This window comes from Amaranthus tricolor, chromosome 16 (genome assembly GCF_026212465.1).
Source record: "Amaranthus tricolor cultivar Red isolate AtriRed21 chromosome 16, ASM2621246v1, whole genome shotgun sequence".
NCBI lineage: Eukaryota > Viridiplantae > Streptophyta > Magnoliopsida > Caryophyllales > Amaranthaceae > Amaranthus > Amaranthus tricolor.
The window spans coordinates 9753692-9816237 of record NC_080062.1 but is presented as its reverse complement, the minus strand read 5'-3'; the positions used below and the strand labels follow the sequence as shown (position 1 = coordinate 9816237).

Sequence of the window (62546 nt, the reverse complement as noted above, 5' to 3'; positions counted from 1 at the left end):
ATATACATATATACACACACACACACACACACACACACACACACACACACACACACACATATATATATATATATATATATATATATATATATATATATATATATATATATATATATATATATATTCAATCTACCTTGCAAGCATAGATGTCAACAACCAAGATTCATTAATATTTAGGTTATAATACATGGTAAAAAAATATGCAAGTGATAGTATGCTAATGAAACCAACCTTATATGAATAAGAACATAATTATTAAGGAAAAGAAAAAGCAAATTATGAAGGATTTACCCTCTGTTTTGCAATAGCAAGAAGCGAACGAAAAAATTCAGATTTGAAGGTTGATTTTCGGGTTGGATTTGGATGCCTAATCAAAGTGAACCGAACCTGATTTGTTTTCCCCCCATTCGGCAAAATTTTCAGGCATGAAGGGGAAGTGGGCTGCTGCTTATTGTTTACTACTTCATTGGAAGAAAAAGACCCACAATTGTTGATATTACTTGAGAAATCCGATTAAAGATGGCTATGGTTCAATTCTTTAGAGGAAAAACAAAAGAAATAAGGAAGGGAAAGAATCAAGCAATAACATATAGTGATTTAGATTCGAACCTTACTTTTTACACCATCACTAGACAAGAAGAACAAGGCCTCCATAAAAGCTTCGGTTCATCTGAAAATGGCGGCAAGAGGATGGTTTGCCATGGATCTTAAGGGAACTCAAGGTGAATTGCCAAGTCAACTTGAAGTTCCTACGGAGCTTATAGATTCGACTCATCAATATTTATGTTACGGGTTAATTAATCTCAATGTTCTTCCACCTGATGAAGATTGAAATTAGTTATCCATAGGAAGTGACTTTTTGTACATGTGAATTAACCCTCTTATTTTCTATGAAGCATTTTCTATAGGCTACATGTTATATGAAGCATTTTCTAAAGGATTTAAAGGCTATATAGAAGACGAATCATTTTGTAAAGCATTGAAATTAACCCATATATAGCATTTTGTATTCATAAGCATGCATTCATCATTGATCACATCACTTGATATCCTTTGTTTACGCACATCTCCACATAAGTCATTGAAGTGGTTTTTAAAAAGATTAATTCATTTAACATCATTCATCATTGTATTCCCAAGTTTCACTTGTGTTGTTTCCCTCAGAAAGAAGGGTTCACATCATTTTAATTAGCACACAAGTAACAAGTTCAGCCTCTTCTCGAGTAACCACAAGTAATGACACAAAAAATATCTAGGGTTTGCCATTATTAATCAGATTACTGACATTTCCATTTGTAAATGAAGAAACCAACAATGTTGTTATGTTGCAACTAAAACAGAACAAAGGTAGTAATTGAGGTGGCAATATTGCTAAATCCCAGTAACTGAAAATGGCATGTCACAAAGATATCGCTTATGTATTAGCCTACATTGTGGTCAAGCCCAAGGTGGCAATGAACATGCTTACTCAATGATGCACTAATTTCATCAGTTTTAACCCCCATCGTCACTGAGAATGTACAGATCATCCAATGCAAACATTTAATCCAACAGAATGAGCATAATCCAACACAATTTAATCCAACAGAATGAGCATAATCCAACAGTTACACAACAGCATCAAACACTTTAAACAACACAAATGAACATAGTCAGATCATAAAAGATCATCATGAAACAGTTACCCCACAACATGCAACACTTAATCCAACAGAATGAGCATAATCAGATCATAACATATCATCATCAAACAATTACCCAAAAACAAGGAACATCGGTTAAATGAAAAGATAGGGAAAGAAATGCTCATTTTTCACAACCGCGAATGCTCATTTGGGGAGTATCCTTTTTTTATGACATTTGAGGATCTTTAAATTCAACACTTTTAGGCATAACCGACGTACTTTTGGGTGATTTTTTGACCACCTCATCATCATCATCAGGAAGACCATAATAAGAGGGGAGGGATCTTTGTCTGGGGAGTCAAGAACCAAACAATCTCCATAGTTCAGATAATAATGATCATACCATGAACCGAAAATATTGTCATGCTTAATGTTTACAAGATATCGAAGATAAGAATAAGAAAAACCACCAGAAAAATTTTCTTCATTAATCAAAGCCTCCATTTTAAGAAAAGATGAAGATGTCCCAAAAAAAGACCCACGAAATCAGAAAATGACCACGAAATCAGATCTAAGAAATGAACCAAAATGAAATGCATGTTGGTTGATAGTGAAGGATAATTGACATCATATGCTGAAATGGTAAAATAAGATCACAAAATCAAGCGTTTTTGGAGAAATGAACACAAAAAGTAGGTTATGAGGGATAGGAGAGTTGAGAGAGAGGGAGGAGCCGTTTGTTCATGAGAAACAATGAAGAATATAGCCGGTTACCTTAGGGTTTATGAAGATGAATCATGGAAATCAATGGCTGATGAGATGTACACTTAAGGAAATATCAAAGGTCAAAAATTATTAAGGGGTTCTAGAACATTCAATGAAGAGTAGTTGGAAGGCTTGTGCCATTAATGCACTTAAATTCTGATCTGAATTCCTTCAAAAGGTAGGGGGAAAAAATTGTGCAATTAAAAGTAGATAGGTGGTAGTGGGTAAATTAAGTAATTAAAGGATAATGTATGATTGATGGTGATATGTGGGGTAGGAATAAAGTAAGGGTAAAATAGAGAATTAAGTAGATTATTTTTGCCAAATATAATAATGTTGCAAGTAATATGAAACATCCAATAGTAAATGTTGCAAGTAAATTGAAACGGAAGAAGTATATATATGTATGAAAAATCCTAAAACTAAGGGTGACTACTTTGGAATAAAAAAACCATACTATCTTGTCTACTCCATGTCTTCCCTTATTTAACTTTCCTTAGTATCAGTAGCCACAGCCAGCAAGTAGTTTGCGATAGAACTTGAAGGTTTGGGATTTGGGAAATGCTTGCTTAGAACAACGTTTCTTTATCCATGTCTTACACAAATACAATTCTCATCCCCAGTTTCCAACCCCTTTTCCCTCCATTACCATGCCATTACCGTCGCAAAACATTCAAAACTTCCCGCCATAGACCTTTATTTTTGGCTTCTGCTTCTGGAAATTCAAATGGCTTTTCGTTTTCTTCTTCCTGGGGTTCCATTCGCCGCGGTTCCGAGCGATTTCTGAGTAATTTTGGTGAGGTGGTGAAGAAGGAGACCGGCATTGATTTTGGGGATGCTCAGAACTTAGTTTCTAATCAGGTTCAGGGTGTTACATCTGGGTTTAATCGTTTCAGGTTTGAATTGCTTCCCCAGTTCCTCAATTGGAACAAATGGGATAATTGGAAGGTAAATCCCTTTTTTGTTTTTGTTTAATAAGTGGAAAATGTAGTAATCTTGTCTCTTTTTGTGTGTGTGAAACCAATTCAACTGCCATTGTTATGTGTTATACATTACAGTATTAAGTAATAAGTAACGATATTTTTAATCAAATAACCCCAGACATGGTTCACCTGCCCGTTCACCAGCTCGATTGGTTGTACTTGTAGGTGTTAATTGGGGAGGTGTAATTTTGTTAGGAAAATCTCATGACAAGATTAATGGTTATCCTTATTTCACTTCAGTTATTTCATTTTTTCATTTGTAAATTTGGAATTGGGTGTTAATGAAAAATTGTGAACAATATATGTTTTATCCCCAAAGTTTCACCAATGGAATGCCATGATACATTTTATGAAAAATTTAGACTATAAATCATTTTCATTATCATAATTTATTACCCATAATGAAACGGGCCGGAGTTTAATGCTTCCATTTATCATTGCAATTCAATACATATTTGTTGAAAAACTACTTTCATACTCATATGCTAAATGCCTTTGTTTAGGATGTAAAAAGCTGGAAACCTGAACGCTTTGCGGCGTTGGCGTTATATTTAGTTGCTATAGTTGTGTCTTCTCAAAAAATATACATGCTTGTTCAAGCTCCTCGCATTGCTCAAGAAAAGAAAGAGTTGACAGATGCATATATGGAGGCATTAATTCCTGAACCCACACCAAGTAATATTAGGAGGTAAGTTGTACCTGCGATGCCTCTGTTAAAATGATTTGCTAATTCCACATATACATCTAATGATCTAACTCTTTTTCTTTTCTTTTTCTTTTTTTATTTTTTTTTCCGAATTTACTCTCTCTCTGTTGTCAAAAAAGGTGTAATGAAATGAAAATAGGAAATGATTTTCTAATTCCACTGTATTATATGGCTCTAGAACTCTTGGAAGGTAGGCATGGGTTCCGCGTTACGCCAAAAGATGATTTGGCTATCGGGTCTTGCCAAGGAGGCGAGGAACCTACACAAATTAGCACAGTTGGGGAGGGGGAATGGAGGTAAACAAAGAAAAAGGGGGAAATGCAATAAAATGCACCTTAAATGAACTAAAATGTGTAAGAATGCAACTAAAGCTAACCAAGTCATACCATGAAACAATTATTTGACAAATTATGGGTAGAAATGCAAGTAAAGATACTAGAAAATGGACTTAATGACTAACCGATGATGACTTAAAACTTACTCATCAACCTTGAAGCTAAAGAGTAAATTTTGCCAAACGACTAAAAATCAACATTATTATTTGGATCAGAATATTGGGTTTTTAGAAAGGATAGTAGTAGGAAGATGGGAGTAGGAAATGAAAATGCTTCGATGAATGAGTGGACAAACCTTGAGGGATAAAACTCGAAAAGAAAATATAAGAAAGGGTTTAGGAGTCTCAAATATTAAGGAAAATATGAAAGAGAAAGTTTAAGATAGTTTGAGCATGTACAAAGATGGGGTATAATAGCAAGCAGTAAGGAAGATAGAATGTTGGAACTCAGGGGACTTAAAAAGTGGGCGAGGAAGACCAAAGATGTCCTGGAGTACAAGATTGAAAAAGGATATGAAGAGTTTAAACTTGCAGATTGAGATGGTAGAAAATATAAATGAATGGAGAAAAAGCATTGAAACTGATATTATGGTTCATGTAGCCAACCCCAATCTTTTGGGATTGAGGCTCTGACATTGTTGTTGTTGTTTCATACTTTCTTATTTCTTTGCCCTTTTGTAGTTTTGTATTAATAACATTATACGACACATAAGTCCATTTTTTTCGTGGCTTCATTTCTTCTTTCATTTTAATTTCAAAACACTGTCAGTGAAGATCCTGCAATCCTGCAGTATCAAAATGCATACTCGTCTTATCAATTCTAAGATTCTTGTAGTAAGTTAGATGTTTTTCAAATGTTTATGATTATTAGACGACTGACCCTGTTAGTCACATTATGGACTGATTGGTGTCATGTATAGTGGTGAAAACTTTTACATTTTAGTGAAGTGGGCAATCTAGCATGCTATAAGTGCACTAAATTCTCATACCAACAGCTTTCCCATGAAAGAAGAACAAAATGTGATAGGAACTTAATTTTAAAATTCATGAGTATGGAAGGTTCATTTGCACAATAATTATGGAAACTGGGAACACATCATTTGGTTAGGAAAACATAACTTAGATCAGAAATTGATTAGTGAAAAGTGAAGACCTAAAAACAAATGTCTAGTTAAGAGATAAAATGTCGGTTAGTACAGCACAAGATACTAGTGGTTTCCACAACTACATATTGTGGGGCGAAGGCCTGTAAAATGTTTATCAAAGATGACTGTTGAGGGTGTTAATGTTCTTTTGTTTCAGATTTGTCGTAGGCTCTCCAAAAAGTCATATTAATATGTGTTTCTCCTGTATTTGGTGTTTGATAACTTTGAGATGTTGCTGAAGTACAAGGAATTTCTTGTGCATATGCAGGTTGAAGAAGGGCATGTGGAGAAAAACAATGCCGAAAGGACTCAAAATGAAGAAGTTTGTTGAAGGACCCAATGGGACTCTAATTCATGATAGTTCGTATGTTGGTGAAGATGCATGGGATGATGATACAGAACGGCCTCTGGAAAACATGGAAGGAATCATCAAGTCTGATTCAAGTTTGAGTACGCAAGACAAGGATGCAGTTAAAAGTCAGATTGGGATTTCAGGTTAGTAATTAACCTTATTTTGTGTTCAAAGATGTAACATTAGGTGGCAGAAATTGTGACTTAACTCATGATTTTTACATTTGAGATGGACTTTAAGAAACATCATTGGGATAATAGTATAGTAGTATAGTACATACTAAGTATGGGATCATTAACCATAGTGCAAAACAACTATTGTATGGGTCGAGTCGTAAAGATTTTCAATTCTACCGAATTGATACTACCCGCATTCTAAAGGCGTAAAAAACGTGTTATGGTCAGTGTAAGCCTCTAAGGGATATCTCATGGTTTTGTTTGGTATATGGTGGCAACCGGCAAGACAACGACATTACCCCGTTAAAGAATCATGTATGAGGTTCAAGGTGCCGCTGCCCAAACGCTTAAAAGTGTCGAGGCAGGGAATTTTGAATTAGGCGCACTGAGGTGTAAATAGGTACATTAACTGCATTACTTTCCTACAGATCATGAAGCCAACAACTGCCATCATGGCCCGTCTTTTTTGTTAGGTGCTTTCTCGATATTGCTTGTCCATACCGTGAACTTGTTTAAGTTATTGATGCGCCTTGTGTCAAATCTTATGCCATGTTTTTTCCGATCCAAGAATGAGATTAATTTTGAAATACAAGGACATGTGATAAATGAATCTGGGAACCCACCCTCCACTATGGTTTCAAAATTCGGCTGAGTTGACTCGGATTTTCAGTCATCCGTTCCCAGAACTCGTGTTTTGTAACAGTGTGTGTAAAAACGGCATTCCGCCACGCTTATCGACCGTTTGGACCGTTATGAACTGGACTTGATAGCGAGTCTATGCGATTTTGGGCGAGTTTGGATATTTTTGACAAGATTGGACTAGGGATGGGCATGGGTCGGATCTGGGTCAGGTTCAGCAAGGCCCAGATCCAGACCCGGACCTGGAATCAGATCCGTAGGGTCTAAAAATTTTGGACCTAGACCCGGACCTAGACCCTTAGGGTCTGGCGGGTCTAGGGTCTGGATCTGGGTCCAGAACAATTTTATTCTTTTTTCCTAAAATATTTTTAAAAGTATATTATGAAGTACAATTTTCGACCATTCGCATAAAATTATTTAAACATTTTCGACTAACGAGGATCTTTTAATACTTTATACTAATTGAGCGAAATATATGATGTTTTTCAACATTCAAGTTCTTATAACGAAATATTTATCAAGTGTTTAATTCTTAAAGTATAGATACAACTACCACATTTTAAATTACATGAACCGACAAAGTTCAAAATCACGCAATGCTAAAAAATATAACAAAATTTCAGATCAAACAATTAAATACACATGATAGCTAGTATATCATTTTTTAAAAAAAGATGTAAATGAATCCATGGGTCGGATCTGGGTCTCAAATGTGTAGACCCGGATCTGGACCCTGACCCTAAGGTCATGGACCCAGATCCGACCCTGATCCATAGGGTTTAGAAATAGGTGGACTCAGACCCTTAAAATTAGGGTCGGGTCGAGTCTAGACCCTTAGGGTCCAAGACCCGTGCCCATCCCTAGATTGGACCCAAAAACAAAAGAACCGAACTAAGAAGCCTTGAAATTGAAGGTGGATGGTCGACTCACTATTGATGAAGAAAACTTCTTAAACGTTGGAGTTGATGGAGTTTAGGTCTTCAATACTCTTCATGAAGCAGATGATAAATTTTTTCTCTCACCTTATGATCTCCTTTTTGGAAATTCTAAATTTAATCACTTCTCAAAAAATTTACTTTTACAGTGTTGCAATTCAGAAGTTGTAGGAGTACATCTACATTTGCAATAATTACTATTAAGAGAGAAAAAGATAGGATAGGAATAGAAAAAGTCATATGGGTAAAGTAACTGAGAAAGTGGGGCGTGGGGAGGCGTGTAAGTTTAGGAGTAAATTAATGTTTTTTAATTATATTTTAATTTTTAGTCATATATAATTATTGGTCTATGTGTTAACTATTATAGTATTATTAAATTTTTTTTTATTGTATATATGTGTTAATTGTTGTTTTTTAAATTCAATTACAAACTTCAATTAGTATTTTAAGATAAATGACCAAAAATATAAACATAAATTACTAAAAAAATCAGTTCAAAAGTGAATTTAAAAACATATAATCCTGCGTAACAATAGCGACCCGTTCCTCGATAACCGAATTTTTTCCGTTCCCCTGATCCGCAATCGTGACCACAATTGCAATTTTGCACCATGCCCAACACTAAAAGGCTTTCATCTCTCCTGCCTTAAAATGTAGGTTGGAATTTCTACTTTATATGTTCGTGCTTGAGTATCTTAGATCAGGAATGATAAAGCTTTCTATCTCTCCTTAGTGCACAAGTTGATGTAAGAGTTTTGTTGGATTGCTGCTGGACCATTGTCCTTTTGACTTCAGTCTCTTCAGCTGAAACGCTCTTACTTCGTTTTGCTATCTGAATTATAAATCTATTCACTCTTCTGAATTTCCTGAATCTGAGCTTTTGTCTCCGTTTTATAGACTTATCAGATTCTATTGAACATAAGTTCCTCTTTTTGAAAATGTTTCTTATTCTCATTTTCTAATATCAAAAGCTTCTGTTAATTTTTAATGGCAGCTGTTAAACAAGAACTAAGTGGATCATGGCGTGAAAGGCTCAAGGCATGGGCAGAGATTCTGGAAAAGGAGAAACTGGCTGCGCAGATTAACCCTTTAAACACCAGATATTCAGTTGAATTCGATATGAAAGAAGTTGAGGACAGTCTCCGAAAAGATATGGTAGAGAAGACATCAGATACACAAGGAGCAAGGGCTTTGTGGATTTCTAAGCGTTGGTGGCGCTACCGACCTAAACTACCATACACTTACTTTCTTGACAAGCTTGATAGCTCAGAGGTAAATTCAGTGTGGCTGGTTTATTCTTCTGCTAAATTGCTATTATGTGAGGTATATTTGGATTTTTATCATTGGGTTGTTTGAACACATAGGTGTGTAGTCAATGGAGTGTATTTATAGGTTTTCTAATATGTTCCCAATCATTTCCCCCAACACCATATTTTATAATGAATAATCTCACAATAATGACATGTTTGTTGCTACGCAACTTGCTATACAAGAGGTTTAGCCTCTTCCCTCACAAAACAATTATTTTCATGTGGACGTCGAGAAATCTTCTTTGGAAGATAAAGAGAGAAAGTGCTAGATAAAAATTGGTAGACTTTTGTTACAAAACATTGACTTAGTCTTTTAATTTGTAGGTAATATCATGAGATATACTTGCTTTTTTATTCACCTAGTAGGTCAAGTAGACTCTGAATAGGCGATAAAAAACTACAAGCGTCTTGCAACAGAGACATTGACCAAGGTGTGATGCCATGCATAGGATTCAGGCTTAAGAGTAATGCAAGTAGGGTTTTATGTGATTGAAGAATTCCTCCATTGTTGAACGAAAACTTTTATCGAACAACTATTGGACTAAGTTTTTGATATGGTTTAAAATGTTGGGCCTTTAAAAGGATCATAATAGTAAAATAGGTTAGTTGAGATAAGTATGTTATGATGTTAGAGAAACCATACATTGAAAGATAAAATTAAAATGATGATACAAGGAAGGGGATATAGGTTGCATACATTGAAGATAAATTGAAGGAAAATTGTCTTTATTCGTTTGAGGATGGGCATTTGTGACGAAGGAAGAAAACAGTCTTGTCATACAAGTCCGCATTATAGGCCTAAATTTGTTTTTTCAAAACCATTTGCATTAACCGCGAAATTCAAATACGAAAGCATTTGCATTAACCGATTAGGGAATGGATGATAGTACCTGTTTTTTCATTGTTAGTGGAAGAGACCCCTTCATAACTAATGTTAGTCTCGTAAAGGTGGTGATGGTTGAACATGATTCCAAGATTTCCCAAGCCTAAAAGAGCCCTAAAGCCTCAAACTCTCCAACATTAAAACAGAACATGTAGAAAATAGAAACACAAATCCTAATCTAGTGCCTGAATAGAGGTAGTGAATTTCATAAGCAGAGTGGCTAAACTTTGCAGTTCAAGTATGAACTATGAAGTCAGGTACTATCTATATCTGACTAAACTGTCTTTAGTCTTTGACAGGGCCAGGAGAATGAGTTGAAGAATTTACCAAAATCGGGTCTTGAATGTAAGATGAGGCTATTTTGCAACTTTGAATCCTTGGTGGCTATGAGGTTATTTTGAATATTTGACAGATTGTAGCTTGCGGAGGCTTTAACCTGGGCTAGGGTTTCTAAGTTTCTGGGAGTTTTGTGCTATTTCTCTCTCTACGAAAGAATGTAGAGAGGTTCCTTTTTACTTGAAATTCCAACATTTTGGGTCTAAGTTATAATTTTTTTACTAATAAAGAAAACAGCCATTAGCATGTAGGGACTTGTTCGGTTCATCTAGATTAATTAATTTAAATCATCTAACTTTTTATGCTTTTTACTTATAAATTAGTACATCACTGAGGATAATGATGATCAAATTCATGTATTGGAGATGGTGACAAGTCCAATGTTACTCAATTAACAAGGACGGAGATAGTATTGGAATCATAAAATAAAAATGCGGTAACGAAACGGTGATGCGGTAACGGGAGTGATGCGTTATTGTAACTCCTAAGTATCGATCGAAACCAAAAGATGTCCCTTGATACGGTACAAAGCGCGGTTTTTGTACACCTTTACAACGTGGAAAGTATCGTTTTGTTGTTTTTAAAAACCTTTACAACGCGGCCGGTGCTATGCGATGCAACCTTGTTTTACACTATGCTTGGAATAGAAATTTGAAATGAGGAAATGGACGTCGATTGTGCTTGACTAAAAACCCTTAGCATGTGCTATTATGTTGAATCCAAAGCATGATGCTAATTTGTTAGACAAGTTTTTATTGCTTTAGATTCTTAATGTGCTTAGTTTCTTCCTCAATGTCCACATATGCAAGTTATAATAGCAGAATTGAAACTCTATCTCTTTGGCAGGTTACAGCTGTTGTCTTCACAGAAGATCTGAAGAGATTGTATGTGACAATGAAGGAAGGTTTCCCTTTGGAGTATGTTGTAAGTCACATATTTGCATAAAGCCTAAATGAGCGAGATAAAACATTAATCTCATGGATTCCTCATAGGATTAACTTCTCACGCAAAATTGGTAGGTTGATATCCCTCTTGATCCATACTTGTTTGAGACGATTTCAAATTCTGGGGTTGAGGTGGATCTTCTTCAGAAGCGGCAAATTCATTATTTCCTGAAAGTTTTGATAGCGTTCCTGCCCGGAATTCTGATTTTATGGTTTATGAGGGAGTCTGTGATGCTTTTACACATTGCTTCCAGTCGTTTTCTTTATAAGAAGTATAATCAACTCTTTGACATGGCATATGCAGAGAACTTTATTTTGGTAGTTACCCTGTTCTCTTATAATAACACATTGCTCTTCTATCTAGTTTGCTAGTTTATTTTCTGATTCCATCTTATCCTTGGGTAGCCTGTTGGTGAAGATGTGGAAACGAAGTCAATGTACAAAGAAGTAATATTAGGAGGTGATGTTTGGGATCTTCTTGATGAGATAATGACATACATGAGAAATCCAATGGATTATTTTGAAAAGGAAGTGCAATTCGTGCGGGTAATGTTTACTGGATACTATTATGTCTAGCTTTCTGACAGTTGCTATAGGTAGTAAGATTAGCCAACTTTCTTATATGAGTGTTTTGTCATGTGTCTCTGGCAGGGAATTCTCCTTTCAGGACCTCCAGGCACTGGTAAAACACTATTTGCGAGAACTCTTGCAAAGGAAAGTGGTTTGCCTTTTGTCTTCGCTTCAGGTGCTGAGTTTACTGATAGTGAGAAAAGCGGTGCTGCGAGGATCAATGAAATTTTTTCAATTGCACGGAGAAATGTAATAGCCGTTCTATCTAAATTTCTATTTCATGGAATCAACTAGAAATGGATTTATGCTGTGACTTTTCTGGCTTTATTTTCTGGTTCTGCTGTTGAGAATATTGACGAGTTTGAAATTTCCTCTGCTTTTTTAATGAGCTAAGATGACAACTTTGAAGATACTGGCTTCCTTGTTCTTTTTTTTGGGGGGTTTCTGTTGAGCAGAGAATACTATATTGTGCTAATTTTTGACACCGCAAAGTTGGCAGATTTAAAGCATTGTTCTTTATTATATGTCGATTTTCGATGGGCCAAAAATTTATAGTTCTTTTGTTTTGGATTATAATAGCTACTTTATGGCTCGTTAAATTATGTGTACTTTTTTTTTATGTGAAGTTGGAGAAGATGTTTATTTTCAAGGCTCAATTGGAAATAACCTCTTTGCTATCACTAGGGTAGGTAAGGTTGTGTACATTGACCCCTGAAACCCCACTTAGGTGGGAGCTATTAAATGAAGTAGGGTAATCGGGGTAATATAGAGTTCTTGTTCTTTACTGAATTATATCAGGTTAAGAAACTACAACTATAAACTAGTTTGGTTCTTAATATCTGGGTAATATTAGGATTTTCAATGTCATTATGGAATTGTACCACTTAAAATTGAGGGAAAGAATAATGAAATGCCCATCTACTTTCTGAACTTAAGCTTTCTAAATATTTTGTGCTAATCATTCTCTCTCTTTTTTTTTTCTCTAATCAATTAATCATTCTTCTAAAACTGTGCTGTACTGCCTTCATGAAAATATTGTATTCTGATCACTCTAATTTTCATGCTAACGAATGCTAACTGTTATGCAAAGGAAAACATAAAACATTAATGCCTGCTCTATATATCGACATCTGAATATTTGCTTTGATATGAAATCTAATGACATCAACTAATTTGATGAAATCTATCCTTGATCTTCTTTGCAGGCTCCATCATTCATTTTCATTGATGAGATTGATGCCTTAGCAGGAAGGCATGCTAGAAATGATCCACGAAGGAAAGCAACATTTGAGGCTTTAATTTCTCAGCTGGATGGAGAGTAAGCCTTTGTTTATCGCTTCTGCACCCATAAATTTCTTTGTTGATTAGCCATAATTATACTTCCTCTCTCTTTGTTTTTTCTTTTTAACATACACCTTTTTGCCTTTTAGGTATTTTAGAATAAGTCCCTCCTTTTCCATATTCTTTATGTTTCTTCTAGACATTTTGGTAACTATACCCATGGTTGGTCCACTTTTCAGTTTTCATTCACTAGACTTGGCACTCATTTTTAATCTCCCCTAATTGCATGGGCATATTGGTCTTTTTTTGGTACCTCTGTTTTCTTAATTTTGCTTGTCACCATGAAATGGTATCTTGACAAAAATAAAATTTTCTATATATACAAAAAATACAGTGACTAAAGAAAGAACTTTGCTATTGCCGTCAGTTTTGTCAAAATGTTCCCGAGAGGGGGACACTTCCAAAATGGGTTGTGCTAGATAAACACCTAAACTCTTGTTAGGGTCAACCTGCAGTGACTTAAGAAAAATGTTGGAATTTTTTGTGAATTGGGATTCTGTATGGCTGTGACATAAGCTTCTGACTTATCTCATTCATCGTCTTATCTACTTTCACTCTACGTATTCCCCTCAACATATTATGCAACTTATGAGCTAGATTTTTTTGTACTTTCTGGTGACCCCGGAGGAGAGAGATGGCAGGTTTTATTCTTTGGCTACTATGCTTCATTGTAGGATCGTTTATCATAGCTGGCAAGTGGAAACTCCCATTGCTTATCATAGGCCGTCCCTTTTAGCCTAAATATAAACTTGATTACTTGATCCTTAAGAAATATCCAATTTTCAACAATTCAACCTATGAAGAATCATACTTTTAAGTAGTCTTGGCAGGATCGGGTTCGGTTGACAACTTACAACTTGTACCTTGCAGCATGCGGTGAACTCTGTATTCCTGGTTCTTAAGTAGTCTTCCTTCTTTAACTCTTTAAGTTCCCTTTGTCCTTACTCCTAGATACCATGTTAACATTCTCGGTATGTTATATTAGACCTTGTATCATTGGGTTGCAATGTTCGCTTGTTCACTTGTGTCTTCTTTAACACCATTTGGCCTTTGCCGCAAGTAACAAAATACTTTCCTCAAGCTAATTTCTATCTTTTTGTGAATTTGGGACCCAATGTTTCGCAACCGTTATGGCCACGCGTCAATGATTTTGCACTATGGTCTCATGATCTCATTCTTGTGATCCAAATGTTAGAGGTCAGATTGTGCCGCCTTTTACCTATTGGCGGCATTGCAAGCTATTTGCAAGGTTTTCATATTTAAGTGTGCTGTATGGGAAATATCAGGAGAATATATGTTGGTTGTGAATTGGGACTTTCACAAGTGTGTTAAGTTTGAATAAAGCAAGGCGAAAATTAAAGGGTTGTATGGTTAATCAGTCTTGATTTTGATGATTGAATCCTTGTGACTGGATTGCTGATTTTAAAACACATATTGTAACTTCTGCGCTCATTTCCAATACTAATCATGAAAATCCACGAGCAGCAACATGTTAAGGTTCCAAAATTTGAAGTGAAAATTTCGATTTCTCTGATTTAGAAGTTGTTGGAAAAAGGGAGAAAATTAGTTTGGAAAGAGATCATTCTAGAAGAGCTTGTCCAGTACCATTTAAACTTGAAATGAAAAAGGTGCTTTTACACAGATGGGAGCAGGATTTTAAATCTTCGATCTTGAGGGCATGAGCATAATGAGCTTTTCAGTAACTCTACCCAGCTAACTGAGCGCAGATGGGAGCAGGATTTTCATGATTAGTATTGGAAATGAGCGCAGAAGTTACAATATGTGTTTTAAAATCAGCAATCCAGTCACAAGGATTCAATCATCAAAATCAAGACTGATTAACCATACAACCCTTTAATTTTCGCCAATCCACGAGCAGCAACATGTTAAGGTTCCAAAATTTGAAGTGAAAATTTCGATTTCTCTGATTTAGAAGTTGTTGGAAAAAGGGAGAAAATTAGTTTGGAAAGAGATCATTCTAGAAGAGCTTGTCCAGTACCATTTAAACTTGAAATGAAAAAGGTGCTTTTACACAGATGGGAGCAGGATTTTAAATCTTCGATCTTGAGGGCATGAGCATAATGAGCTTTTCAGTAACTCTACCCAGCTAACTGAAATAGCAAATTTGGCATAACGACTTCTGATTATTGCCACCTCTAAAGTATAAATGTAATTCTGAATCTACAGTGAAATTAAATTATGCAAAAGTTTGGCCACCATGATGAAATTATTTCCAAATCTTATAAAAGGTTGATTACTTGCTTATTAACTTAGTGTGTGCTCGTTTTTTTCATTGAGGTCCAATTTTAATCTGATCATTGCAATATAAGCTTTGTTAGCTACAATCACAGTGCAAAACTCATGCTTTCGGCTGATATTAAGCTTTACGATAATCACATTACTACCGGTACCTCGTCACCGTGTTGTTACCATGATTGCAATTGTTATCGCATCACTGTGTTTTAACTGTCATCGCGACTATTATTGCGTTTTTTCGCACTATGGATACAATCTCACTTTGATTTGTTTTGGTTCTATTCATATTTCATACCTTCCTATAATTGTATGCCATACTGTAATCTTTTTAAAAATAACAGTAATATCAGGAATTCGAAATCGAAATACATCATTCTCTATTTGTATAATTTATGTAATTTGTTCTGTTTTGTATGTAGAAAAGTGAAGACCGGGGTTGATCGATTCTCGCTTAGACAAGCAGTGATTTTTATATGTGCAACTAATAGGCCAGATGAATTAGACATAGAGTTTGTCCGTGCTGGACGTATAGATCGTCGTTTGTATATTGGATTACCTGATGCAAAACAGCGAATACAAATATTTGGGGTGCATAGTGCCGGGAAGCAGTTGGCTGAAGATGTTGACTTCGGGAAGGTGAGTTATTAACATTCATGCATAAGTGGCCTGACCTATATACTTGAGTAAATGCTTTAGTAAGCTTCAGGTCTTCAGAAATACCCATCAGAAAAATTGGCTATTTTTACAAGAACTCTTTATGAATGGGACAGATATTTAGATCACATTTCTTTGATGTGTTTCATGTGGAGCTGTTTTAGTGTTGGATGCCACCTTATGAATGCAAAATATTTTTTTAATTGCAAAATTTATTGCACGTAGTTTTGTGACTCTAGCTCTAATGAGCTGCAGCAGAAACCTGTACATCTAACGCAGTTATGGATGTATGGTGTATACCCTTTTTCATCTTCATATTTTAAACTTAACATATAACATTCTCACTTTTGATTTGTATTCTTTATCATCCGTCTTAATAGTTGATACTTGTATACATCTAATAGAATTTCATTTGACAGCTTGTCTTCCGCACTGTTGGTTATTCTGGGGCCGATATCCGAAATCTTGTCAATGAAGCAGGAATAATGTCTGTAAGTTTAACGATCCTTCAGTTAATTTTTCCTTGTTCGTATTGCTTTTTGTGCTGCAGCCTTTTGTCCCTTTCCGAATTGGCCTTTAGTTAAGCTTAGCATGTTGCTCTTTCTTCATTATTCAGTTTAGTATCTCATGTCGAGCTCGTCTTCTCAGTCACATTTTGGTTCAAATTTTTTTCCCCGTGGTTGCTTGAGTGCTATATTGCATTTTGCGTTTGGAAAAATAACAATTGCCTCTATTCACTTTCTCTCCATTGCCATGTCTATCTTTAAGTGTCTCTCTCTCGCATTATGTTTGCTTGCGTTCTCTAGTGTGCATATCATTTGTATGTACAATTTTTGTAATGGCTTATCAATTTGGTTACCTTCCAAATGGCATGCAGGTGAGGAAAGGGCATTCCATGATTTGCCAAAAAGACATTGTTGATGTCCTAGACAAACAATTGCTTGAGGGTATGGGTGTGCTGCTCACAGAAGAGGAGCAACAAAAATGTGAACAAAGTGTATGTCAGATATGATGCCTAGCTCTTACTTGGAATTGATGATCTTTGCTCATTGTTAAGATAACACATCATTTTGACAGGTGTCTCTTGAAAAGAAGACTCTGTTAGCTGTACATGAAGCTGGTCATGTAGTTTTGGCTCATCTATTTCCAAGATTTGATTGGCATGCTTTCTCTCAACTTTTGCCTGGTGGAAAGGTAAGAGCAATCATAAAGCTTTTTATGTGTTATAAAATTCATGCTTCTGACGTATTTGAATTCGGACAGGAAACGGCCATATCTGTCTTTTATCCAAGGGAAGATATGGTTGACCAAGGATATACAACCTTTGGTTATATGATGATGCAAATGGTTGTGGCCCATGGGGGCCGTTGTGCTGAACGTATTGTATATGGTGATGACGTAACAGATGGAGGAAAAGATGATCTAGAAAAGATCACTAAGGTTAATCTCTAACGATAATTATCTTAATGTATTGTATCATATAATGTTATGAATTATGATCTATCCCGATTAAACTGCTGGTAAAAGATGGTGTGCCTGATTTTTTATATTTTGAAAGTATTCTATCTATTTGTTACATTCTTCCTCTCTGCATGATTCTTGAGCTGTGACCATCCACATTCTCACTTTATATATTGTCCATCTCATCCTGCTTCCTGTCTCTTGCTCTCTTTCTCTTGTCACTTCTTCCTCTCCTCCTTTTCGCTGGGTGGACTTGGTGCTTTCAATAACTTGCATTTTTGGGCTATAGATATTACTGAATTGGAGTTTTGAACTCCCCTCTTTCTTTGGCAACATCAAGAATGAAATTTCGTTCTGATGTATTTTTACATCATTCTGCCTTTTTTGATTGATTATATTATATAAAGAAGTTCAGAGAATTTCTGCATCATTTGTGCTCATGTTCCATTGATCAACTCTTTTATCGCCTCGGTAACCTTGATTTTTCATTATTGCATATGCCCCTTATTATCCACTTGCCTATGTTGTCTATAGAAAGCTAGGCAGTGGGAGACTCTGCTGTTGATATTTAAACCTATTATAGCTGTGTATATTGTTATTATTAGTGCTAATGCTCTGCTCTATTACTTTATAGTATGTAATATGAATACAATTTGTTTTGTTCAGATTGCTAGGGAAATGGTCATTAGCCCAAGAAATGCTAAATTGGGATTAACAGCGTTGACAAAAAAAATTGGTCTCATGGACCAACCAGATAGTCCAGATGGTGAAATGATAAAATACAAGGTTTTTCTTGCCCTCATGATTTTCCTTCATCATTTTACTATGCATCATTATTTACATTTTTACTAAGTGACTCTTAACATTTGATAGTGGGATGACCCCCATGTGATTCCTGCCGAGATGACGCTTGAAGTATCTGAACTCTTCGCTCGAGAATTGACAAGGGTAAATTATATCAATCTAAGTTTGTTCTGATGAATTTTATATGGATCCCTCTTATTAGTCTGAGGTTGTTTCTTGCTAATTGTTAAAATCCAGCCGGCATGGGTACTTGAAAGTTACATGTCTCGGCACTAGTTTGTCCTTTTACAACCACAATTTATGATAGTATAAATCTGGCACAAAAAAGTTCTCTGTGACATTTTAAAGATCATTATTGTGGCTTCCATAAACCTTTTGCTGGAAACATGGACATTGGTCCTGAATTTTGACATTGATTGTGTTAAAAATGAATCTTGTATTTTTAGTTTTGTGCGAAAGTACCTCTCATACTAGATTTTTGTAAAAAAAAATGCGACACATTATCAAATTTCAGCAAAAAGTGTTGATTTCCTCTTCCTGGTTTCAATTAACCGTTTTCAAGCACATGGCTCAAAGTAGATGAGTAAAAAAAAGAAATGTGACACATCAAAAGCGGGAAATATCGGTTCATTTATTTTGAAAACCTTTACAACGCGGCCAAATCCGATGGAACGCAACCCTGTTTTTAATCTATGCTTCAATGTCATGTGTGTTGCGTCAAAAATATGAACGACAAGACTGGCATGCTCCTACCTAAGGAAAATTTGCTCAAGATTAGCACTTTTAACATTCCACATTTGTGTATCGTTTTACTATAGCAAGATATTAGTGGGGATATGGACAAATAAAAAGAAAGTATTGGTAGTTGGGAGAAGAAAAGAAAGATAGAGATAAATGTTTACCAGATATAGAAAAATAAAGGGTTACATCAACCTGAATAGCGGATGTATAAAGTATTGATGGAAATCAATATAATAACAACTCAAGAATTCGCATGTGAGATCGCCATATTATGCTATTTCTGAACTGTACATGATACTTTACGAATGTTTTTAGTGGAATTATTTCTAATACTATTGGAACGATGAATGTTGCACGCTCTCAGTATTTAAACACAAGTCCAACCATTAAAAATGACTTTACATCATTCTGGAAAATTCAAACTTTTGTCTTTGATGAATGTAGTTGGATCTTGATTCAAACAACTATTTTCATTTAATTTATTGGTGAAAATTTTAGAAGCTAGAGGACTTATTTTCATTTGGAACATATACTGTGAAAGCCAATGGTATAGAGAGGGGTAGCTAACAAAGCAGTTTATTTTTACGCCAGATTTATTTGTTTGATGGCACCTAATTTGTTTGCATTTTGCTAAATGCTAAAACCGATAAGAGCTTCAGGATCATGTGGTCTTTGTTTTATTCGGACACTTTCATGAAACCTTACATAAATATATTATTTACACTGGGACTTGTTTATGGACATTGTAATTGGGTCAAAATCATGGGAACTATTCATATATTTTTCTGGTCGAGCTCTTGGACATGTATCAGTGTCCAACACAAGTAGCCGAGTCCTTAGCAGTTAGTTTTGTCCTATAGGTCTCTTGGACATTTTTCTCTTTTCAATTTGATGGAACCAAATAGGTACAATGTGAAATGATTGGTTACATGAATATATTATTTACACCGAGACTTGTTTATGGACACTGCGATTATGTCAAAATCATGGAAACTATTCATATATTTTTCTGGTCGAGCTCTTGGACAGGTACCGGTGTCCAACATAAGTAGCCGAGTCCTTAGCAGTAAGTTTTGTCCTATAGGTCTCTTGGACATATTTCTCTTTTTAATTTGATGGAACCTTATAGGTACAATGTCAAATGATTAGTTATATGACCTTGTTTCCTAATAAGCACGAATTGTGAGTATTCTTGTGCCTCTTTTCTCAAAATGATAGTGATGTTTCCATTCTCTTTTAGTGCATTGCCTATTCCTACTTGTGGGTTCTTTCCAAACTTTTCAATTCATTTCTCTGTCTTGCTTATTTACAGTATATTGAAGAAACTGAAGAACTGGCAATGAAGGGTTTGAAGGAAAACAGACATATACTTGATGTAATTTCTAAGGAGCTGCTGGAGACATCCAGGATCACTGGACTGGTACAAAAAAATACGATTATTAAGTAATATCAGTTTTAAATCGTCTTATGGTTTATGTTCATGAAAGAAATGAAAAGGGATATATTTTTTTCCTTCATGGCCTTTAAGCGGCTTTTTATCGATCACCATCATGTATCATATATACAAATTATTTAAATTGACATCATTTATTGTCTTCCAGGATGTCGAGGAAAGGATGAAAAATCTCTCGCCCATAATGTTTGAAGATTTTGCACAACCATTTCAAATAGACTTAGATAAGGTATTGCTTTCTTATGCTTCTTTTCCATTTATGCTCATTTATGGAAGAGAGAAGGGGATGCCTGTGGTTCTAAGGCATGAAGATGCAGAGTGTGATGGCATCCCTAAGTGAGGCGATTAGTGTATGCATGTGAGGTCTTACTAAGGCACTCGAGACCCAATGGGGCTTGTCTCTGGGTGTACTTATGCTTTAATTTTATCCGTTTCAAAGATGTGTTGGGATTAAAGCTTTGGTATTGTTCTTTCTAGGATGGCCCATTGCCTCACAATGAACAGTTACGTTACCAACCGCTCAACATATACCCTGCACCATTGCACAGGAATTAGAGGCATAGTCCTGTAATGCCGATGATTTGTGTTGTCTGCTGCACTGCATTTGATGGTGAGATAAATTCCGAGATTTTTCTTTCGCAGCAGTATAACGTGCATTGTCGAATGCTGGACATCCTCAAAAGCTCGAGTATTCCTTACTAAGGTTTGTAAGGCAGCAGCTCAATGAAACAATCACTTGCATGGACTAGGCCTCATCATGTTGTTTTTGATTATCGGTGCTCATGATCTTGTCAAGGTGTACCTCAGATAAACCGGGTGTTCCGCTCTGGAAACCGGTCCATGCTTCTGTGTATCATGGACAAAATTTATACTTTCGGAGCAAGGAACACCCTCTTTAGAGAATCGGTCGTGTCCATCTGTTAGTCAATAGGCTACAAGCTTAATAGTAAACTGCATATTGGTTTCTTTTCCCCTCTTTTCAAACATTGATAACTAAGGGGACAAGAGTGACCCATAGCAGATTTTTGTATAGTATAGGTATACATTTTCTGTTGAGTTTTCCTCAGTTTATAATCTTATAATCTAAATTGTCATTGTTATCTATTCCTAAGAAAATGTCTGGAAAGTTCCAAGTTGATTTTGGCTTGAACTGGGTAGTTTTCAGCCCACTTTTGGCAGATAAATGGTACGATATCGACAGTATCTGTGTCATTCTTCTCAAAAATATAGTGTTCTAAAAGTTATTCAATTCACCATACTCTAATACTAACTCTCTTTGTATATAAATAATCTTAAATATTACAAGGATTTCACACTTTACATTTATACAAGACTCAAAACAAGAATCGTCACGAGGAGAATATATGTACAAGTTTCTCTGTACATAAATAGTTCCCAATGACTTAATTTTACAAAACAGCACCTCTAATCAAATGGATCAATCCTTGGGTCATGCTCACTCGCCATAGCCATCCCTGTACAAAGACATGTTGGGCACATGACCTACAAGAAAATTTGCAGTTAAGACTTCAAAAATTTATAGAGAATAAGTTTTCATATTGCATGATGACAAAGGAATACCAAAAGCAGCAACACATATAATCCCTTCGGCCTGAAGATCTACAGTTGATCTTCCATTTTCCATTTAAAATCATTCTATTTATTCTTCCTCAAAAAAAATCTTTACTATTTATATCACATTTGTTGTTGGACATAATTAGTCTTGATTCTACTAACTTTAATAATTCTTAATGCGTATCGTCTCCATATGATTCCCACTAAGCTTAATGTAAACATTTTTTGATACTTAAGGTCATCACGTGGTTTCTGATTACTTTAAATTAATATTTTTTTATTGCTGATGATCTCCATAATTTTTCCATTATATTATTTAATCCAATAACTACTTCATTATTACTTTCATACTTGAGCAAAGTTGTCATAATTCACACATGAAGGCTGAAGCATAATGCTCAGTTTTGGATCCAATAATAAACCAAGAATTGTAGATGCAACAATTCCGGTACCATGCACACAATGAAAGTCCAAAACAAACCTTTCCAGATCCAGAACAATTTGAACATCTCTCCGTTTTTGGCGGTGAAAGAGGTTGGTCCCCACCATTGAATGTTGAGACAGGCTCAATAAGAACAAGAGATCCTGTGTTTGTACAGCGGGCACATGCTAGATACCCTGCATAAAGTAATCACATGTAGAAAATTAAAGGTTAATGAAAGGAAGTCCCAAGTCAGATAAGTAACAAAGGAAGTAATTTCCCAGGAAGTATAATTTTCCAAGGAAATTTACTTCCCAAGTGAATTCAACTAGCTCAAGGTATATAATCTTTTAGTAGATAGCTTTATCTAGTTTTTTTAACATTCAAGACAGTATATTGCAGTAGAGATGCAAAGTTACACGTACAGAGTCAGTCTCATTTTCCATCCTTCTGGAAAACCACAAGGCAACTCAATTTGGGCATACCATTAACCACATTTACAGTTTAAACAAAAAGCACATGCATCTCAAAAGGGGAAAGAACTTATCATACAAACCAAGCATTTTTAACCAGGAATTGTATGCACAGTAGAGAAAGGATTAGCAGAGAAAATAATAGGTCCTTGTGTGAACTTTAACTTAATATCTTCTTCTTCTTCTAAGTTTTAGTATTGGGGCACACATCAGAAAAGTTCAGTGCCGTGCAATTTCACTTGGATAGAATGGTTAAAATTGAAAATTAACTTATCCAAGTAATTGATAAAACCCAAATTCAGCCATAACAGGTTACAGGTCTGATTAAAAATATATGTATATTTTGTATGGGTAAGGCCAAAGTTCAGCCATAAAACACGTTATATATATCTATCTATCTATCTGTCTATATATATATATATATATATATATATATATATATATATAAATATATATATATATATATATATATATATATATATATATATATATATATATATATATATATATATATATATTAAACAATAGGGAACCATCTCACTAGACTTTCTATAAATTTCTTTGTATCATTTTAGAGGGAATGCTTAAGTTCAATGAGGGGGATTCCAAAACTTAAAAACCCAGATGAAATGTTAAGCCCATGAAGCCACTTGTGGGAGGTGAGGGGGTCGGCTTCAAGCAAGGCTGAAGGAGGGATGTCGTTCACGCAAGGAGCTCTACCTCATCTACGAACACTGCCCAACATTTTAACCAAGTTTGTGACATGTTCCTTGGCTTACTCATTCAACCAAGTTTGGAATTGGTGGTGTTGTGGCTTGTAACCCAAGTGGACATGCCTTTAACACAAACATAGTGCTAGAAATGAAAAGATAAAAAGAACTGTTAGAAAGTAAAGTACTCTAAACATAGTGAATGAAACCTAACACCGGGGCATGATAATGTATGCAAAACCACCATGATCCATCCTTCTATTTCCTGGAGTAGGACTGTAAGACATTTAAATAAGAGCCATATCCCTAACTTGCCATTAGTTTTCATCTTTTTGTGATGACTAATGATAGGGATGATGGACACTTATAGGATATGTGCCTTCTTTGAAGATGTTTGCATGGTGGTGTCTATGACGGGGAGGTAGGGGTGAAACACTGCTGATGTTAGTTGAAAAGGGGTTGTAAAAATGAAGGCACCTCAATAGTTCCCTCCACTGATGATTCTTCTAACTCCTTGATTTCCACTAAAAATCTGCCATCCTTTTGATCCTTGTTTTAACAATGGCCTTAACGATTACCCTAGTACAAGATCCCCTCTCAACAGCTCGCTCAAGACATTCCATTTGGTTGTCAGCTCCGGTGGAAAGAAATCTTCCGCTCTATACACACTGCCTAACAATTGAGTAAGATATCTTATGCAAAACCACCATGCTCCATCCTTCTTTTTTACTGGAGTAGGACTCTAGAAATTAAACGAGAGACCATAACTCTAACTTGTCGTTAAACTACATCTTTTTGTGATTATAAGTAATGATAGTGACAACAAACATTTACAGGATTATCGCTTCCTTTGAGGATGTTTGCATTTCATGTCTATGATCCTGGTAAGGAAATTGGTGGGGCAAAAACCCTTCCAATGTTAGTTTAGAAAGGGTTCAAAAAGTTAAGGCACCTCAAATGTCCCTTCGTTGATGATTCTTCCAATTCATTGATTTTCACTACAAAGCATCATTCTTCTTCATCATTGTTTTAACTATGGCATTAAGGGATAGCCTGGATCAAGACTTTCCAATCGGTGGACACCTCAGAATTTTCCAATCCTAGTGGAAAAAATCTTCCACCGTTTTGACTCCCTAAATCACCCTTGTCCTTGAATTGTTTTTCCTGTTCCCAACATGACACCGAACCAGCAGCTTTACTGTATCGGGAGATGAAAAAAAAACCTTGAGTAATAAAGTATATAAAGTAATGGGATGCGGCCATTGGGTCAAACATCATCACCATTCCTCCATTAATCTCACAGACTAATTTTGTGGTTTTGGTGTTGGTATTGGTAATACCACCACAAAATTCAGTAATACATAAATCACTTCATCCTTCATGGGAATCGTGCTCTTCCTCTTTATAACCTTCCAGAAATAGTACGCTAAGTTCTCACTAAGAAAATCTGTGTCCATTGACCATTTTCACATCACATTAAAGCACAGCCCCCATTCTCTTAATTACCATCCCAATTTGAAAAGTTCTTAGCCCTTGGACTTCTTCCCCACGGGCTTTCGATAAAACAATTAATGATTAATTTTGAGATTAGAGTGTGTGAATGATACCAATAAGAGAGTAAGGATGTGAACCAATCAAGCTGGAGGCTCTAATAAAACCCTCCACACTTCCAACCTGTTGTAGGGTTAGCTATGGCTATGAGTTGAGTCGGTATCACCGCTAGAGAATCAGACCCTTTTCCCACCTGCTAAGTGTCCATCTTCGATCCCACTTTCCACTTCTCCATTTGATTTAACTTTTAAATCTGGAAATATTGCTCAACTTGATAATCCACCCATCCAGATTTTGTCCCTTCAAACACAAGCGTATTTCCCTTACAAATTCTCCGATGTAGAATATTAATGTCATATTCTCCTTTTCCTTTTCAATATCCTCGCTGATGAAGTACACTTCAAACACAACCCCATCATCATTCTTTTTGGAGAAGTCACAAATCTTGAGAACTTTCGAAAAAAAGTTAAAAACATTTGTGACAAGGTGCAAAATATCGTAAATATCATTGTATCATGACCATACTGTAAAGGGACTTGAGATTACTGTGACCGAACTATAAGTCGCGATGACCACAAAACCATCTTCATTTACCACAAAAGCCGTTTTGCGACCACTACTGAAAATGTATATTCTCACTATGATTCGTGCTTCTCATTGAAAGTACCACCCACCTTGAGGTAGATTAGCTTATCTCCTATTTTAAAAACATACTAAAACAACAATATTATATGTCTCAACTGAGAAGTCCAATCTCATCCCTTTTATTAGCTTAATAAAATAAACTAAAATGTAGAATATTTCAGTAAATAAGGGAAAGAAAGATGATGAAGATGAGAGTGAGAATAGTATTTGTTAAAGATATCTTCTAAAAATAAGCCAACTCAAATATGGAAACAAAGGAAAACACTAACCAGTTCCCAGGAAATATCTGCATCTATTATGCTCGTGTTGTTTTACATGTTTTGTGATTGATATCAATAGGCCAACATAGATATGGAAACAAAGAAAAACACTAACCAGTTCCCAGGCAATATTTGCATCTCTTATGCTCTTGTTGTTTTACATTGTTTATTTCAACCACCATTAATGCTGAGATCACACCAACAGCTCCTCCGGCGAATGAAGCTACTATGGGGTCTACCTGACTGAAGTTTGCAAAACAGCAATGTTTTAAACAAATTAAATCTCCAGCTTCCAGCATAGTGTTCAGGAAAATCATGTATATCTAATGATAGAAGCAAGGCAAGTTCCCCACAGAAGGAGAGACTTGGAATGAAATAACATAAAACATTATAATTTCACATGCAAGTTTAATTATAAAGGTAATTAGATAGCCAGAGGAACCATATCAAAAAAAAAAGATTTTTAATTGTCTTGGAGGAAATAGTAATGTAACACCCCGGCCCCTCGGACCGCTGGACTACTCATGGAGACTGTAGACTAGCCCCACAAACTAACACAAGTCTTTCCAGCGCACTTTGGCCTCACTCGTGCGCACCCGGGAAAACTTCCCAGGAGGTCACCCATCCTAATATTGCTCCCCACCAAGCACGCTTAACTGTGGAGTTCTTAGTAAATGGGCTCCCTAGAAAAGAAGATGCACCTTATTTATATGAGTAGTCTATCATTCCTTTTTCAAACTAAACTTGGGGTATTACAAGTAATCAATAGAAAATCAACAAAACTTCTAGGATAAAAAGAACTGAAGTACACTAAGTTAGTAAGGACTTCCAGAAAAGGCATGAGATCCCTCACAAAATTCTAAAACAATTCACTTTCCTAAGTTTCTTTAGACGTTCTCAAGGTACAAACCCAAGTATTAAAATCATTTGAAGCCTTGAAAGAGTCTGACAGAAGTCACAGAACATGTCAAAGTAGATAGAAGAGAGTGGAGCAACAGAAATTGAACATAACCGAAGTGACAATGGCACAAAAGAGCACCAAACTCCATTTGACATTATTGCTGAAGTTCATCCAGAAATTCTTCAGCGACTTCATCCACAAATTTACTCCAATGTCTATTAAACTTTCAAAGATCATTTGAATGTCTATTTACTCCAATGCGTTCAAATTTACTAGCGTTTTTGAGCAAATAATCGAGAAAATTGAATAGTGCATTTCTGTTGTGATATTGTACGGAAACAGGATGTTCAACAGCTCACAATCACCCCACTGCTCTTTGTCGGTGATAACTTGGCATTTGAAAGTTGAATGAGAGAAAATTCAAATTATTACAAGTGTAAATTTCTGGATTTGAACAACATAATGTCTGAGGTCTAAAGAACAGTGCATTCATTTCTTTAGATGATGTACAGCCAATACGATGATTACTATCATTCAGGAATAGGCCAAACTTTCACCAAACATCGTATTTGACACTATCGTGAAGCCCCATTTACATTTTGGCACATTTTTTGGATATGTACTCATTCTTGAAGTTATGGAACATTGCTAAATGGTTTTTCTTCTAGCATTCCTAGTTAATGCTCCATGCAAGCTAATCTACCACACAACTTTAGAAAGATGCTAAAGTTGGTAAGGACCAGGGATGGACTCTATTGACTATTGAGTGATGTCGGAAACAATGTTAGCCTAGCAGGCTGTCATATGTGTTAAACCCTTCTATAGTATGCCAAATAAATTATGAATATAAAGTAGGGCTAAGAGTCAGTTACAGATTTTAATAACACGCACTAGTGAAGAAAATGATATATAGAGTAATGGTGTCAAGAGGTTGGATAGGCACAAACACAACCTAGGCGTCATTCTATTTTAGAATTTAATCCCTTATCAATCAAGTTAATTAAATGAACAAGAAAACTAATGTAGCATGTAGTTGACCTGGTACATAGGTACCTATAACCAGTATACAAGGCATGCCAACTAGAAATAAATTTCTTACATAAAATGTTCAGGATAAACTTCAACAAAACATTCATAAATGAGATATAAACATATAATTGTTTCTGTCAAAACTTATCAAGAAATTCTCGTGTCATTAGCAATTTATGAAATTCTCATTTCATTAGCAATTTTTAGCAAATAATAAGTACAAAATAGAAACAAAACATATGTGCAAGTGTGCTAATTAAGAGGGAAGGAAGGTGGCAACCATACCTCAATTGCATCGGCAAATGCATGCTCTGAATGAAATCTGCATATGATGTGCCCCCCAATCCTAGTTTCAGCTCCAACTGCATTAAAATAGTAGCTTTACCTTAACCAGGGAGTAAGACTTCGGCATCATAGTAGCAAGAGGAGTTTTTGAAACATGAATAGTTGCCAAATTAAATCACATAAATTAGAGATGTGCCTTAATTATAATGAGAATCTAGTTCATAATTGTGTCAAATTGTGTTGATTCATATAAAGAGACCAATTTAATATGTCATTTATAATTTCTAACAAAAGCTTATAAAGATTCATCTCTATCCCAGCAGCCAAAACTACTTACACATGCCTTTAAGGCATCGCAACAACAGAAACCCTTCTCCCGGTGTTCTGTTACAAAAGAAGTAGAATCGGAGACACGCAAAGGTATGATTCAAGATAAGTTCATGTCGAATCATGTAATTCTATAGTCTTATGTTAAATATTTTATTTTATTTGGCTATAAAGGGCCTGTTTTAAAGGAATGAAAAACGTTGCACTGAATTGAAGTAAACAGGACTACAATAGAATGAACTAAACTGAAGCAAATGGGAAGTGATGTACTGTGAAGTGAAAGTAAGTTTTACAGAAGAGGCCAAAAGGGACCAACCATGGGTCTTGTTTAGAGAAATAAGATTATTTATTTAGTTTGTTTTAGTTTCATATCTATCAGGGTACAACTAAAGACATTTTCTAGAGTGATATTTTGGCTAGTATAAGACATGAATCATGTAGGTTCTTATATTGTTCTCGCTATTTAAACTACATCAATTAAATTAAAAAGGTTTCTTGTGAAGCAAAAGAAGCTTTGGAATAATTCTGAGAGCTATTGGAAAGAGAGGATAAGCTTCTGCTTTGTATTTTGTTCCTAGGAGTAAAAGTTATTCGAATAAAAACTGAAATTCAAATCAATCCAAACCAAAATAGAAATTTGGTTTGATCTTTTACAATTTGGTTTGAAAATTTTTAAAAGAAAATAATTTGGTTTGAAAGTTTGTAAACCAAAATAAACGAACAGGACCGAAAAAATCAAATAGCCAAGCTTGTTATATATTAAAATCATGAAAAAACGTTAATGTAGGCCTAAAGACTTCAACCCAAACTCAATCCTCAACCCTAATTATAATACCCTCTTACCTTAAACTTTTTCACCTTCATTCCTGCTCATTTCCTTTCTCCTTCATCTTTCCTCTTTCAGCCTGTATCCCCTCTTTTACGCTCTGGGATTTTGATGGTATTTTTCATTTTAAATTTTACATTTCACAAAGCCTATTTTTCTTGAAAAAATAACAATGAGATGATACAGCAAGATGTGTCATGTAAAAATGAACCATGAATGTGGATGAAGAAAGAAGGCAGAAGCTAGAAATGTGCTGCTTGAAAGAAGACAACAGTATTGGTTAGATGATCCTAAACTAAGTGCCCTTGTTCTAACATGTTTGTTATCATTTAATTTGAATTTCAAGTTATTTTTAACAATTGTAAAACCACGCTCAAAGCCAAATACTGCAAACTAATTGATAAACAAGAAACTACACTCTTTGTTTTTGTCACCCTTGAAAAGAAATGAAGACTAGAAATGGCAGTGTTTGGATTTTTAGAGTCTTGTTCATAACTGAGTACTAGTTTAGTGTATCACTTTCAAATACAATGCCGAAGAAGCTAATTCGGTTCAGTTTTCATCAGTTTTTTGTTAAAATAATTTCACATTCAATCATTAGGTATACAAGAAATTCTCATTGATAGGTAAACTTTTCCTATAGCAATTCAAACAACCAAATAAAACAAACATCGTTCGAAAGAAAGAAAATCATTAACTAGATACAAAATTCAAAAGCTAACTAGATTATATTTCTTCTAATTCTTAAACTGACAAGTAAACATCAAAATCAATCATTACTAATTTATTATCCGATAGAATAAGTACAGGAAAGGTGTAGGCATTGTCATATCCCTCATCTTCTTCTTCATCATAGTTATAAAAAACTCTAAACACGTTATAAAACCACTTTGCCTTAGCATGGTATATTGTAGTTTGAGTTACCATGATATTTGTTAAGATGACAATTCTCCATGCTTACATGAAGACGATGGATGTACGTAGAAATGGGTTCCCCTGCATGGTATGGTGCATCATGGAAGTGTCCTTTTCGAGAGTAAGTGGGCAGACTCGTAGTGTCCATACTATCGGTTTCCGTAACGGGTCTTGGCCGATCTATTACAAACTACTTATGCACATGTGCAGAAATTACTCAACAAGGAGTGGATAGTTGGCATAAACAAAATCCAAGTGAATCAATTTGCAAAGATTAAATATGCAATTGGTTATGGAAACTTACTGTGGGTGCCAGAAAGCCTCCAAAAATCATAATGCCAGCAATAAGGGAAAAACAAGAAGCATAGTATTGCTTCAGGTTCACTGAGCTCTACAAGTGGTTGAATATTGTTCAGTAGGTAATAAATGCTCAGATAATGAAAAACAAAGAGAAAATCACAAACCATAAGAAGGAACCAACAGCAAACAAAAAGAACCAGATTTAAAGTTACAGTATAACATTCGCAAGACATCTTCAAATCACAAAAAATTACCAGAGGAGGCAAAAAGGGAATAAATGATGGAAAACTTGGTAATTCATTTTCCTGTTCATCCTGTATAATTCCCAGCTCAGCACTTTTGATCCTCTGTTGTATCCTTAACCTACGAACCTGTAAGACAAAGATTTTTAGCACATAAGTACTTTAAATTATTAAAAACGTGAGTAAAACAATTTAAGGACCAAGAACTCTGAAATATTAAATATTTGCCTTCATCGGGAATGGACTTCCATAATAGAGTAAAACATGCACACATTGGACTAAAACATTGGAAATGTACATCCATCATTGAGTAAAATAAAATTCTGACTAACCACAATGCTTCAATATAACAAAATAACCTTTTCTAGTACAACATTGAACCACAAGTTGAACAATAAACAATATCTTTTCCGTTGTTTTTCAGTACAAAGCTTCAGCTTTTCAATACACAAATATACTACACTATTGGCATGTATAGACCACTTGAGCAATACATTTTTGGAGATGATGGCCATTTAGAATATAGGTATGAAAACAGTCTTAACAATATTTAAAAAGTTGTAGGTTAACAAAAAAGTTACAAAACATTGTCTATGTCCTCAGCAAGCATTAAACGATTCCAAATTCACCTCTTCCATATGCAAGAAGATCTTATTTCGACGGCTTCGAATATTATCTTGAATTTCTTGCAATTCCATTTTTGCAAAATCCTGAACTGTTTCAGGCCCTTCTATGATGCAAAATCTGCAATAAAGCCATAATTACTAAGAGATAGCCACCATAAACCAAACTCAGGTGCCCATTTCTAGACTCTAAACAGGTATATTATCAACCTACACATTAGCTTCTTAATTTTTTTGGATTAAGGGGGTGTCTAAGGAAGGTGAGAACTAGGTGGAATTCGATCCCATTCGATCCTTTGCTTCTTGTTCCAACTTACTAATAGTATAAATTTGATCAAACATTCCCCCTTAATTTTAACCCGAGTTTGTGGTCTAAATTTTTGCACTCCTCAATATTTCACTAAGCTTCGCCACTGAATGTAACCTAACTTGATCTGTAAATGTAATCAGTCCTCTGCAAAAAAACATCGTTGAACGCTAGTAGAAAGAGATGACTTAATGCCCCAAATTCATTTAAAGAAGCATATACCCCCAGAGCCATAATTCAATATTACCAAAAGAGCAATTAATGTTAGGAATTTCAGAGAGGAACTAATCAAAATCAAAATCAAAATCAAAATCAAAAAAAAAAGGCAAAAGGCAAAGAATTACGCAGAAGTGGTAGGATCGGAAGAGTCAGAATCAGGAGAGGAAGAGGAAGACGGAGGATTTGAGCCAGAAGACATGGAAGAAGATAAACAACGCCATCTGGAAAGGGAATCGGGAATTGCGTGATTGAATCTGGAACAAGAATTATTGTAAGAAACGAAGGGTTTTGATGGGTGAGAAAGAGAAAGCGCCAATATTCGGGATGAACAGAACATATTTCTGGTAATGGTATCCACTGTCCTGTCCACTATCCTGTATCCACTGCTTCATGTTAAAGTTTTGTGGATGTTGCATACTTCCACTGTTACTGTCACTATTCACTCTCAAAGCCTCAACTTTGTCGCTTTGCTAGTACGCTCGATTTTGCAAGTGTAGACTTAAAACTGGTTAAAATACTAATTTTAGTGGGTTACTTTAATACGTTAGAATATCAATTTTAATACCAACTTTAAAACATTAAACTATCAACTCGGTTAAAATATCAATTTCAATAGGGTAAAATGTCAACTCTAATATGTTAAAACACCAACTTAAATAAGTTGAAATACCAACTTAAGCAGCATAAAACACTAAGTTAAATAGATTAAAATACAAACTTCACATGTTAAAATACTCAACCCGTCTCGTATGAGACTGTCTCACGGTGAGACAACCTCAATACAAGAAGCCCATTAGCTAAAAGTTTCTATTATTGGGTTATTTAACCATAGTATCAGACATGTCTCACAGTGAGATCATTTCATACAAAAATTCGTGTAAAATACCAAGTATAATATGTTAAAATACCAACTTTAATAGATTAAAAATTTAACAAGTTAAAACACCAGCTCCAAATAGATTAACATACCAACTTTAATAGGTTAAAATACCAATTCGTTTAGGTTAAAACACCAACTCCAATAGATTAACACCGGTTATAAAGCGCGTATTTGTTATTTTTTTCTAATAATAAATTGGATCGGCCCAAATGAACGTGTCTCTCAAGAAATCGTCTTTCAAGAAACCGTCTCTCACAACGATTTTTTAGAACAATATGAGGCCAAAACCCATACATGTCATTTTGGGTCATGCCTTAGATGAGGGATACCTTAAACTAAAGTCATTTTGTAGATTACGATCTCAATGTTTTTCATACCAACTCATAGACCAAGTTTATATTTAGTCATATTGTGGGTCATTCCCATTCCATGCTTTAGAATAGTTTGCCCAAGCATGACCTGTAGAGTAAGCGAGGGGGAATTAGTCTTTTCTATGGTGAGAATTAAACTCCCTGTTAAAAAGATGAAAGGAAATATCATTAACTATTAGGCTAACTCATAATTATAATAATTATTATATGTAACTTAGAGAGTGTTCGGTATAAATAGTGTTAAGAATAGAGAATGAAATCAGGAAAAGTGGGAAAAAAAAATACGATAAAGGTTTACTTTAATAACTTGCTTGGTTTTTCTATTTAGTTTTAAGTAACAGAAACAAATAAGCTCAAAAATAAACACAATACACTATATAACAACCTTGTTTCTCTATCCTTCCACTAGCACCGCCGCCAGCGCCGCTAAGAATATCATTACCACAGCCATCACCATTGTCTCCTCCTATCCATTAGCCTTGATTTTCTCTCTTCTTCATACTAAACATTCCCTCTTTTGATCTTTTTCTTTCTCTTAAAACTACCTTATCTTTTCTTTTCAACTATTTGTGGCTTGAGATCATAAATAAAATTAAAGCAATTTAACAAAACTGAATTATTCAAATGAAAAAGAAATTCATATCGTTTCAACCATGGTTTCGGCTAAATTTTTTTCAACCATCGTGTTTATCAATTTGAATTTCTAATCTTCAATCAAGAAACCAATTGAACACAATCAAAATTGTTGTTGATTCAAAAATTGCCTTCTTAACCTGAAGAAAAATAGACCAAACAAGTCATGCAAATAATCATACAACCAACAAACATAATCCTAAATACAGGGCAACGGATGTGTTTTATTTCGAAGAAATGGCAAGAATCTACAAAGTGGCTCGGTTTCTGTCATTTTTGTTTCTCGATTACAAACTCATGTTAAGAGGCTGCAGCAGGGAAAGAAGGAAGACGAGAAAAAAGAATTTGTTCGAAATGATAAACTTGTATTACACCGGAACAGGCTCAGCCTCGTCAAGGGCAAGCACTCCTGGAAGCTCTTTGCCTTCCAATAATTCCAAACTAGCACCTCCACCGGTTGATATGTGGCTCATTGACTCCGCCACTCCTATCTTCTCGACTGCTGCAACAGAGTCGCCACCACCAATAATCGTTGTCACACCTTTCTTGCTAAGCTCTTCTAGCTTCTTAGCGATAGCCTACGTAAGTCGAACAACAATCATAACTTTAAAAGGTTGATAATGATCATGGTTTTCATATCCGACAATGAAGAATGTTATGTTAGCTCGGTGAAATAATAATGCAACAACCAAGCAACACATTATATCAGTAGCGTCAAAAGCCAACTACGGAAAAGCAAAGCTGTCTTCCCCTCTGTACCAATAGCGAATTTGTCGAATTCAAACACTCCCATCGGGCCATTCCAGATTACGGTCTGAGTAGTGTCCAAAGCTTCACTGAATTGCTTAATAGAATCAGGTCCAATATCCAATCCCATCCAGCCATCAGGGATTTCAGATGCAGAGACAATCTGCAAATGTTTCGGGCATTATAAGATTGTAGTAATTAATAAATTAACATTATATAAACTTATCAAGCCTAAATAAGACTCAAAAATTAAGATATAGTTCTATTTGTGTTCCATCAACAGGCGAGGGAAAATGTTAATTGAGCAGTATAGATAGAAAATGAAGAAAGTACTACATGAGAGTAGTGAGAAAAAGTTGTATCAGGAATTCACCTTACTGTCAGCATCGGCAGCAAACTTGTCTGCTATAACGACATCAGAAGGTAACAAAAGAGACACAACTTTTGCCTTGGCCTTCTCGAGGAGAGAAGTTGCTAGGTCAAGTTTATCGTTTTCCACCAGAGAAGACCCAACTGAAAGACCTTGGGCCTTGTAGAATGTAAAGATCATTCCTCCTCCAAGGAGAAGGATATCACACTTCTCCAAAAGCGAGTCAATAACTCCGATTTTGGAAGAGACCTTTGAACCACCCACTATAGCAGCAAATGGTCTCTTTGGGGTTGAAACTGCTCCAACAAGGTAGTCCAATTCCTATTCCACAACCAAAAACAATCCAAGAAAACTAGGATGATCAAACAAATCAGAAGATCGAATGCACAGGATTCACTCCTAAACCACAAAAGAAAGGGGGAAAATCCCTTATGCCTCAAGGGAGAATCCAAAATACTAATATAGGGTGGGTTCTTAACATGCGTACAAAATCAACTTGTCATTTTTATGTGTTATATGTTACACAATTTAATATTAATAGAGTTTTTTATCAAATGACCTGGGCCAAAATCTCCCTTGTTAGAGCCAACCTCCTAGGAACTTTAAAAAGCCTTTGTTTTTATCCATTTATATAATTTTTCTTTAGTTTTTTTAAGAAAAGAGAGCAACATGGGGTCAATTCTTGGGCTACATTGTCATGAATTTTATTACGTAATGAATAATGTCGTCTATTTTTTTATTATATAAAGAGAAACTAAACCATACGTAATTAAACGACAAACTCGCCCAAACATAAAATGTATATAAATGAGATTAAAAGAAAATGGTGTACCATTGTTCAAAAATAGAATTGATGCAAATTAAATAGAAAAGTCATAATGACAAATAATGCAAATTGAGTGGAATGGAGAAAATATATAAGTATTAAAAGTGTATTGAAAAATACCATGTAAATTTTTTTTTAATTGACTCATGTCAAAATTATTTTCTTTGTCTAAATGAATAGTTTTAAGTGAAAATTAAAAAAAGTAATAAAAAGGTTTTTTTATCTCTTTGACATTTTATTAGTAGTATATGTTGTGAGAAAAAATGTCACCGAGTCACTGTGAGTAGTAATTTCAAATAAAAAGAGAACAATATTGCATGGAAAATTAGGAGAAAGGTATGGATAAACTTAGAGCTGTTCATGGGCAAGTTTGGGCGGATAGTGGATCGGATAGTGCCTAAAAACTCTACTCGTAGGCTCAAATATTCAAAAGTCTGCCCTCATTTGTGATCATATTTTTTTCTCGCTACCCGCCCATTTTTTAAGCGGACGAGACCCGCGGATAAACGGGTATTTCTTATATTAAAATTAAAAATATAATATAAATTATAAAGTTAAGTTTTAACAACAATTAAAATACAATACATTTTCCAAAATAGTCCGAATATCATACTCCATTTTCAACTCAACCCATTTCTTCGTCAAATACTTCATGTCTAGAACTAATGAGTCTATTCCCATTATATAGCCAAAATTAAAAATAATTCCCACTTTCCTTAAAATGGGAAATTATTTCCAAGTTTACCGTCCACGTAGGATTGCTTTGAGAATTTTTTTTTTTTTTTTTTAATGTAACCGCTACATGAAATGGCGGTTTTGTTTAGGGATCTTAACTAAACCGCTACTTGAAATGGCGTTTTGTGTTTTTTTTTTTTTTAAAAAAAAAAAATTAAAGTGGAGTAAACCGCCACTTGAAGTGGCGGTTTAGTAGTAGTACAAAACACCAGAATGTCGTGAGTTGTGTTCACTGCATTGCATTTTGCTCTTCATTCTCCTTGCTGCCGGTTTTCCTAAAAAAAAAAAAAAATTCTTCACTCTTATTTACTTCAAATTTACAATTCCTCTCATTCAACTAAGCTATTCATCTACATTCCCATCTTCTCCTTGTGTACTAGTTCATTTTCATCCACATTGAAGGTATGAATAAAACCCTAATTTTTGTTCAATATGCAAATTGTTTTTTTGTTCATTATTGTTTTGAATTGAAGTTATAAAAACGTTAATTGTTTGTTACATTCTATTGTTTTCATGATTTAAGCTTACGTTTTACACATTTGTAGTTGAATTTTAGGATTTGTTTTATATGCATATAAAGTGTTTGATGAAATGCCTCAATGAAAGTTTATTACTTTGTAGGGTTAGTTTAATGGTTTTTGTATATATTCATGGTATTTTTAGCTTTTATATTTGAAATGAACCTTATAATAAGTGTTGTAATACCTTAGTATCACAAATTCTTGTATTCAAATTTACACTTCCCGTTATAGTGTATTGGGGTGAGGAAGTCATGATATTGGTTGCAAATTGGTAGCAAATTGGTGGAGATATCACATGAAAGATCATTATCCCATTGAAAAACATGTTGAATTGGTTGCAAATTTGGATAATGCGAGGGAAGTCATGATATTTTTATGATTTTTATAACACTTATGGCGATGAAAAACACGTAACAGCGATCATGGCGATGCCGGGCCCAGTTGATCCATCAGTGCTTACGTTTCAGGCGACACACAGAAGCGTAGCTGCGTGGGAGGGCTCCACTGCCCAATTGGTTACTGGTCAGCACTACCAGGCGAGTACGTTACGGTGGGAGGTGGATGACAGGGTATTAGACGTAGTCGAGCTAGCTGGTTTCAGATACATTCACCGGTTGTTGGGCGGGGGCTTAGAGCTCGATCGAGCTCTTATCACTGCATTGGTGGAGAAGTGGAGGCCGGAGACACATACCTTCCACCTCACAGTTGGCGAGGCAACGATCACGTTGCAAGATGTGGCAGTTATCATGGGACAGCCGGTTGAAGGACAAGCAGTCATTGGTCATGGGGAGGGAAATTGGCCAGCATTAGTACATGAGCTGCTAGGGGTTTGGCCGGAAAACCCTCAAGACCCCTCACAGCCGAAGATCATCGTTGGATCGTCATTGAAGCTGACTTGGCTTCGACAGCATTTTAGCGCTTAGATGAGTACAGTTGGGGAAGTGCTACCCTAGCGTATCTGTATCGTAACTTATGTCGAGTATCTCGTAAGGGTGCCAAGGACATGGGTGGATGCTTGATGTTGTTACAGATATGGTCATGGGAGCACATTCATATAGGGAGGCCCATTATTCGGACGGTTCGACCGGATCGGCAACATGATCAGGAAGATGACGCGGATGATTTTGAACCAATATTAGGGTCACAGCATCGGCGCGGGATGGATCCTTTGGCAGTAAGGTAGCAACACTCAATTCACTATTCAAATTCATAATTTCACTATTTTATGATAGATGAAAATGTTAATCAATGTTTATTTGTTTGCAGCTGGCTTCGCGTATATCTTTCGAGATCCCACTCCCCACATACTCTCGTCTACTACAGGGACGCACTAGATCGACAACGGGACGAGCAGGTTAGTAACATTTACTATTTGTATTAGTTATGAATAAATTGTATACATTACTAAGCATATTGATTTCTATTACAGATGACATGGCAGCCTTACACAGCGGCTAAGATGGAAGCTCTACCGCACATATGTACATCGGGCCACGAGATTTGGAGATCGCGTTGTCCTCTTATTTGCTTTGACATCGTCGAGCTACATCTCCCGGATCGTGTCATGCGTCAATTTGGTTTGGAGCAGGTAATTCCGCAAGCCTGTGACACCCAACCTCAACTACATGCGATCGATCGGAGGACTGGGGACAAGAACTACCTCGTACGACATAGATCGCATGTAGATGCGTGGAACGACCGAGCATCTACATTGGTTGGAGGAGATAACTTCACAGGTCATAGCTCTGCTATGTACATGAGTTGGTCAGGCGCATCTCCATATTACGCCTAACGAACACCGCATTTGCGCAGCCAGGATCACATTACCATCCGACATCTACATTACTGGTACGTTTTCTTTCAACACTCATAACAAATAGTAATAGTTTTAAGTAACTCTTTTAACAATATAATGATAACAAACAGGCTGAGCGCATCCGATCGGTACTCTTACAATGTAATGACACGATTCAAGGGGCCGCTACATCGCCAGTTGACGTGCGGTATCGGCTATGTTCTCAGACCTTAGGCTCCATTAACGCGTCGTTGACCGATGCATTGAGTCAGGCGGGTTATGAGTACCTCATACCGACCCCACCCGTCATTGGCGAGGTAGATGACACATTCCACACTCCTTCTCCAAGGAGTTCAGCCCATCGAGGTAGCTCTTCCGGAGGATCCAGTTCTCGGTCCACAAGAGGCCGCCAGCGTTCATCTACTCGAGGTCGGTCTTCTAGATCGCCATCGACATCCGCTACTATGTCGCCGTTCGTTCCCCCGTCTTCCATCAACACTCCTCCGCCACAACCATCGCCTCCGCAAAGGATTATCACATATCAGCGTGCTAGTCAACGACGAGCTCCTGCTCTTAATGTCATTGCGGAGGTTGACGAGTTCACACCATCATCATCCACCGGTGCGCAAAACAAAAGGGGCCGGGGGTTGTAGTTTAACAAACTTTGTATATTCTTATATGACTTGAACTTCTTGTATGAGTTTCCATAATTGTAATATATCTTTGTATTATTTTCATGATTATTTTTTCCAAAACAAGCCGCTTCATAATTGATTATTATGGAATAGATGGTATTGAACTACTTTAATGCATGTTGCGTTCACTATTTTAAAATGAAAGAAAAAAAAATGCCATAAGCAAACCGCCACATGAAGTGGCGGTTTACCAGGGACCAAACCGCCACATGAGATGGCGGTTTGCCTTGACCAAACCGCCACTTCATGTGGCGTTTTTCTGCTAAAGGCAAACCGCCATCTCAAGTGGCGGTTTTGTCTGAAAAAATTAAAAAAAAAACACTTTTCCACGTGGACGGTATTGTGGGAAATACTTTCCCAAATTATGTAAAGTGGGAATTTTTTTTTTTTACGCAATATTCTGGGAATAAGCTCAGAACTAATTGACCCACATTATATCCCTATTTCTTTAACATGCTTTAAAATTTAAGACAAATGAAGATTTAACAAGTATTTAGAAGCAAAGTAGTTTGAGTTAGAAACTTTGAAGTTTATAATTTTATATGAAAAAAAATACTAGCAGTAATAAAGTTGAGTACTGGGTATGGGCAGTAGAATTGTTTATGGGCGGGTTTGGACGGATAACAGACCGAATAATACCTAAAAAATCTACTCACGGGCTCAAACATTCAAAAGCGCATTTTTTGTCGCTACTCGCCCATTTTTAAAGCGGGCGGGACCTGCGGGTAAACGGGTATTTATTATATAAAAATTAAAAATATAATATAAGTTTTAATAACAATTAAAATACAATAGATTGACCAAAATACTCAAAATACATAAAAACTCTTAAAATACTCAAATTACATGATAAAAAAAATAAGTTGGATGATCCAACAAAAGCATTGCATCATCGATTTATCTTACTACGAAGTACGAAGTCCAAACATATACCTCCTTCAATCATAATAAAAAATTGTTAAAGTGGGTATGAATACTAATTACTAAAGTTGGGTATGTAGTAGTACTAAACGGTAGACTAGTGACTACTAGTTTCATAATCAATAGAATTAATTATTTAATAATTTATATATTAAACTAAGCGGGCGGACGGGTATAACCGGGGTATTTTTTTTGGTGTCGCTACCCACCCATTTTATCTTAGCAAGCGGGTATTACCCATCCAAATTTTAATTTTTTTTTGAAAAATATTGTCTAAGCCCGCCCATTTTTCGAGCTGAATGGTTAAAGCCTGGCGGATAGGCCCCCCATCTAGATAAAATGAAAATATAAGTAAAATGAGATAAATTTGACTACTAGTTTCATAATCAATAATATTAATTATTTAATAATTAATATATTAAACTAAGCGGGCGGACGGGTATACCTGCGGGTATTGTTTTAATGTCGCTACCCACCCATTTATCTTAGCAGGCGGGTATTACCCTTTCGAATTTTAATTTTTTTTGAAAAATATTGTCTAAGTTCGCCCGTTTTTCGAGCTGAATGGTTTAAGCCTGGCGGATAGGCCCCCATGAACTACTTTAGATAAAATAAAAATATAAGTAAAATGAGATAAATTCAATGAAACAAACTATATTAAAAAAAAATAAGGTTGATTTTTAAAATAGAAGGAGAAAATAATTTCCACAATATTGTTCAAATTGGCTTATTTAGGATCCTTCGAATTTATATAATGCAAAACCGCTATAATCATTAGTGGTTTACTCTACAAAACACTACCAATTATCGTATTTTTATTACAGCGGAGAAATTTTATTTTTCTACCAAAAAGTAATTGGGTAAATTTTCTTATTACAAGGAAAAACAATCAAAATTGTTACTATGAGTAGCAATATTACATTAAATAAACCGTCAACAATAGTGTTGACTCTTACTATTGTTTATAAGAACTAGAACCAATATTGTCATTATTACTTATATCTTCAAATGTCAAAGTTTTAATCTCAAAAAGTTAAAAGTTAAGTATTGTGGAAACTGGAAACTAAGGCCAAAGGATCAAATAACAATGTTATTAGTAGTTCTACTAGTTTAGAAGTCTGTGACGAAGTTTAGTATGTAGTTATATAAAGTAGTATAATGTAGATATGCAGCGGGTAATATTTTTCATATCAGTATTTACCCTCCACCCATCAAATTTATACTCTTATTCAACCCAATTGGGGAGATTATGGTGCGAAACCCATACATTTTTATTCACCTACCATTCCTAGGAAGAATTGAAAATTTTACTTTATCTCAATTGGAGAATACGTGCTACTTTCATAAAAGGTCTTAGATTTAATTTTCACATAATCCTCGTATTTAGTTAGCCTATTTTGTAATCAAAAGAATATAAGTTAAATTGACTCAAATCTAAATTTATTTTTTTTAATTTATCGTACATTAAATTTGAGCCAAATTTTAGATTTTCAAATGAAATTTTAATTATGAAACACGCCATAAGAAAAGCGTCGAAACAAAATTCAAAACTTTCAAGTTCCAACCAAGAATTCACCTACAAATATAAATTCCCACTAGCTTTTATAATGCAACCAAAAAATATATCGCATCACATTAGTCGTGTTATAAAGTTTTATAAATAACAAATTGATAATTTTCAAGTCGTAAAGGAGTAATAAAACCTCATCTTTCTTTAAGATAAATAACTCCTATTAACGGATCATTGTTCATTAGTGCGATTATTAACATTTTTGCCCATTGCACTATGCTAGCTACTTCCAACCTTCTCAAAAAAACATGGAAGTGAGAATCTAGTGCCTCACCAAAACACATTACCCTTCACCGTTTGAGCCATAAATCACAAAAGTTGGAGAAGAACAAAAGATTCACAAATTTTATTTCATAAATTCTTAAATGAGATAGTTTTTTTAGTAAGACTATGTCTATTGGGATTAGAAAATGGACTAATTATATGGGCATGTCTCATAGATTCATTTATTTCATAAATTCTTAAATGAGATAGTTTTTTTAGTAAGACTATGTCTATTGGGATTAGAAAATGGACTAATTATATGGGCATGTCTCATGGTGAGACGATTTCATACAAGACAAGCTGAAGAAAGAATTTCATTAGCTAGTCTCCAAACCGAACAGCAACCATAACCCACAAACTCAGAAGAGAAGACTTCTTCTTTCCTGAGTTGATCCTGAGAAATTAGATGGCATAACATAGAAATAAGGCATTCATGAAAAAGTATTCGCGGGATCATTTTGATCGCTCTCTTATCCTGAAATATCTACTGATCATCACAGAAGTGACTTACAAAAAAGAAACATGGTTTCCTTGAGTAATTGTTGTCTTAGAAAAGCATACAATGTAAATTTTCAGAAACCAAGTAAAAGGGGAAGGGGTTGTTCTAGCTCTAATTGTTTCCAATCGGAGGAGCCCCTAAAGACCATACAAAAACAGATGAAGTATCCATCATAAAGGCATGGAGTTGCCTGCAGCAAGAATAGATACCAACATATTAGTGATTATGTATGTAATAGGAGGTGAATCCATTGGCACAATGTCATAGAAGTTGCAAATCAACCAATTCTAAAAAAACGAGCGGATATTAGAAGTTTGAACAAGTATATAGCGCTAGTCGTGATCCATAATACTTCATTCATCAGAAAAGAATTGCCATTAGCCCATATCCTGCCCATTAGTTCCAAAAAGTACACTCTCTTGATCAACTTCCATGGTTGGAAATTAGAATACTTTTGGGGTCAGGTCTTGATAAAAAGCAATTAGGCAATCATGCACCATAACACAAGAAGAAAATATATACACACATGGATTCAGCACTGGGATTGTCTGGAGTCTTGCTAATGTTACAATGCACACAACAAATACATAAACAGCAAAATCATTATCTAGAATCCATAAAATTAAGTCACATCATACATTCAGAGATAAATTCATTCTGACAAAAAATCTGACATAGACACATCGTTTGTTCTGCCATGGGTAGCCACAAGAATAAATGAAACTAGCGGACACTCAAAGCACTGGTAATGTCGATCCTACTTTTGGCTATACAAGTCAGTCTGCAAACAAGCATGTTGCCAGTATGACAACGTAAGTGCACTAATTGGGATGTTTTCCAAGACCTTTGGTTCACTGGCTTTCAATAGCTAATTCTCTTCGTTTAAACTTTGAGTCTATACGGCACATAAAGCTTCAAAAAGGAATCACACATGTCTCAGAACTCATCTTACAACTTGGTACTTCCACTAATCATGTTTAAGTCAAGACACCATCTAGAGCTCGTTAACTGTAGCTTTTATTCTTATAATCAAATTTTTTTGTTGATTTAGAAAATAGTGGATGATTTGCAATCTCAGATCGACTTTAAAGACATTGATACACATGAGAACATTGTGAAATTAGGTGCAAACCAAGAGATAGATGAAGAACGATCCATCAATGTAAATGACGAAGTGGGTAATCACACTTCTACAAAGTCTACAAATACATGTGGAATATCCAATAGGAAAAGAAATTCATTTGTATGGAAACTAATTGAGAATATCATGTTGGGTGGCATCTTGAAAAAGGCAAAGTGCAAGTATTCTCAAGTTGAACTTACATCAGTTGGTAATAGAGGCACTTAACATCCACACAAGCATGCTACAAAGGCATGTCTTCGAAGACACTTATGACTTGCTCCTACTAGCCAAATACAAGTGAAGATGAAAACAAAGGATGATGGATCAAAATTTTTAGAGTTGGGTAGTATAAAAAAAAGAAGCAGAGCTCAATCAAGCGGCGTCAAGGAAGGACTTAGTTCATATGGTCATCATGAATCAGTATATGTTGTCAACAGTGGACCACTTTGGATTCAAGAGATTTGTTTTTGGTCTCAATTCTTCCTTTATGATGATATCTCAAGCAACATTAAAGCTTGATATCATAAAAATGTATGATGAAGATAAGAAATCACTCAAGGCATTATTGGAGCATAATGAGAGTAGGGTGTTAGTTACTACCGATATGTGAACATCCTCCGATCAAAAGAAAGGTTATATGGTCGTTACCTCTCATTTCATCGACCAACAATGGATCCTTAGAAATCTTACTTTGAGGTAAATGATTTAGCTTTTTAGAAATTATTCAATATATGAGTGATTTATACTTGCCAATAGGCTATTTGTCATTCATTTACTTTTCTGTTCATTCTTAAAGACTATAATGGAGTGATGATTCTACTATGATTCTTGTTTGCTTGATGTTTATATGCTTCTTTTAAATGACATATTGCACATTGTGTTGGTCTACTGTTTTGTGTAAAATATATTACTCAGTAAACACTAAACACTATACATATCAACATATGCATATAAAAACTTGAATTATGCTTTCATATTGCTTGTATCTTTTCAATACTAGTAATAGGTCAGTGAGAAAAATAAAAGCAATGTATTTTCAATGATATAAATATCATCTATTTCATTAATAGATATATAGAGACCATGTTTTGAGTGTTTTGGTCAATGGTGCTCCACAGTCTGAAGTTGCAAATGTTGTTGAAAATGATGATAAAGACCACTTAGATGTATAGGTATATCTGCATATAAAATTATTGACACTTATTTCAAGTTATTTGTTGCATTAGTAATATTTTGTTGAACTATAAAGTGTATAGCACAAAAAATGAAAAAAAATTTGACAAGTATTGAAATGACATTAATGAGTTGTTAGCTATTGCATCTATTTTAGATCCAAGGAACAAAATGGATTGTGTTAAGTTTTATTTTGATTGTTTTATGATGTTGAAGTTGAGATGCAAATTGAAAGAATTACGAAGCTTCTTGATATCCTGGTTGATGAGTATCAACTATCAAGGGAAAGAGAAGAGTGGATGAAATTTATGGGCGTAAAATAAAATTGCATAGACTAGCACAAATAAGTGGATCCAATCTTTGAAGTAGATCATTATTTAGCCGGTGAACTACTATTGGAAGACGATGAGTTTGATGTTCTAAATGGTGGGGTAAGGAAGATAAGCATCCAATTCTAAGAAAGCTTGCCAGAGATATTCTTGTTATTCCCATATCAATTGTGGCTGATGAGTAGTAGTCCTCACAAATGTAGACTTCATTTTCATATCGTTAAAGAATTAATGTATTTGCGAAACTGAATGACTGATGACCTAAAAGGTAATACACTTATTACTTTCTTCCTGTATTTTGCTTTTCTGTTATTAATTCAATTTTGTTTTTCTAATTTTTGTATACAGCTATAGTGTTATCCACACTTTACTTTACTATTATTAATTTCAAATTTTTTTTGTCATTTTATCTTCCATTAACCCTTAAAATATCCAGCAGGTAGCTAACTTTTTTCCTCCTCTGGTTCATTTTAGGGTACATTGGAAAACTATCATGGTTATACAACTGTTAATGAAGATTTTGAGGTTGAAGGTGATGGGGAAGTAGTTGATATCATAAATTTGGTAGTTTTTCAATATATATTTTTAAAAATACATATTCTTTTGATTAATATGTCTTCTTATGACATTTTGTAGCATCTTGATGATGAGCCACATGATTAGATGAAGGAATGAAGTGCTTAGAAAATAGATGACTTGGGAATTTGATTAGTGATTTGACAAAGATTAGTGTGTAATTTGGATTCAGTGTTTTCAATGATTGTATTATTGTAACTTGGATTTTAGTGTTTTGATGTTGCTTGTATTGTTGAAGTAATTTGTGCTATGAAGAATAACTATGCTATTCCTTTTTGATTCTAAGTACCAAAACTTTGTTCAAGTAATTTTCTATAAATTTTAGGATCTTAGACCCTGGGGTCTAAGAAGGGTTAAGATTAGGGTCTAATTATATTAGACCCTTGCATCTCAATTATGAAAATAAATTATCTCTCTAAACCCATTTTTGTGGATCAAAATTAAGCATCCATAAACTTTAATCTAGAACAGCAATAACATTTTGGAATACAACAAAACAAGAAACCATTGAAATTTAACAAATACAGATGCATAAAATGCTATTAACTCTTGATAAACAAGATTCTGTAAGTAAAAGGAAGAAAAAAGAACGAAACCTTGAGGAACTAAACACCAAGTCTGGGAGTCAACAGATAAAACAGACTGTAATCTAGCAGAAGCAATTGCACTGTGGAGTGGCAACATTGAAAGTAAGCAGCTGGATTCAACAGGTAATCTCCTAAAACCCCAGAAAAACCCATTTTCAGTTGTGCAAACAGACAAAAATTATACAATTGATTACATAAAGAAAAATAATGAAAAGGAGAAAACCTGGGAAGACGAGTAATGCGCTTTGTGGAAGAAGAAACTTGAGAATTGAACAAGTTAACAATGGCGGAATTTGATTTGCCTTTCACCAATCCTCGAAGAATTGATAGCCTAGATAGAATCGCTGTGCTGCTCATTGTTTCTTCTATGCCCTACTAACTCAAGTTTTTCTGCAAGGTAATGCTAATACTTAGAAAATGGAGTTATTTTCTTTTAATGGGCTACTAGCCTTCTTGCTTACTCGTTAGGCCCATAAGAAGGCATAATGTAACACGAAAATTTGAAAAAAATAAGACAATTAAACAACTTATTTTCCAAAATAAGCTTCGTAAAAACTTATTTCTCAAAATAAGCGTCCGTACATCCAAACCTAGGTTTGGTAAAAGTCATTGTTAGTAACAGCGAAAGAGGAAAAAAAAATTAAAAGCCATAAGTCGCTGTTACTAACATCGACTTTAAGGTTAACTGGTCAACTCCTTAATCTCGTAGGTTGGAATGAGAAAGTAACTGAAAACTGAAAACTTAAAACGCATTAAGTCGCTGTTACTAATAGCGACTTACTCCAAGGCTAGGTTTGGATGTACGGACGCTTATTTTGGGAATTAAGTTTTTACGAAGCTTATTTTTGGAATTAAGTTGATAAAACATTTTATTTTATTCAAATTTTCCACAATAACCTCTCATATCGAGATCGTCTCCCCAAAAGTTAAAAGTTGAAAAATAAAGCCCAAAAATTTGGACGAGACCGTTGCAAATTAAGACGAATTGTGGGCTGGCCCATTTAACATGCGTGTAACAACATTTTATTTTTTTGGGCATTTATCAATTTTAAACATCGATACTTTTTGCTGAGATAGATGTGTGGGCACACATTGATGGATCGAATTAGGAACCAAGTGTTTGGGGACAAACTAGGGGTAGCCCCTATTTCTTGAAAAATGCGCGAAAATAAATTGAGGTGGTTTAGACATATGCAGAGAAAGACTTTCGCCACCCCCGTAAGGAGGGTAGAAAGCATTATAGTAGAGGGTAAGACGAGTCGAGGAAGACTCAGGAGAACTTAAGATGAGCAAATAAAAGTTGACTTACATAAGTTAAACCTCTTTGAGGGCCTGACTAGAGATAGGGGTAGTTGGAGGCTCCATATCCATGTTTTAGACTGCTGATGTCCTCTTAGATTACCTTTTGTTGTTATTGTTATTTTGCTTTTCTCGTTTCTTTCATTACTCCCTCCTATTCATCTTAAGTGTCTCATTTACTTTATTCACTTTATCCAATGTACTTATTTAATTCTTAATAATTCTAATTATGCATAATTAAAAATTATAAAAAGTTGATATCAACAAACTTTATATTAAAACGAATCAAATAAGATCTCATATGACTATGTTTTAACTTATAGATTAATAATATAATACACTCTAAGAGTGATAAATGAATAATGTCCTAAAAGTAAATGGGACACTTAAGGTGAATAGGAGGGAGTATTAGTTTTTTGTTTTCTTTTATTTTGTAATTGGTTCTACTAATTTATTTTATTTATATGCATTTAATTTATCTTTTCCATGTAGCCACGTCTCCTTATCTTTCTCGAGCCGAGAGACTCCTTTGGTCGCGCTCTCCTTTATGAGTTGCAGCCGTCCTTCCCTCCCCAGACCCTGTCCATAGTTTTTTATGAGCGGGATACACTGGGTAGGATAATGATGATGATGAAGGTCAAAATTGATATCTTTTAAGACCAAAATTGAAAAATGCCCAGAAAATTTTAAAAATGTCCAGGTTGTTACACGCGCAAATTGGACCGGTCCAAATTGACAGTCTCATTACGATGTCGTCTCGTCCAAGCTGAAAATAAAAAGGGTTCAAACTTCAAAAATTAAAGAGTATAAATTCAATTATGACATTAAAAATATAAATTTCAACTTAAAGAAAACCTAAATGGATCAATTAAAATAAACTTTTTTAATTATTTGTTAGTTTTTTTATTGGCTTTTCCGATAAGAGAATTGGTGTATATTCTTAATTGTTCCTTTTTACTTAAATTATTAATATACCTTGGTTTTTATTGGTAGAGTATCTTTCTCAAGTCTTTGATACTTTCACAAAATAATGTTCATATTCATGAAGTATGGGATCTTATAGTTCATCTCCGAAACTTAGCCTCATTTGTCAATGTAACAGTCTAAAAATAATTAAAATTAATTTTAATAAATGTGGAAACTTAACTAAAATATCAGTCTATTACATTGACAGTTACATAATGAATTACTCGATTAACTATTTTATCACTTAAATAACAACCTAATAATTTAAATATTAGAGTTTAAATATTTTGAATATTTAAGAAATTACATTACAAATAAAATTTAAAATAATTTAAATATAAAAATTCCTGCAAAAAATCCAACAAAATTCTATTTGTAAGTTGAACATTTCATAATTTTTCTTTTTAATTTGAAAAGTTATCTTGCTAGTTTAATACCAATATTTCAGAGATGGCAAAATGGGCGGGTGGATGCAATATTGCACATGTAAGTATGAATTCAACTCATCCTACCCACTAAGTCCTAATTGGATATACCCATCAATATGTTAAAGTATATAACATAACTATAAATAAAAACTAATAATCTAGGTGAACCTCACTTTACGATCCCCTCTGCAAAAATAAGAATGCAAGAAAAACAAGGGAAAAACACCTAAAATTAAAAAAATTGTGAAAACAATATAAATTCACATAAACAAATTCATTAATTTCATAGTTAATAACAAACACATATATCCTATTATTAATTTGAAGGAACGATAGGCTGGGGCTTTACCCCTATACCTACTTCATCAAGAAGTCTTCACCTTTAATAATTCATTAAGGCCAACAGAGTAGTGTCAGGTAATCCTAGTATGCACACCACTTCTACTTGGATCGCAACAAATAGAAGGAAGAGCAACACCATATCGAATAACAGAAATAATAATTTGTCGGCAGCTATACTAAGCAAACAGGGCAACATGTTTATCACCCTTATGCTTGGATCACAACAAATATAAGAGTTTCATTTCCCTCATGTTTCACCTTACGTGATTTGATATATTTTGAAAATAAGTCGCAAGCACACAACCATATAATCAAACATACATTATACATATTATTTTAGAATCATAAATTTTTCTCAAAAAAATATATCTCAAAAATATTCAATTCTAAACTCATTTTCCAAATCATCATTTTAATATCAATTGGTGGCAACAAGAATTAATATCATAACTATATTTCTCCCCAATTCAACCGCATTTTAAATTCGTCATTAAAATAAAATAATAATATAAATTTCATCAAAATAGTATTATAAATTAAAGGGAAATTATCAATGGTACCCTTAAGTTTTGGCACTTTATCAATGGTACCCCTAAGTTTTTTTTTATTAACAATGGTTCTCTTGTATTATTGATCATTTTACAACCGTAATCTTTTTTAACTTTTTCCGTCCAAAATCAATCAAAACCGTTAACTTTTTTATGTTTTGAATTGAAAAATAAAAGAAAAAGAAAAAAAGTTAACGATTTTGGATGGAAAAAGTTCTAAAAGGTTACTGTTGTAAAACTTTCAATAATACTATAAGTGAGGCCAAAGTGTGCTGCGCTGGAAAGACTTGTGTTGGTTTGTGGGGCCAGTCTACAGTCTTCATAAGTAGTCACCAGCGGTCCGAGGGTGTAACACCCCTGAATTTCCGACCCCTTGTACGAAACCAAAATCGTAAAGGACGGGAGGAAATTCGGGTGTTACATAAAAGAAAAGGAAAAGAATTTGGATAAATGTTAAATATTAACTTTAAAAAGGTGAGTGGAAATTTCGGCAACATCTGCCCTAAAACTGTGCGCCTTTGTAGAAAAACAAAAATTATTTACAATCTAATAAAGTAAAGGCATCAACGGCCTATCAAAACTATATCACGGTGGAATGATTCGTCCCCGGTTTCTCAAATCAACATGCCAAGCATGGATCGTGGTTTAATGTCAACGCTTGTGTTTTAAAATGACTTAACTCCTTAAAACCATACAAAGTTATAAACTACGTAGCGGAAATAAAATTATACAAGGGAGGATACGAGACCTCATAACAAAACATATAGAACCAGAGTTTACAAAAGATAAACAAGAGCTACAAAATAGAAAGATAATGGTATGATACAGGTTATGCTTCGCCCTAATCATTCTCCCCCAATGCAAGACAATGCAAAAGAAACTCCAATACCTACTATGCCTGTCTATGATCCTCCTGCTGCTCGACATTACACCAAAGGCCAATGTGTCATAGCAAAACAATCATAGAAAGTCATCAACAATCAACATAAACATAAACATGTACATGTCAGTAACTAGCATCAAATATAGTAAGGCCAACTACTAGATAACATTATATTATACAACAACATAAGATGATTTCACAAGACACAAGCACAGATAGTTCCGTTTATTGTCCACCTATACTTCTTAATCTCATTACGTCTTTTCCAACCCGAACCACGTGTTCTTGGTTAGAATGCAGGTCTTCACACTCCTCTTCTCAAAATATAAACTCTGGTAAAACACACATAGTATCACTCCACCAAGGCATTAACAGACTACTTAACACATGACCCTATAGAGCTTGTCTATCTTAGAGTAAGTGTGATCATAATCTATCTTTGGGACTAGTAACTCCCTCAAGATAACTTAACTTAGGCGCACTTCTCACTAGCATAAACTACTCTATCATTGAATAAACTTTCTATCAATGAGTAAACGTTCTATTAATGTGTAAACTTTCAATGAATGAATAACTTTCTATCAATGAGTAACATTCTATCAGTGGATCTTCTCTCCACTTCATGGCATAGTGACACGGCCAAGGGCGTTATTGGCCATCTGGCGCCCATGGCAAAGTATGAGTTCATACCCCCTCCAGCTGACCCTCTCGGGTCTTACCTTGGGGAAAAACTAGCCCATCCTTTTTATTTTGTTTATTTACTTATTTATATACATCTTCTTGCGAGGCCCAGCTAAGAAACTCACATTTTCGTGCTCACACATTTTAATAAAATAATAATTTTGATTCAAATCTCTTTATTTTAGAGATCGTAATTGTATTTTTAATTTAGATATATGTTAACATTTAAGATCGTATATGAAAGGAATTTATTAAAAATACTTCTAAATTAATTAAATATAATAATAAAATCCCCAAAAGTTATTAAAATTTTAATTAATGACGTCAAAAAATCTCGGGTTGTTACAGAGGGCCCGAGGTGTTACAATAATATTGTTGAAAACATTTATTAGTAACACAAATTGTTACTTGAGATCGTCTCTATAAGAAACGTCTCAAGTTTGGGCTGGCTCTATTTTTAAATTAAAAAAAAAATAAAAGCAGTAAACTTTCTAAAGACACGCTCCTCTTAACTTTTCAACTTCCATTTTCATTTTTCATTTTATTCTTTCCTGATATAAACCGCTCATGGTCCTCTCTCAAGTGGTTCTTAATCTCCATCTTCTTCAACATTTGCAAGACCATCAAAGGTATGTATTTATACTTCATCTTCACTATTTTTGTTTTTAAAGCTTTCACCATTTTCGTTCTCAAACTTTCATTTTCATTTTTTTGGGGTTAATTGTTTTATATATTAATTGAAATTACAATCCTCTTTTTTTTTTTTTTTTAAATTAAGCTTCATCAATGGTGGAAATAGTGATGTTGAAGAAAATAACAATGTCTACTATTTGGAGGAAGGTAATAAAAGCAATAGTTGTTCTGATTTTTTTTAAAAAAAATTAAGCTTCATCAATGGTGAAAAGGTAGTAATATTGAAGAACACAACAATGACTACTTGTTCAGAAAGGTATAATAAAAGCAATTGAGGGTATAACATAATATGTTTGGAGTTACAATTTAATACATTTGGAGTTATATCTTAATATATTCAGGATTATAACATAATATATTTGTGGTTATAACATAATATATTTGTGGTTATAACATAATATATTTGGGGTTTTTTTTATGTCCCTTAGTTACACATTTTTTATACATATGATTATCTAATAAATTTGCAATTTGTTTATTATAGTGTTGACAAGAACATATACACAAACTGCAAATTTTATTAATTTCTCACCAACGGGTCGGGGTTTTACAGTAATATTGTTGAAAACATTTATTAGTAACACAAATTCTTACTTGAGACCGTCTCTACAAAGATGTCTCAAGTTTGGGCTGGCCCAATTTATAAATTTAAAAAAAAATAAAATAACTGAACTTTCTAAACACGCATTCCTCTTGAGCAATGTATAAAAACTTGTTATATGTCCGAAAAATTATTAGAAATGTATAACCAAAGTAGTTGGATGTATAACCCCAAATATATGTTATTTTAACACCAAATATATTATGATATAACCTCAAATATATGTTGTTGTAACACAAAATATATTATGTTATAACCCCAAATATGCGTTGTTAAAACTACGAAAATATTATGTTATAACCCCAAATATATTATGTTATAACCCCAAATATATGTTGTTATAACCCTATATATATATTGTTATAACCCAAATATATTATGTTATAATCTCAAATATATTATATTATAACCTCAAATATATTATGTTATAACCTAAATATATTATGTTACTACAAAATTTGATGTTATATCAACCTATGTCAAACGTTCACAGTTATAATATCAATTATATTTGGTTATATCCCCAAATATATGAGTTTATAACCACAGTTGTTTTTATTACCCTTCTCCAAAAATTAGGGATTGTTGTCTTTTTCAACATCACTATTTTCCATCATTGATGAAACTTAATTTTTTTAGAAGAACCACAATTGTTTTTATTACCTTCTCCAAACAATAGATATTGTTGTCTTCTTCAACATCACTGTACTGTTTCCACCATTGATAAAACTTAATTAAAAAAAAGAACCACAATCGAATTCAAGCTTTATTATTATTATTATTATTATTATTATTATTATTATTATTATTATTATTATTATTATTATTATTAGGAAAAATTACCTAAAATAATTCAATTTTTTCATGTTTTTCTTATAATAATTCTCATTGATTAACCATTTTGGAGGTATTTTACTAAAGTAAACACAGTAGTCTGATGACTTGTTATAATAAGTTTTATTTTTTAAAAAAGATAAATGTTGAAAAAAAATTCTAATTTGTTTTTATCATTCAGATTTTTTAATGTAAATTTTCAAAATTTTTCTCTAATTTTATATTAATTTCATACTTTTTTGGTGAATTACATACTATAACAGGTAATCGGGTTACCCAAGTTTGCTTTTGGCAAATACTCCTTAAAGTTGAGATTATTCGTAGTTAATCAATAGGTAGGATTATTGCAGGAAAATCATGAAAAATTGGATTATTCTAGGTGATTTCTTCTTCTTCTTCTTAATAATAATAATAATAATAATAATAATAATAATAATAATAATAATAATAATAATAATAAATAATAATAATAATAATAATAATAATAATAATAGTAATAATAATAATAATGATAATAATAATAATAATAATAATAATAATAATAATAATAATAATAATAATAATAATAATGTTATTTTAAAAAATATAATTATATTATAATAATTTTATGATAGACATATTTTTTTCTTTTCCTTTACTACCCCTATCTTTGAATTATTTGCAAATAGGAAATGAGTGTTTTTGAGTATTTTTACTTTTCTATTAGTTTTATAATAATGTATGTCATATAATAGAATAAAGAAAAAATTATAAAAAACTACTTAATCTATAGGTCTATTTTTTACAAAAAACTACCATATGTGTTTTTTCGAAAAAAAAACTACCTAATGTGATATATTTATCTGTAAATGACTACCACTTAACGGAAAACGTTATTTGACCGTTAAGTTTGAGGGTTTGACCAATTTGAGAGGTTAAGTTGTCTATGTAGCAGTATCTCATTGGTTTTCGTATTTTTAAATTATTAAAAATTAAAACACATAAACTAACAAAATAAAAATAAAAGATAGTTGACGTCATTTTTACCCATTATAACACATACGTCGCCGATTATTCTTATGGGATAACTCTTTCGAAAATCCGGTCGAAACAAGTATGTATTCGCCTATTTTCCGATACGTAAACCAAAAAGATATTTAACGTCGTTTTAAACCCATCATAATGATATTTTTTTCAAAAAAGGGACGTCATGAATACGCTTATGGGATAACTATTTCGAAAATTCGGTCGAAACAAGTACTTATTTGCCTATTTCCTCATACGTAAATCGAAAAGATGTTTAACGTCGTTTTTATCAATCATAATGATATTTCTTCAAACAAGGACGTGGCGATTTCCCTTATGGCTTAACTCTTTTGAAAATCTCATCGAAACAAGTACTTATTCGTCTATTTTTTCCGATACGTAATTTAATGTCGTTTTTACCCATCATAATGATATTTTTTTCAAAAAACGGACGTCGCGATTACTCTTATGGGGTAACTATTTCGAAAATTTGGTCAAAAAAAATACTTATTTAAAAATACGAGGACCAATGAGATACTGCCACATAGACAACTTAACCTTTCAAATTGATCAAACCCTCAAACTTAACGGTCAATTAACATTTTTTGTTAAGTGGTAATCGAGAAATATATCACATTAGGTAGTTTTTTGCAAAAAAAAAAACACATAAGTTAGTTTTTTGCAAATAAATCTATAGAGTAGGTAGTTTCTTATAATTTTTCTTAGAACAAAATTAACTTTACTTTACTTAATTGGAAAATTTACCCAAAATAATCCAACCTATTCACGATTTTCCTACAATAATCCCAACTATCGATTAACCATGAATAATCCCAACTATTGACTCACTTAACCTGTGCTGTTGTTGCTCTTATTTTTACCGGTGCAATAGGTAATTTTCTGGCATTTAGTCAATAGTTGGGATTATTTTAGGAAAATCGTAAATAGGTTGGATTATTCTGGGTAAATTTTCCATTTTTTAAAATATTTATCTTTTTTTTATATTCAAAATGACTTGCTACAATAGGTAGCAGGTCACCCGGGTGTACCCAAGGCAAAGACCCTCCTAAGTTCGGATTATTCATGGTTAATCGATAGTTGGGATTATTGTAGGAAAATCGTGAATAGGTTGGATTATTCAGGGTAAATTTTCCTACTTAATTTAATAAATATAACAATTAACCATTTTGATTATTTCATGTGGCCAATTTTTATATAGAAATCATTTTAGCTAATTATATGATATTTAGCTAGCAAATATAACAATTAAACAATTTAATTATTTTATGTGGCAAATCTTTATAAGGATACGATGTACAATTTTATAATTGGTTTGCTTAATTGTATGATTACCTCCTTATCCTTCGGCCACTCTCTTTTTAACCCGCTTCCTTTCCTTTACGAATCTTCGACCATTATTCTCGCTGCTTTCATCTGTCACAAATTTTTCGTCTTATTGTAAGTTTCTTTCCAAAGATTCAATCAAATCTCTTTCGTTTCTCCTCTTCTAAATTCACAATATTAGAATAACAATCACAAAAGTTAATTATTGAAAATATTTGATTTGCTAATTAAATACTGTTTGTTGAAATTTGAATAGATTCGATTTGTTAGGCTCGAATGGCGACGAAGAAGAGTGTATCTACATTGAAGGAAGCTGATTTGAAAGGAAAAAGAGTATTTGTCAGAGTAGATCTTAATGTTCCTCTTGATGATGATTTAAATATCACTGATGATACCAGGATTCGTGCTGCTGTTCCCACCATTAGTTACTTGACTGGTTATGGAGCTAAAGTCATTCTCTGCAGTCATCTGGTAAATACAATAATTTCCTTTTGCTCTTTCCATTTTTTATTGTTTTTTTTTTGCATCTGGCTGGGTTCCTTTCTGTTAATTGTATTTTGATCTGAAATGGTTTCTCTCAGATCTGAATTGGAAGTAGTTTTTTCAAACAATAGGAGTGATTATATATCATAAGAGTATAAGGTTTTCTGTTACATGGGTTCTTAGTTAAATGCTTATCTGCCATCCGAGTATTGTCTTACATGAGGCCGAGGTGAATTTGGGACAATAGAATACCTGAATAGGGTGCGTCGAACATTTAGCTTTGGCTACTATTCTTCGATGTTTATGTTACACAACCAATATTAATAGGATATTATTCAAAATGACCAGGTTCATGTTCTAAGGGCTAAGATTCCTCTAGTGAGGGGCATTGTAAAGCTTTTTGTTTCTTCAAGGGGTTGGCTATGCATGTTGCTCTATTCCTCAGATTCTTGTTTTTGTTACTTATGTTTAGTAAAATACAGTAAAAATATTTTATGCTGTACTGTATTTCAATATGGGTATTGATTTTGGGCTCTTTTGATGGCGCATTCAGTATGGGTTTTGATTTTGGACTCTCTTGATGATGGTTCCTTTGTCATTGATATGTTAGCAATAGTCATAGTAGCTTTTAATTACTCCCTCCTATTGTAATCAAATGTCCCATTTGGTTTTACACACTTGCTGATGCAGTATTTGTATCCTTAATATCTCTAAATGTGCTTAATTAAAAATCATAAAAAGTAAATATTGATAAAATTTACTTTGAGACGAATCAAATAAGTTCTCACTTAGTCACTTGTGACTTGACTATTATGTAATTTGTAGATTGGGAATAAAATACATATAAGAGTGATTGGTGTATGGAGCTAAACAAAATTGGAAATTTGATTAGAATAGAAGGGAGTTTTTATTAATGATTTCGTGTTATGCTTACGAGTGGAACAGAGTAGTATCTCCGAGAACTCTTTCTAGAACATAATGATCATAACACTACACATCGCATTTTCTAGAAGAACTTAGCACCAAATTGACCAATATGTGGGATAGTTTTTGGTCAATTTGGTGCTAAGTTCTTCTAGAAAATGCGATGTGTAGTGTTATGATCATTATGTTCTAGAAAGAGTTCTCGGAGATACTACTCTGTTCCACTCGTATTACATTTTCTTTTCAATAGAGCTTTTTAGTGGAAATGTACCAAAATGAGTGGGATAGAGGGATTTGTAATTTTTCTTATTTGTAATAGAGGGAACCGCTTTTTGTGTTTGATTAGAGTGGGAGAAATGACTTCTAATTTACAAGGAGATTGGAGACAATGTAAAGTGTTTGCAATTTTTGGAAAGAACAGACTGATGTAGGAAATGAAGATAGGCATCCAGGATTATACCCTTTGCATAAAGCCTGTATTATGGATCAGTTGCCTTGAGAATTTCTAGTTTGGAATAAAATGAAACTTAGAAAATACCAAATGTAATTGGTCCAGTTAAATTGGACTTGTATGTAGTAGTACCATGTTTTGTTTCTATGTGTCATTTTTAAATTGTTAAAATAAATAATAGTACTTAATAACATCCATTGCTCTGTAGTCTGCTTTTCTTCTATAGAACGTATTTGTGCATGTGAACTAGTGTTTTCCATATTTATAGTGTTTTTCTATACTTGTAATGATGATATCTTGCTTATTTCTTTGTGTTTTTGTTTTCAGGGACGTCCCAAAGGTGTCACACCTAAGTACAGCTTGAAGCCTCTTATTCCAAGGCTTTCTGAGCTTCTTGGAATCGAGGTCTGAATTTCTTTTGATCTTTAACTTTGAAAAATATGTTATTGAAAGCCATATCTTTTGGTCAACATGTGTTAGTATGGCAATATATATGATAGGTTAAAATGGCAAATGATTCCATTGGTGAAGAAGTTGAGAAATTGGTAGCTGAGTTGCCTGAAGGAGGTGTTCTGCTCCTTCAGAATGTGAGGTTCTATAAAGAAGAGGAGAAGAATGATCCTGAATTTGCTAAGAAATTGGCTGCTCTAGCTGATGTTTATGTGAATGATGCATTCGGTACTGCCCACAGAGCTCATGCTTCCACTGAGGGTGTCGCTAAGTACTTGAAACCCTCTGTTGCTGGCTTCTTGATGCAAAAGGTATTTTTCCCGTTTCGTTTTTATTTTGGGTGAAAGTGGCAAACGGAGTTCTCTATAATGGATAGTTTGGACTTTCATGGCTTATCAGTCATCTTTATGGCTTTGAAACTAAAAAGTGCATGCCGTAAAGCCCAACAACTACAAAAGTCGACTTTCAAATTTGTTTGCGTTGTCAATGCTGTTCATTCCATCTATTAAATGTCAGATCTTTTCCGCTTTACTTTTATTTTTAATGATATGTTAATGATATATCATTTGAGATCTGAAAAGGGAAAATAGTCAAATCCCCCCTTCACTCATTTCTATTTTCTAACTTGTGATTAAGGAAATGAACCTCTCTATTTTCTCTAGGAGACAGTTCTGTTCCTGAATATTGTGTGCTTCAAATTTGGCGTCAATTTTTCAAAAATTGGAAAGTTGTTCATTTGTGCAGGAAGCATTCAGTTTGCAAGTGACGGTGGTAGTTTCGCTAGCACTTGAACTTTTGGTCAAACATTTGTCTGTTAGGTAGATGACACTAAATTTTTTGGCTTATGACAGCTAAGTTTAGATAATAGTCTTGCTCTTACCTTCTGGAATTGTTTCTGATTGTTTGTTCCTTGATCTTTTCATCGTAGGATCTTCAATCTCTATGAGTGACTGGGTTTAGTTGATTTTTAGATCCTTTTGTTTTCATTCTGTAGGAGCTCGACTATCTAGTGGGAGCTGTGGCAAACCCCAAGAAACCTTTTGCTGCTATTGTTGGTGGTTCCAAGGTATCAACAAAGATTGGTGTGATCGAGTCACTGTTAGCTAAGGTGGACTATCTTCTACTCGGAGGAGGAATGATATTTACTTTTTATAAAGCTCAAGGACACAAAGTTGGATCATCTCTTGTGGAGGAAGACAAGCTCGAACTTGCTAATACCCTCATAGAGAAGGCAAAAGCTAAAGGAGTATCTTTGCTACTCCCTACTGACGTTGTAATCGCTAATAAGTTCGCTGCCGATGCTGATAGCGAGGTTTGTTGACTTGTTGGATAATTAGTTATAGATGTGATTCCCCCTCAAATCAGACCTGATTTTGCGCAAAGCTTCGTATTGCTTTTATGATGATGAATATGATCCCATGATTTTACTGTTTTAGGTTGTACCAGCCTCTGCTATCCCTGACGGTTGGATGGGGTTGGACATTGGACCCGATTCCATCAGGACTTTCAACGAAGCTTTGGATAAAACCCAAACCATTATATGGAACGGACCCATGGGTGTATTTGAATTCGACAAATTTGCTGTAGGAACCGAGGTAAACGATCAAAACATAATTGCAACCTTCTGTGCTCAGCTTTGAATGATCATTGATCTATTTAAGTGTTCTATACATGTAATTTACTTTATAAACAATAACCAATTTGCGGCAATATAGTTGGCCTTGTGTTTAGGGGTGTTCAATGGGCCGAACCCCCATTTTGAGCCCGTTTCTGGCCCATTTTTAGAAGGGCTTTGTAAGGGCTGGGCCGAAAGCGAGCTCTGCTATAATTAAAATGAAGCGGGCTATAAAAGGGCTCAATAAGGACCGGAAACGGGTCTCTATAAATAGCATAATTAATGGATAATTTAAATATTATAAATGACAATTGTCAATAGGGATTAATATTTTTCAATTTAATTATTATAAATTGATAAAATGAGGATTAAAATAGTTTTTAGTAAGGAAAACGGGTCGGGTTGGGCCGGGCTAGGTTAGGATTTCAAAGCTCGTGCCATTTAAAGCGCATATTAGGTTTACACAAATTCTTGTGAGAGATGGTCTCTTTGAGAGACTATTCCTAATTAGGTCAACCCATTATCATATTTTAGTTTAATTAAGCTTTAGTGGAGAAAGATGTCTATCAAAGAGACGGTCTCTCAGGAGACCGGCTAGTTTGTTCAAAGGGCCCTTATCCAAATTCGGTCCATTGATCACCCTACTTGTGTTTGAAAATTGTTTATAAATCATAAATGGGTTTCGGGATTTGCAGGCCATAGCTAGAAAGTTGGCGGAGCTTAGTGGAAAGGGTGTGACGACAATCATAGGAGGAGGCGACTCAGTTGCTGCGGTGGAGAAGGTTGGTCTTGCCGACAAGATGAGCCACATTTCTACGGGAGGTGGGGCCAGTTTGGAGCTTTTGGAAGGAAAACCACTCCCTGGTGTTTTGGCTCTTGATGATGCTTAAGCATATCAGTTTTCTTCTAGTTTTGCTTCCTCATCTGTACCCAAATTTAATGATCACGGCTTCGTAGGGGGCCTGTCTTAATATTAGTGCAGGTTTCAGTTAATAATAATGTGATTTTTGAGCATGTAGAGTGACTGTGGATCAAGTGATCTCTTGTTCATGGAACCCAAATGTTACTCCCTTTTGATTATACGAAATTATCACGCTTTTCATTTTAATTCATTAAAATTTTGTAATATTTTTATTTTGGGTATTGTTTTATTACTTTGATCCGATTTGTGATTTTTTGGTTTTTCAAAAACAAATACTTCTATATCTTTGAAACGAAAACTAATTATTAATTAATTTTATTGTACTCCATCTGTTATCTTTTGTTCTTATATTCTCCATTTGAAAATTTAAAATGTTCTTCTCAGTTAGAATCATTCTATTTTAGTAACCTATAGAATTCAAGGAAATTATTACACTTACACTCTAATCTATAAAAATTAATTTACTTTTTAATTCTCAATGTATTTACTTTATATACACCCAATGAAATTTAATGATATTACTATACTTGCACTTTAAACAATAGAATTTTTAATTTTTATATTATTTTATCCAACTTTCATATTATCTATTGTATATTATTATTGTTTATCTTGATATCTTCCTATATTTTAAATGGAAAGATAAAAAAAGAACGGACGAAAAATTAATCATTCAACTAACTTTCCAGTTTTGATGCCAATGAGTAAGTTTATTTGAAGTTTTTTAGATCATTTTTTTTGAAATGAAAGCTATTTTGAATCATATATTATAATCAATCATTAATTATATTTTTTACAAATATGTTTTTTAGAAAAGAAAATTTATCATCTAAATTTGTCATATGATCAATTATTTAAAGATACAATCTACTATTTGTTTAGATAAAAGAAATTACCGATCTCAAATATAAATCGCTAAATCACTATTAAGTTATAGTTGGATCTAATTTGATTTACAGTTCAGATTAAATCATTGTTAAGTTAACGAAACGCTAGGAATCAAAGGGAGGGAGAGGACACACCTTAAAGTAACAACAACGAAAACATATTCTCCAATGTGGCTCAGTTGACCGCTTGACCTTTACGAGTGACTATTTACTAGTCAATAAAAAAATATTTAATAAATAATAATATTTATTATGTTATATATATTTGACTTGATTAAATGATATTTTATAAGTTCTAATACTTGGAGTATTTTTTTTAATGAAAAGTAGTTTTTATTTCTTTTAATAAGACCAAGTTTTATTGCTTCGTTGCGGTTTGATCGTTTTGTGTTTTGATTCGGATTAATCAATTAAGTTTTTTTTTAAATAAAAATTAGGTATTTACTAGTGCTATGCACGATATTCAAAGGGTTTTGTTATAATAGATTTATAATACATTTTTAACCAATATTGCTAATCGCATATAAGGGTTTCAGTTATGAATGTGATTAAA

General features: G+C 34.1%; 5 protein-coding genes and 1 pseudogene across 6 annotated transcripts; 3 read left to right on the top strand and 3 right to left on the bottom strand.

Moving 5' to 3' along the window:
• The first annotated feature begins 2830 nt into the window (after positions 1 to 2830).
• LOC130802903 (ATP-dependent zinc metalloprotease FTSH 12, chloroplastic) lies at positions 2831 to 21529 on the top strand. Its single transcript, XM_057667014.1, has 19 exons — positions 2831 to 3338; positions 3877 to 4061; positions 5827 to 6053; positions 8655 to 8932; positions 11036 to 11113; positions 11209 to 11451; positions 11539 to 11679; positions 11785 to 11952; positions 12909 to 13021; positions 15720 to 15936; positions 16374 to 16445; positions 16832 to 16951; positions 17032 to 17148; positions 17218 to 17394; positions 18082 to 18201; positions 18289 to 18363; positions 20273 to 20380; positions 20562 to 20642; positions 20891 to 21529. The coding sequence occupies exons 1-19, from the start codon at positions 2982 to 2984 to the stop codon at positions 20966 to 20968; spliced, it is 2955 nt and encodes a 984-aa protein (XP_057522997.1). The 5' UTR covers positions 2831 to 2981; the 3' UTR covers positions 20969 to 21529.
• A 128-nt stretch (positions 21530 to 21657) lies between these two features.
• Positions 21658 to 32417, bottom strand: LOC130802905 (protein ORANGE, chloroplastic). Of its 2 annotated transcripts, XM_057667015.1 has the most exons (8): positions 32148 to 32416; positions 31503 to 31617; positions 30886 to 31002; positions 30636 to 30722; positions 28264 to 28340; positions 26164 to 26291; positions 22470 to 22606; positions 21658 to 21916 (listed from the first exon to the last, which is right to left on the bottom strand). In XM_057667015.1, exons 1-8 carry the CDS (start codon positions 32357 to 32359, stop codon positions 21839 to 21841), a joined length of 951 nt encoding a protein of 316 aa, XP_057522998.1. In that variant the 5' UTR covers positions 32360 to 32416; the 3' UTR covers positions 21658 to 21838. The 2 variants fall into 2 exon arrangements, with proteins under 2 accessions (XP_057522998.1, XP_057522999.1); XM_057667016.1 differs by lacking the exon at positions 30636 to 30722 and having other exon boundaries at positions 32148 to 32417.
• A 950-nt stretch (positions 32418 to 33367) lies between these two features.
• On the bottom strand, positions 33368 to 36530 carry LOC130802519 (phosphoglycerate kinase, chloroplastic-like; annotated as a pseudogene).
• Positions 36531 to 37851: 1321 nt separating this feature from the next.
• LOC130802518 (serine/threonine-protein phosphatase 7 long form homolog) lies at positions 37852 to 38923 on the top strand. The gene is made up of 4 exons (XM_057666533.1): positions 37852 to 37914; positions 38151 to 38284; positions 38372 to 38459; positions 38535 to 38923. Exons 1-4 carry the CDS (start codon positions 37852 to 37854, stop codon positions 38895 to 38897), a joined length of 648 nt encoding a protein of 215 aa, XP_057522516.1. The 3' UTR covers positions 38898 to 38923.
• Positions 38924 to 42690: 3767 nt separating this feature from the next.
• Positions 42691 to 47063, bottom strand: LOC130802902 (uncharacterized). Its single transcript, XM_057667013.1, has 3 exons — positions 46861 to 47063; positions 46647 to 46768; positions 42691 to 43039 (listed from the first exon to the last, which is right to left on the bottom strand). Exons 1-3 carry the CDS (start codon positions 46992 to 46994, stop codon positions 43020 to 43022), a joined length of 276 nt encoding a protein of 91 aa, XP_057522996.1. The 5' UTR covers positions 46995 to 47063; the 3' UTR covers positions 42691 to 43019.
• A 9184-nt stretch (positions 47064 to 56247) lies between these two features.
• LOC130802901 (phosphoglycerate kinase 3, cytosolic-like) lies at positions 56248 to 61419 on the top strand. The gene is made up of 7 exons (XM_057667012.1): positions 56248 to 56375; positions 56518 to 56732; positions 58447 to 58524; positions 58620 to 58880; positions 59564 to 59881; positions 60006 to 60164; positions 60880 to 61419. The coding sequence occupies exons 2-7, from the start codon at positions 56538 to 56540 to the stop codon at positions 61072 to 61074; spliced, it is 1206 nt and encodes a 401-aa protein (XP_057522995.1). The 5' UTR covers positions 56248 to 56375; positions 56518 to 56537; the 3' UTR covers positions 61075 to 61419.
• The last annotated feature ends 1127 nt before the right edge of the window (positions 61420 to 62546 follow it).

Excerpts from the sequence above, each read along its gene's own strand:
- LOC130802903 (XM_057667014.1), top strand. The coding sequence starts at position 2,982 with ATGTCTTACACAAATACAATTCTCATCCCCAGTTTCCAACCCCTTTTC. Across the intron at positions 16,446-16,831 it reads ATGAAGCAGGAATAATGTCT|GTGAGGAAAGGGCATTCCAT; the intron begins GTAAGTTTAACG and ends AATGGCATGCAG. Across the intron at positions 16,952-17,031 it reads AACAAAAATGTGAACAAAGT|GTGTCTCTTGAAAAGAAGAC; the intron begins GTATGTCAGATA and ends TCATTTTGACAG.
- LOC130802905 (XM_057667015.1), bottom strand. The coding sequence starts at position 32,359 with ATGTTCTGTTCATCCCGAATATTGGCGCTTTCTCTTTCTCACCCATCA. Across the intron at positions 28,341-30,635 it reads GAGGCTTTCTGGCACCCACA|TTGGAGCTGAAACTAGGATT; the intron begins GTAAGTTTCCAT and ends ATTTTAATGCAG. Across the intron at positions 21,917-22,469 it reads ATTGTTCTGGATCTGGAAAG|GTCATGTGCCCAACATGTCT; the intron begins GTTTGTTTTGGA and ends ATTTTCTTGTAG.
- LOC130802518 (XM_057666533.1), top strand. The coding sequence starts at position 37,852 with ATGGGACAGCCGGTTGAAGGACAAGCAGTCATTGGTCATGGGGAGGGA. Across the intron at positions 38,285-38,371 it reads ATGGATCCTTTGGCAGTAAG|CTGGCTTCGCGTATATCTTT; the intron begins GTAGCAACACTC and ends ATTTGTTTGCAG. Across the intron at positions 38,460-38,534 it reads ATCGACAACGGGACGAGCAG|ATGACATGGCAGCCTTACAC; the intron begins GTTAGTAACATT and ends TTTCTATTACAG.
- LOC130802902 (XM_057667013.1), bottom strand. The coding sequence starts at position 46,994 with ATGAGCAGCACAGCGATTCTATCTAGGCTATCAATTCTTCGAGGATTG. Across the intron at positions 46,769-46,860 it reads CGCATTACTCGTCTTCCCAG|GAGATTACCTGTTGAATCCA; the intron begins GTTTTCTCCTTT and ends CTGGGGTTTTAG. Across the intron at positions 43,040-46,646 it reads TTGGTGTTTAGTTCCTCAAG|GCAACTCCATGCCTTTATGA; the intron begins GTTTCGTTCTTT and ends TTCTTGCTGCAG.
- LOC130802901 (XM_057667012.1), top strand. The coding sequence starts at position 56,538 with ATGGCGACGAAGAAGAGTGTATCTACATTGAAGGAAGCTGATTTGAAA. Across the intron at positions 58,525-58,619 it reads CTGAGCTTCTTGGAATCGAG|GTTAAAATGGCAAATGATTC; the intron begins GTCTGAATTTCT and ends TATATATGATAG. Across the intron at positions 58,881-59,563 it reads CTGGCTTCTTGATGCAAAAG|GAGCTCGACTATCTAGTGGG; the intron begins GTATTTTTCCCG and ends TTCATTCTGTAG.